Source organism: Cydia splendana, chromosome 4 (genome assembly GCF_910591565.1).
Source record: "Cydia splendana chromosome 4, ilCydSple1.2, whole genome shotgun sequence".
Lineage (NCBI taxonomy): Eukaryota > Metazoa > Arthropoda > Insecta > Lepidoptera > Tortricidae > Cydia > Cydia splendana.
In genome coordinates this window covers 5,067,622-5,139,710 of record NC_085963.1, presented here as the reverse complement: position 1 = coordinate 5,139,710, position 72,089 = coordinate 5,067,622, and the positions used below count along the sequence as shown (strand labels likewise).

The following is a 72,089-nucleotide window of genomic DNA, read 5'->3' as shown; positions in this document are numbered from 1 at the left end:
TTCGAGTATTAAAATTACTTATATTTTTCTAATGGTACCAATTTTCAAGAAATGGAGATATTGAAAACATACCTTAAAGGTGTCAAAAATTACTGGAAAAATTTTGTTTGGTTTGAATTAGCCATCAAAAAAATATCCGCAAAATTAATTGTATGGAAATTCGTGTTTCGTTGAAATTCTCCGAACAAAACGCCAATTTCATAGGTAATGACCTAATATATACAACATAGAGTTAAACCAAGAAAAGTCTGCAGTAATTTTGATAGCCCATGCAGTGCAAGTGTTATTTATACGTCATAATTTCATAGAAGTTTGACGTTCAACATAACACTTGCACTGCGTGGGCTATCAAAATCTCTGCAGACTTTTCTTGGTCTAACTTTAGTAATGTCATCAATTAAAAATAGGAAAAAATATACCTATTTTACATAGTCATTGGCAGTGGCAGTTCCATTATTTCATTAAAATTAAGTATAATTTTTTAGTGAGTAGCCATCACTATTCTAAATTTTTCTTAAGCTTTTGAACGCCACAGACAGTATTTGACGTCAACGCAAAATCGTGACAACGACGCCAAGGACGGCATTTGACGTCGATCGTTTTTAGGGTTCCGTACCCAAAGGGTAAAACGGGACCCTATTACTAATACTTCGCTGTCCGTCCGTCCGTCCGTCCGTCTGTCACCAGGCTGTATCTCACGAACCGTGATAGCTAGACAGTTGAAATTTTCACAGATGATGTATTTCTGTTGCCGCTATAACAACAAATACTAAAAACAGAATAAAATAAAGATTTAAATGGGGCTCCCATACAACAAACGTGATTTTTGACCAAAGTTAAGCAACGTCGGGAGTGGTCAGTACTTGGATGGGTGACCGTTTTTTTTTTGCTTTTTTTTCGTTTTTTTTTTTTTGCATTATGGTACGGAACCCTTCGTGCGCGAGTCCGACTCGTACTTGCCCGGTTTTTTGATGAAAATCTACTGAAAAACACCCCACTTTTAGGTTGGCATTATTTATTCACAAAACTAAATTTTACCCCCGTGGCGTCAGTGGCACGGCAAATGGATGCACCGTTTGGCGTTCAAAAGGTTAAAGGATTGGTGAAACGGGGCATCTCTTGTGCTATGGGAGGCGGTTGTTTAAGAGCCACCGCACACTAGCGTCTTTCGAGCGTCGGCGTCTAGTCAGCGCTATGGAAAATGGCGTTGCTGCGCAGTTGCGTCAACGTTGCGTCGAGCAGCAGCCATAGAGTTGATTAGACGCCGAGTCGCCGACGCTCGAGAGACGCTAGTGTGGAGTGGCCCTCAAAGGGGGGGGTGTAAATTGTACCTATAGTTTACATTTAATTACGATACCGATGGTTAATATTAAACTAGGACTAATTAAATGACCAGAGCAGACGTTAACCCCTGATTATTCGGCGTTTGTTTAGGATATTATTACACAAGAGCTAAACCTGGACCGTTATTAATTTTTGAATTTTAGAAGTAAACGGACTGTTTATTCAGGTAATTACGGTCCAAAGCATACAACTATAGTATGACAGATTTATTGTATAGGATAACTATGTAATAAATTAAGTATCTACAATACCATACTATTGGCATTATTCATAAACGCGTTACTGGCCTGAATTGGGAATTTATATTTAAAGTTGTCCAAAAAATTTGTATTACAATTGGGGATTTTTATATTATTTCTACTCAGAATCAAGTGCTTGCAAAAATGGGAACATTTTTACCGAGAAAAGAAGTGTCAGCAAAATTTTTGGTCCGTTTGGTTACGGTTTTCAGTACAACCTCCTATGACTAGGGCTTGCAATTCGAATATTCGAATATTCGAATTTGTCGAATATTCGGCCTGTTTTGATATTCGAATATTCGGCCGCACAGGTTTCGAATATTCGAATATTTTTTATTACTATAAAAAATCTATTTAATCCGCTGCAGTTACAGTTTCTGTGTGTTTTCCGGGTATTTACAGTGAATGAGTAATGGTAGGTACCCAAATAATATTTTTACTGTATTCCTCTCGATAGACTTCGTGAATACAGTGAAACCTAACTCAATTTGAAAGAAAACGAAATCAAAAAGTATGTTATTTTTACGGGGCATAAGTTTTAAGTTAAAGGGTCATTCTGTTTATTAAGACTAAACCTTGCCCGCACTTATCGCACTTCTCAAATTTGATCATACCAAACCTGCCCAAGTGCCCAACTAGGTAATCTAACTATGCACCTTTAGCTGACAAATAATCCAGTAGTCAACTAACTTTTTCCCTTAAATATTCCAATATTATATAATTAAGCCGACCATTAAATAAGGCCTCTGAGTGACTACAAGTTAATTTAAATCAGAAAATAATTACCTACTAAAAAAAATTTCTTACATACCTAGATTTGGTTTAGATGATTAAAATTATATTATTTCACTCAACGGCGCATTTATAATAAAAGTTTTATCTAGAAATATTGAATACGTCTTATTTTGGCGTTTTACTTGTTTTTATAAATGTGGGCATCTCATAGTAGGATGATAAAATCTAGTCAATTAAGTGGATTTCTGCAAAATATCATTAGTTTTAGCAATATGTGAAATAAGCTTTTGAATAATACGATAATAAACCGATTTCTCGTTCTTTTTCTTATTTTTTATAATATTTGAATAATTATTCGAATATTCGAATATGTCGTCAGAAAAAGTCGAATATTCGAATACCTGAAAGTTTCGAATATTTGCAAGCCCTACCTATGACCGTAACAAACCGGACAAAAAAATATTTATGTAATTGTGGGAACACTTTTTTTGTCGTTTAGTATCGAAAGAGCTCCTGATTCTGAGTGGAAATAATATAAAAATTCCAAAATCTAAAATGCATATCAATACAAACTTTAAATAGAAATGCCCAATTAGCCATGAATCGTATGTCTCTATCTGCATTCATAGGTAATTCAGTCATTCATAATGTCATTCATAAATGACAGATTTTTGCTTATGTATTTGTAATAAAGGGATAAAACATAATTTAACTAAATCGCCCGTAAAGTTTTATGATTAAGGGGGTATGAAGTTACTTGAATGTTCATGTTAAATTTCATATTATTTCAAGATGTTGTTTTAAAATGCGTAATTTTGATTCTATAGTGGCGGCTAGAGTATAATGTTATCTGTGATGAGTTAGGGCTGATTTAGACGGCGCGCGAACTCGCATGCGTTTTTAGTTACATTGCGGACTATTGGTTACGTCCAATTCAACCGACCGATCAAAACCCAATGTAATGAAACTCGCATGCGAGTTCGCGCATCGTCCAAATGAGCCCATACTACTGACTGAACTGATTCACAAGAGGTTGTCAGAAAAAACATTAGTGTAGACCAGGGGTCTCCAAACCCCGGCCCGCGACGCGTTCCAATCCGGCCCGCCGACACCCAAAGCGAGTGCCCACTGTCCGGCCCGCGAAAGCCAGGCTCCAGGGGTTCAGCATTCATTGAGAGTGGAACTGTTCCTAACAGCAGCAACCAGACACCCCTCACCCGGCGCAAAAACCGACGGTGGCCCGCTCGAAAGTTTCTGAGGCGCAATATGGCCCTCAGCTAAAAAACAACGGGTTGCACTCAGGCAGAAGTGAAAACTCAATGACTAGTGCAAAATGCACTATGTATAATTGAGGTTAACGCCATCTAGCGTTATTTCGTCGCATTACTTGAAACCCCTAAGCACATCACTGTTAGTACTCATATTAATACCAGTTAGAGCGAAACTCACTAGATGGCATTTAAATAAATAAAGAAAAACTCAATGACATTACATGTAACAGGTCCGTCTTACGGTCACGTGATCGTGTTACGGTGACGTAATCTCACGCGAGTTTAACATTTTTTCCCCACCTCAAAAAGTGCACAGCGCCGCTATAGTACATTGTGCAACATGGGGCGTAAGTTGAATATTGCAAACGAGAGTAAGTAAGATGAGTCACACTTGCAATACTAAAATTAGGTAGGTATAAAGACAAAAAACTGTTAATTATGGCACTAGAAACTTCATAACTCCCTAGGGAGAACGCTTTTTCTATAACTCCCGCTAAACCTGCGTGCAATTCCACATTTACTGAGCGAGTGTGATGAAAAAGAAGTTTTCACTTCAAAAAGTTTGGAGACCCCTGGTGTAGACAAAACTTAGTCGGTCTCAAGCGAGACCGTAATAAGCAAACAACAGGAAAATGACTGCGTCGTGACTTCACTGCGCTAAACATAAAAACCGACCAAGTGCGAGTCGGACTCGCGCACGAAGGGTTCCGTACCATAATGCAAAAAACGGCAAAAAAAAAAACGGTCACCCATCCAAGTACTGACCCCGCCCGGCGTTGCTTAACTTCCGTCAAAAATCACGTTTGTTGTATGGGAGCCCCACTTAAATCTTTATTTTATTCTGTTTTTAGTATTTGTTGTTATAGCGGCAACAGAAATACATCATCTGTGAAAATTTCAACTGTCTAGGTGATCACGGTTCGTGAGATACAGCCTGGTGACAGACGGACGGACGGACGGGCGGACGGACAGCGGAGTCTTCGTAATAGGGTCCCGTTTTACCCTTTGGGTACGGAACCCTAATACCATCGCCCACACTGTTAACTGTACATCTGTGGACCTTATACCTTATGCCTTTTGTAATAAGGTCCACCCATGTACAGTTAGGAGTATTGCTGTTTGTACAAGCCAGACGCATTAGTCTGCATTTTCATCTATGATAGATTCGTATCTGATATTGAGATGGGTATTTTTAAGCTCGTAAGACCCAATGTGCATTATAGTGTACACTCTGTTTCAATCTAATTTGAACCTTTCAAAAACTACATCAAAACTACGCGATAGCAGAGGACGCTGGTTCGATTCCAGCCTGGGGCACTGGAGGCCTCGGTCAGTTTTTCTTAGTATATGACATTTATTTCAGTTTATAATTTATAGTAGTGTTTCTACTTGATAAAAACAAATTAAAATATTTTCTAAAAATAATTTAATTTGTTCTAATAGTACATCAAAATTGATACCAATTAGCCTAAAAAGCAAAACAGTCCGAACAGATAAAATTAATCCATTTAGATTTCAAAATTTTATTTTCTATCACTCTTCCATTTTAGTGCAACCAGTCTTGACCAGGGACAGGAACCGGTTACCTTAACCGGGGTTTTTCATAGGGTTATTTTAGAGGTGTTTATAAAAACCCCTACTATAACGGTAACCGCTTAATAAGGTAACACTTTGATTCGGTAACCGTATCAGATCGAGTTAACCTCTGTTACCGGTAACCGAAATAAAAACCCAGTCTATTCAGTTACCTCATTATGAGGTTTTTGACCAGTTAAAACGATTGTAATCTTTACGCACACTTAAGACGAAACGGGAGCTGAGCTAAAAGTCAATTTTGAGATTTCAAGCTGAATATACCCGTCGCTCTGACGGGGCGTGAGAGACTGTATTTGTGTGTGTAATGCACGCACACAGATGCGTACGCTTGCACCCGCGCGCGCCTCATTGCCGACAATTTGCAATGTTATTTTTCGTGCGTTACTGCCACGAGGCGTTCACTTATTACTTACTGTGTTGCGATTGAATTTTTTGACCCGGCTTACGTTTACGGAACTCGATAATCTTTCTACTACTGTGACTTGGCTTTGTTTACTTGACTTTGCTGATCAGCTTATTGTTTTGGACTCCGTGAGTTGTGGTTACCTATTGGACCGCACTCAATTCATCTACCTTTATTCAAGTAATTAAGCGTAATTAGCCGAAACCTTTATAAGAGTGTAATTCATAAGAAGTACATAAGATATAATTTATGTACTGGTTTGCTGTTAGCTTTTAATTGTATCACTTTACATATATGTTACTCAAATAACTAACACGGTTACACTGTTGTAAGAACATTATTTTTCAGGTAGGCCTTATTATACCTACTATAGGCCTTATTACCTCCTAGTACCTTAGTAGTAGTAGTACTACTACGGAAATTGATTCAAAGACTCAAGACTGACTTAAGTGGCAGTAGGGTGTAGGGTTTTTTCTAGGCTTAATGAGTTCGCTGAAGCTTATTTTTTATACTTAGCGCACAGAACCACTAGTTTAACAGTATCAGCTCTAACCACATCACATGTCACCATTTTGTCCTTTACGTAACAAACTCAGGGGCCCAGAATATCCGATGTACCTATCAAATCAAGGTTCTGTACCAAATAAGGCCCGGTTATTATAGTTCGTTATTTTTTAGCATTAGAAAGAAGGTAAACAATCATGACGTGTCTTTTAATTAATAATTATTGAAAAACGCTTTCAAAAATTAGTTTATATTACTTATGAAAGCAAAAGAATATAAAAAAGTATATGATTAATACATACATACATACATACATACAATCACGCCTATTTCCCGGAGGGGTAGGCAGAGACCACGGATTTCCACTTGCTACGATCCTGACATACCACTTTCGCTTCCTTCACATTCATAACATTCCTCATACACGCTCGCCGGTTTAGGGTGCTCTTGCTCATTAATATGATTAATATGATTTATAATTCTAACATATTTGCTATGACTTATTTTTCAATGGTAATTTTTAATAAGACATGTCAAAATCTGTTACCTTAATGCAAAAAAAACGAACTTTAAGCGTGCTAACTTTCAAAATTTCATTTTTTATAAGATAGTATAAGTAGATGGGCAAAAATTTTGCGTCCATGTCCACCAGTGAGTAAGTGATTGAGATACCTAAACATTTAACTTTATAATGTAAAATGATATAATTTACTAACCTACTCGTTTAATTTCAGGTAGGTTGAATAAGGAACCAAGTAACCATGGGGAGGAGCAGTATTTACTAACATTTTCTTTTTGGGTCTTCAGAGTGTATCGTTTCCTTTTTTTGCACATATTACACTTAAATATATATTCTCTGTGTAAACCCTTACGTCTTTCAATGACAAAGGCAAGATCAGCAAATGTACAATTTGTATGATCGTGCCTGATATTTGAGATCACAGAAAATAAATATTTTAAATCCACTATTCTGCGACCTTCTAAAATTTTGTTTTATCATGATTCATGATCAAAAAGCTCGGATTCAATAGTCATATCAAACGTCGATTATGCAGTTGATGATGAGCTTGCATTTTCTACCATTGGTGCTGCAAATGCATCAACCGGTGGCGATAAACTTTGCCCTCTTGTAAAACAAATTACTATTGTGATTGTGTCCAGCAAAAGGCCAAAATTCGGTTTACTTTCCTGTTTAAAATATTACTAATTTATTCATATTTCAGATTCGGTACATAGGTAACTGTCTGAATGTTACAATGCCAGCTGGCAAATTCTATCACATTTGTTTGTTTGGTAGTCATGGTAACATTCACTTACATTGATATCCTTATTAAGATCTGTATCTTATTATCCAGACCTTAAAATATTGCCACCGTTGCCCTTTAAAAAAATACTGTTTAAATAATTGGCTACTCAAACAATGCTTCTATAGTATAAATAATGACTACACAAAAATGGGTAGTATTGTATATAATGCACGAAATAAGGCCCGATTCTTAAGCGGGTTTAAATTTTGAGGCCATGTCCGCTAATACTATAGACAAAATATCAAGTTTAATAAACACAAAAAAAAACATTGATGGGCCTTATTTTATAATTTAGGCCTTACTTTGTAATTTAAAGTTAAAGTAGAGTTAGGCCAAGAAAAATCTATAGCGATTTTGATAGAACACGCAGTGCAAGTATTATTTCAAACGTCGCTTCTATGAAATTATGACATATAAATAACACTTGCACTGCGTGTGCTATCAAAATTGCTGTAGACTTTTCTTGGTCTGACTCTAAAATATTCTTTATTACACCACAAACATAAAAACAAATTAAAAAAAAAACCGGCGAAGTGCAAGTCGGACTCGCACACGAAGGGTTCCGTACCATTATTTATAAAAACGGTCACCCATCCAAGTACTGACCCCGCCCGACGTTGCTTAACTTCGGTCAAAAATCACGTTTGTTGTATGGGAGGCCCCACTAAAATTTTAATTTTATCCTGTTTTTAGTATTTGTTGTTATAGCGGCAACAGAAATAAATCATCTGTGAAAATTTCAACTGTCTAGCTATCACGGTTCGTGAGATACAGCCTGGTGACAGACGGACGGACGGACAGCGGAATCTTAGTAATAGGGTCCCGTGTTTACCCTTTGGGTACGGAACCCTAAAACCGATTTACAATGTAGATAAAGGTAGCAACAGGCGGTCTTATCGCTGTTAGTTCTTATTCTTCGTTTGCTTAGCATTAGAGTGAAGGTGACGTGTCTTTTTTAAGCATGCAATCGTATAATTATTTAGCTTTTTTTGTAATAGTTATGTACTTAGTGGTTAATATTAGTATTTACTATTTTTTTTTTCAATAATGCTTAAAAACGAAGTATAGACATGACAACCAAATATTAACGCCATTGTAGGGCAGGATATACAGAACATGAATCATTTGTACTGTCACGCTCCGTGATTGTTGAGCCATTTAGGGTTCTAGCTAAATTGGACATTCCATAGAGTACGAGTAAGTATGGAACAACCAATTCAGCTAGGACCCTAAATTGCTCGACAATTACGAAGCGTGCCTGTAGGTACCTAAAAATTTTGTTAACCCATTTTAACCATGCAATAAAATATTTTAGATTTTGATTTCTAATTTGAAATATTAGAATCAAAAAGTTCATAATAGATTGTATATCATAAATCATAACTACAAAAATGTGTTCCCTACTCTCAACCCAAAACCCCTTGTATCTTAGGATCTAGATATTTTCACACAAGACGGTTTATCGATAACTTCTTACATCACTAGATTATCGACATTAAATGTCGACTATTGCCCATCACTTTTCTGGCTGTGTACGTATTTAGAAACTTGACTCCGCCCCTAAAATTAGTGCGATAGGGACAACTGCAGCTGAGGCGAAAAATCCTGCGTAAAAATGACAAAAATCGAGGTTTCGTAGTCCTCTTTTTCCTCCCCCAAAACTTAACCAATCGTAACCAAATTTGGAAATCTAAATGATTATGAAATTATCTGTGTCGGACCGTTTTGCTTTTTTGGCTAATTGATATCAGTTTTGAATACCACGCCTCTCATTGCGGCATAGTCTATTAGGCCATTTTGGCCGTTTTTAAAGGGCTCTAGCGCCTTAAAAAACAAAAATATCAAAAAAAGCAAAACGGTCCAACACAGATATTGACAATATTAATCTGTGTTGAAAAAATCATTGCTCTAGCTTCAAAAACCACGGAGGAAAACGAGGACTACGTTTGTATGGAGGAATGACCACTCCTGTTGGCTCTTAAATTCAACTTATTATTGAATAACCGAGGTTGGCATGGGCGGTCTATGAAGCCTCCAGCACAAACAAGTTTTTTTGCCTTTCCTTTGTTTATCTTTATACCTACCTGTGTGGTGTGTTCTTATTATAAATATTATTATATTATAACTAAAATAATTAAATTAAATAAATTAAATAAATTAAATAAATTAAAACAAATTAAATAAATTTATTAAATTAAATAAATTAAATAAATTAAATAAATTAAATAAATTAAATAAATTAAATAAATTAAATAAATTAAATAAATTAAATAAATTAAATAAATTAAATAAATTAAATAAATTAAATAAATTAAATAAATTTAATAAATTTAATAAATTTAATAAATTTAATAAATTTAATAAATTTAATAAATTTAATAAATTAAATAAATTTAATAAATTTAATAAATTTAATAAATTAAATAAATTAAATAAATTAAATAAATTAAATAAATTAAATAAATTAAATAAATTAAATAAATTAAATAAATTAAATAAATTAAATAAATTAAATAAATTAAATAAATTAAATAAATTAAATAAATTAAATAAATTAAATAAATTAAATAAATTAAATAAATTAAATAAATTAAATAAATTAAATAAATTAAATAAATTAAATAAATTAAATAAATTAAATAAATTAAATAAATTAAATAAATTAAATAAATTAAATAAATTAAATAAATTAAATAAATTAAATAAATTAAATAAATTAAATAAATTAAATAAATTAAATAAATTAAATAAATTAAATAAATTAAATAAATTAAATAAATTAAATAAATTAAATAAATTAAATAAATTAAATAAATTAAATAAATTAAATAAATTAAATAAATTAAATAAATTAAATAAATTAAATAAATTAAATAAATTAAATAAATTAAATAAATTAAATAAATTAAATAAATTAAATAAATTAAATAAATTAAATAAATTAAATAAATTAAATAAATTAAATAAATTAAATAAATTAAATAAATTAAATAAATTAAATAAATTAAATAAATTAAATAAATTAAATAAATTAAATAAATTAAATAAATTAAATAAATTAAATAAATTAAATAAATTAAATAAATTAAATAAATTAAATAAATTTAATAAATAAAGTCAATAAAATCAACAAAATATAAATAAAGTAAAAAAAATAAACAATTCTTTTAGTATTTTTTTTAGTTCTGACGGCACATCACTAAAACTACTTTTCTCAAAAATGGACGGCAAAGTCGACTTTGCCGTTTAAAAAATAGGTTGCGAAGCGCGTAGTTTATGGTCAGTCAAAAATTAAAAAGTTAAAAACATTGCAGTCTCGATTGCAATGTTGCATACAAATTCCATTATTTGTCGAGTTCCAAACTTTTTAAAAGTTGAAATGGCCATATCAAATGAAGGCACAGGCCCATTAAACAGCCAAACAGATGATTAGTACCGCGACTATTTAGCTGTCTCAAATAGGTTGGCGTATTTTCGGCAGAAAAATACACTTCTATTTTTTTATTAAAAAAATAAAAAGGCGGCAAAGCTAATTTTTTCAATTGTTTCTACTTTTTTCTGTGAAAATATATACGTAAGAAAGTTGCTTTTGTAAAATATTTCTATGATATTTATATTTGTTGCACCATTTTTGAGAAAAGCACTATATATGACTCGGCTGGAAGGCTACTTGCTGGCTTCGGATTCAATTAAACGGACTCCCAAGGTCGTCCGTTTAAAACGAATCCTCAGCCTGCAAGTAGCTACTTCCGAGCCTCGACAATAATGTACTATTAATGTAGCAAACCAGTAAGCAACCGATAATAAAGGTTACCATAACTGAATGAAAACCTGTTAAAAACCCTTAACAAAAACCCTATCGCGATGGGGTTTTGAGATTAACTCGGTTAAAGGTTAGGGTTACCGTTTCAATAAGGTTACCATTACAATCAGGTAACAGTATGATAGGGTTACCGAATGATAAGGTAACCGAATCGATTGGGTTACCGAATTGATAGGATTAAGCGTAAAGAGGGGTTTTCCGGTCCTTGGTCTTGACTTCGGGCAAACTCGGCTCCGTTCGGCTCAGCATTGCTCCGAGCAATTATTAGGGTTGGCCCCACTTGACGTCCTTTTCCGTGCACGACCACAGATAATATAATGACTTGAATTTTGACAACCCTAAATTTCCGAAAGGGTTAGTGCATGGTCTAATAAAACATGGTCTTCTATTCCCAGAGTGACACGGGCCTACGTCACAATAACATTGCTACTTTATTTCAACATAACATGTTACATGGGTACATTATACCTATGGTTAATAAGTTAAAATATTTCTTTATAATTTTATAATTTTCATTTATATGTATTTTATCTTAAATTTTACAATAACACGTCATTTTTAATTATTCGTTAGCAATATCTTCCGATTCACGAAAGAAATTTCAGACGTTCGGGTAATTCTGTTAACATTACTGGCAACACAGGATAGCGCTGTCACATTTGACAATTCGGATCTAGATAACTTCATGCCCTGACCGTCATCCTTGTCGAACGCGTGTTAATTGTTATTTCCTTCTCGCTCAGTGTCAGCAGTCGCAGTGTTTTCCAAACTTGTCACGTCGTAAGCTTGGTAATTAATGTGTAACTGTGAATTAGTTTTTCAAACGTTTGTCTTGTATAGATAAATAAAGTTTAATTTAATACATTAGATTTGTTTTATTTTACTATGTTTCTACATGAATAACTTAAAATTAATGCCGTTAAAATAATTTTCACCGTGGGTTAAAATTCTCCCACATTTTAAAGTTTGAGAACCTGTAAACAGCATGATGACGTAGGCCCGTGTCAGTTAGGTCATACGCGAATCTCGGAATAGAGTACCAGGCGGAGTATATTATTATACCATGGGTTATTAGTGCTATGCATTAGAAAGGTATAGCATAATTTGTCCCTGAATCGCTGTCAAACTTCGGTTTAGTAGGAAGTGTCATTCTGTACGATAGTACTATTATTTATTCTGTGGTGCGACAGATACACGTTTCGTTCGCTACGGAGCGTTAAAGATTCGCACGTTTGGCTACGCACCCTGAGATTTTTATTAAAGTTATTTCGCTTAAGCTGCAGTCGTCCTTATCGCACTAATTTTAGGAGCCGCCCCCGTCAGCGCGACAGAGATATTCACCTTAAATTCTTAATTCTGAGAACCCTCAGCTGGCCTTTTCTCTCAATTCAGTGTACCCCGTCGGCCATGGAACAGCACCTGTCTACCGTTTTAATGCATCTACGGTGTAATTTACCAGTTCATGATCACAATTACCGTGAGCATAATGTGACCGCAACTGTATTCCCTTGCTAGCCGAGTTAGGCGAAGCCTCAGGCAAACCAGTGTAATGGATGACACATATTAGACCGGGCCGTGTTCGGGCCGGAGCATCAGGCGCTTACTTTTCTATGATATGACAGGCGATCACGTGATGCTTTCCATAGAAAACGATGCGCCGGAAGCTCCGGCCCGGACACGGCCCGGTCTAACGTCAGTCATCTTTAACATGGTTGGTAGCTGGAGCTAAAATACCAGAATACTTTCCAATTTGATAATTAAATTAACTAAAAAAAAAGTTAAACACCCCCCTCCGCTTCTCTCCTCCTTTTTATATGCGCCAGCAACTGATATGTTTCTGTATTTGACTGACACTGGTTCGAGATAAAGATTTTTATTAGCTAGTATTTTTTTTAAACAAAAATTTTTCATATCGGTTGGGAAATGAGTTCTGAGGTAAAAAATTGAAAAAAAAAACGAGAATATATTATTAAAAAAACCATACTGACATAATATATATGTATGACTATGAGCTCTCATAGTCCTAAACGATCAGCTTAATTTTTAGGGTTCCGTACCCAAAGGGTAAAACGGGACCTTATTACTAAGACTCCGCTGTCCGTCCGTCCGTCCGTCCGTCTATCACCAGGCTGTATCTCGTGATCTGTGATACCTAGACAGCTGAAATTTTTACAGATGATGTATTTCTGTTGCCGCTATAACAACAAATACTAAAAACAGAATAAAATAAAGATTTAAGTGGGGCTCCCATACAACAAACGTGATTTTTGACCGAAGTTAAACAACGTCGGGCGGGGTCAGTACTTGGATGGGTGACCGTTTTTATAGAGAATGGTACGGAACTCTTCGTGTGCGAGTCCGACTCGCACTTGGCCGGTTTTTTTTAACTATACCTATATTCATTGATAACGGGGGTCGTAAGAGCATGTGATTGTTGCTATTGCTATAAGATACCTATAGACCGGTAACTGTTTCGATAAAGTAGGGGCCGGAATTCTTTTGCTAATGAAACACTCATGTTAGATCATCTTGCTCTTCATAAGATGTCTAATGTCAGTGCAATACAAAACTGAATTTGACAGGTGTAGTGTTACCAGATACAAATTTAGAATTTCCTGACAAAATTCCTGATTTCCCTATATTTTTCCTGACATTCATATTTTTGACGACGACGACGACGGGGGGAGGGGGCTGTCTAGCCGTTAGCGATGGCCACCCGATTGATCCGATAGATAGCCGCGTTTGATTAATTTTTGTATTTTTAAATTTATTATTTGTATTAAAAAATAAAAAGGTACTTTATAAAAAAATCCTGACATTTTCGTGTTCCGTCCCCATTCCTGACAAAAGGCCAAAATTCCTGACATGTCAGGAAAATTCCTGTCATCTGGTAAACCTAGTCAGGTGACAAGCAAGATTAATTACTACCACAACTTCAGATGCCATAATGAACCGTACTAGCATCAAAACAAGGTTCATTTTTGTTTAAGTAGTGAGTTTTAAGTCACATGACGAGCTGTTAATTAAGAATTATAAGATCATAACATACATTTCAATTAAAAACAATGGAAATGTCTATTTATTATCACCACGATATCCGTGCAATATCCAAAAAAATACGCATAATGAGATGAGTGATATCAGAGACCCATAGCTAGTGATGAGTGACCCGGAGATGAGAAAAGCACGCTAATTACCAATTAAAAACACCTTTATCAAATATGCGCCTGCGGCATCCACGAGGCGCCCAATGTAGGTACCGTAAAATGGGGTGAGTACGGTTCGCGGGGAGAGTTGGGTTATGAATGGGGAGAGAAGGCATGAAAGGGGGTGAGATGGAATATTAAGGCTCATGCTACAAAAATAATGTATTCCAATTTAAAATGGAGCTATAGTAATACACATAATAAAAAAAAATCGATCCAACAATCTTCCAAAATCACCTTTGTATGAAAACCCAACTCACCCCAAATACGAAGGACTCCGGGGTGAGGTGGGATTTCCTGTTTATCGTCAAAGTTATGAAATGGAACTACCCAAAATAAAATAAAAACTAAAATACAAACGTCCGGAACACTTATTATATATACCATTCAGTTTGCAGATGTAAAAATTCACAGATTTCGTGCCTCACACGACTATCGAGCACATTGGAAATGAATCTACGGAATTCGAAAAAATATTGTCGCTGAGCGACGAGAAAGTCTGGATAAGGAAAAAGTTACAAAATAAAACTACAACGTTGAATGATAATTATTTTATTCTTAGACTAACACAAGTATCCTGGACATAACGCATGTGAACAAACAAATTGCAAAATTTCCACACGCGTATCCAAGTTTGAATAATTGTCGCCGTGGCGCATAAGTATAGGTACATATTTCATTTTTCGATTAATAAGCAGGATATATTAATGTTCAAAGTACAAGAAAATTATTACACGGCAAATCCGTAGTCAACTCGAGAAGTGGTGATCGGCAGCGGCCCATTTGCTGCAAGATATGAAATTTTCTTGACAGCAGTTTGACGCGACGAGAGATGACTATAACAGCGTTTGTCTATGTTGCACCAAACCTGAGTTCCAATAGGTACTACCAGGGTTCAGCATCAGCTATCTTGGGTAATGCTCATCATGACGAATCGGGTGTCCAAAACAGCGTGTGCCTATGTTGCATTATGTTGTATTAAACCCGAGCTCCACTAGGTACTGCCAGGGTTCAGCATCAGCTATCTGCTAGCAGCCGCCAGCAACATGCTGAGGTGAGACCATTTCGTGGCACTTTTTCTTTTTTATGTTTCTCTGTATAAGTTTTTCTCTCCCTCTCCCTCTCCCTCTCCCTCTCCCTCTCCCTCTCCCTCTCCCTCTCCCTCTCCCTCTCCCTCTCCCTCTCCCTCTCCCTCTCCCTCTCCCTCTCCCTCTCCCTCTCCCTCTCCCTCTCCCTCTCCCTCTCCCTCTCCCTCTCCCTCTCCCTCTCCCTCTCCCTCTCCCTCTCCCTCTCCCTCTCCCTCTCCCTCTCCCTCTCCCTCTCCCTCTCCCTCTCCCTCTCCCTCTCCCTCTCCCTCTCCCTCTCCCTCTCCCTCTCCCTCTCCCTCTCCCTCTCCCTCTCCCTCTCCCTCTCCCTCTCCCTCTCCCTCTCCCTCTCCCTCTCCCTCTCCCTCTCCCTCTCCCTCTCCCTCTCCCTCTCCCTCTCCCTCTCCCTCTCCCTCTCCCTCTCCCTCTCCCTCTCCCTCTCCCTCTCCCTCTCCCTCTCCCTCTCCCTCTCCCTCTCCCTCTCCCTCTCCCTCTCCCTCTCCCTCTCCCTCTCCCTCTCCCTCTCCCTGTCCCTCTCCCTCTCCCTCTCCCTCTCCCTCTCCCTCTCCCTCTCCCTCTCCCTCTCCCTCTCCCTCTCCCTCTCCCTCTCCCTCTCCCTCTCCCTCTCCCTCTCCCTCTCCCTCTCCCTCTCCCTCTCCCTCTCCCTCTCCCTCTCCCTCTCCCTCTCCCTCTCCCTCTCCCTCTCCCTCTCCCTCTCCCTCTCCCTCTCCCTCTCCCTCTCCCTCTCCCTCTCCCTCTCCCTCTCCCTCTCCCTCTCCCTCTCCCTCTCCCTCTCCCTCCCTCCCTCTCCCTCTCCCTCTCCCTCTCCCTCTCCCTCTCCCTCTCCCTCTCCCTCTCCCTCTCCCTCTCCCTCTCCCTCTCCCTCTCCCTCTCCCTCTCCCTCTCCCTCTCCCTCTCCCTCTCCCTCTCCCTCTCCCTCTCCCTCTCCCTCTCCCTCTCCCTCTCCCTCTCCCTCTCCCTCTCCCTCTCCCTCTCCCTCTCCCTCTCCCTCTCCCTCTCCCTCTCCCTCTCCCTCTCCCTCTCCCTCTCCCTCTCCCTCTCCCTCTCCCTCTCCCTCTGTTTCTATTTCCACCACCACAAGAATGCATAGATTGTCGAACAGTACGTTATCTACGCCCGTCTCAAACAGGATAGATAGAGTTAGACCAAGAAAAATCTGCAGCGATTTTAAAAGCCCACGCAGTGCAAGTGTTATTCTGCCGTCATAATCCCGATAATTCACAACAAACACCGATAACGAACTCTGCGAAACATGAAGTCATAAATGTCCTGTGAAAAATGTCGTTCTGACTTTTTGACTATTTTAAGGTTAAGCTACAGGGCAAACCCTTAACCCGATCGTCTTTGTTTTAGGCTCAAATTGTAGCTGACTAAATTGTCCAGAGCCGTTTTTCTCAAATTTTTGATATTATTCTTCGTTTCCAAATTATCGAGCACCAAAATCAAAAATTCGGAAAAAATTGAATTTTATTTTCACCATTTCGACCATAACTTTTTTTGTTTTTGACTTTCTCGAATAAATTTGCACCTTACAGCTCTCGTGATTATGCGTCTTTTGAGCCTATTTTTTAATATCATATCTTCACAACTTTCCGAGATATAAGGGGATCGCACTTTTTCGTGAAATCGGACCGTATACTGGAGCGAACGAAAAGACATTTCCAATGTCAAAATAAAATGTTATCGAGGTTTGAATGTCAGTTTTGCACCTACTCACCCCATTTTACGGTATACTGTTTCAATGGAATTTCGACCTTCATTTAAACAAACAAAATACTTTGCATTTCTTTTGTCTCATAGAATTTTAGAACAATACCTATATAATATAATATTAAGCTTAGAAACAAATTAAATGTGGAAAAATTCACTGTCTTCAACCAAAAACGTCACTTTTGACACGGACAGATCGGTATCGTATCGCTGTGACATCTTATAAGCATTGCTCGAATTGGGCCGTCACTCACTGACACAAACCTCGTAGTCCAGTATGGTTACCATCAGTTTGTCACTGACATAAATGCCGTCGAGAACGTAATTTACTTTCTATACATCCCGTTTGCACTAATATGCGAGTGCGAGCGAGATGTATAGAAAGTACATTACGTTTTCGACGGCGTTTATGTCAGTGACAAACTGATGGTAACCGTACAGGAGAACCAGCTGGCCTAGCCAGGGTGACAGTCGCTTGCGCTACGACAACGAAACGCTTTGTCTCTCTATCACTCTTCCATATTAGTGCAACAGTGACGCCACGGAGCGTTAAGCGATTGGCATGTTGGCTACGCGGCCAGGAGGGATGACCGTCTGAAACCACAGATATAATAGATGCAAATATAGGCTGTATAGGTATACGTGTATCTATTATATCTGTGTCTGACTGAAACCATGGGTGCGAAACTCCTCCCTACGGATAAGCTCGACTCCGTTCGGCTCAGCATTGCCCGAGCAATTATTAGGGTTGACACAACTTGACGTCCCTTTGCATGCACGACCACGGATAAGATAATGGCTTGAATTTTGACAACCCTAAATAGCCGAAAGGGATAGTGCCATATATTAGAAAGGGACAGCATGATTCGACCCTGAACCGCTGTCTAACTTCGGTTTTGTAAGAAGTTTCCTTTCTGTACTATTATTTATGTATTATATGAGACTTTATTGAGACAAAAAATACAAACTAAACAATAAATTATTATGTGCTGAAACCACCAAAAAATGCCGGCTTCGCATTGTAATGTAGCGCCGCGGGGTTGCTATACTCGCTATCAGCATTCGACCGCGTGCGCCTCGGCGATCTAAGTCCGATCCTGCTGGGAGTCTAGTCTATGTACAGTGGCGTTCAAAAGTGGATGGATAGATGTCGACCGTAATGCCTTAACTTTACGGTTCAAACATGTCCATGCACTTTTAAACGCCAGTGTACCTAACATCACAACAAAGGATGCGGTAAGCTCATGCAGTCAACTGCATTTTTAGGGTTCCGTACCCAAAGGGTAAAACGGGACCCTATTACTAAGACTTCGCTGTCCGTCCGTCCGTCCGTCCGTCCGTCCGTCCGTCCGTCCGTCTGTCACCAGGCTGTATCTCACGAACCGTGATAGCTAGACAGTTGAAATTTTCACAGATGATGTATTTCTGTTGCCGCTATAACAACAAATACTAAAAACAGAATAAAATAAAGATTTAAATGGGGCTCCCATACAACAAACGTGATTTTTGACCAGAGTTAAGCAACGTCGGGAGTGGTCAGTACTTGGATGGGTGACCGTTTTTTTTTGCTTTTTTTTTTGTTTTTTTTTTTGCATTATGGTACGGAACCCTTCGTGCGCGAGTCCGACTCGCACTTGCCCGGTTTTTTTATAATTGTAAATTTAAACGCATAAGGTTGAAATTAACACACCATGGCATTTGCACCAAAGTGTGCAGGTGTGCACCTGTAAGTTAACTTTTTCGCTTTGCGGAATACCCGCTTAAATTTATTCTGGGTACCTAGATAATAGGGCATTTCTATTTAAAGTTGTACCCCCAACTTGCATTTTAGATTTTGGAATGTTCATATTATTTCCACTCAGAATCACGAGCTCTTTTGATCCTAATAATATGTACTTACAAGAAAAAAAGTGTCCCCAATATTTCATACAAATTTTGTTGTCCGGTTTGTTACGGTCATAGAAGGTTGTATTGAAAACCGTAACCAAACGGACCAAAAATTTTAGGGACAAGTTTTTTTTTTCAGTAAAAATGGAAATAATTCGTGATTCTGAGTAGAAATAATATAAAAATTCCCAATTCCATCACAAAAAAATGCGAAACAAGTTATTAGAAGCAAACGTGAGTAGGTACATGTTTTGTTATATCGATCGGCTGAAAAACATGTTTTCCAAAAAAAACCACCCTTCAAAGTTTTATATTTCGTTAAACCCCACGTTAGTGTACACATGTAAAAATATGAAATAGTTAAAAATATTCCTTTTTTATATAGGTAAGGTATGAGCGGTGGTAGCCGAGTGGATATGACGTCCGACTTTCAATCCGGAGGTCGCGGGTTCAAATCCTGGCTCGTACCAATGAGTTTTTCGGAACTTATGTACGAAATATCATTTGATATTTACCACTAGCTTTTCGGTGAAGGAAAACATCGTGAGGAAACCTGCATACATCTGCGAAGAAATTCAAAGGTGTATGTGAAGTCCCCAATCCGCATTGGGCTAGCGTGGGGACTATATATAGCCCAAGCCCTCTCGCGTATGAGAGGAGGCCTGTGCCCAGCAGTGGGACTGAAATGATGATGATGATGATGATGATATAGGTAATATTTAAAATATAATTTTGGAACGTTGGCTTGTAAGGGTGTTTGTGAACTCGACTGTACATGACAATGTATACAACACATTGGTATCAGTTAGGGGTAACCTCTGTAACCTTTTCCTTTATAAATAAACGCCCATTGGAAATCGGGTTCAGTTTCGTTCGGCGAAGCAAACTCGGCCACCACGAGACCGTCCGCGCGTAGTTCTTTAGAAAAAAAATCGGGTTGAGGTTTCGACCATGGATACCCGAAACGATGTCACTTTATGTGACTCGCACAAATTCAAACTCGTTAAACTCAATGTAGTAAAGTTCGCGTATATGCACCTAGCTGCATTGTACGGAATCTATTTATGTTTTACATCCGCCAAATGGGCGACAATAATATGGGCGTTATTATTACTTGAGGGAGCAAAACTTGGAATCACGGCAGGCGCACACAGACTTTGGTGTCACAGGGCGTACAAGGCCAAAATGCCGCTGCAGATTATCCTCTTGATTTTAAATAGCATCGCCTTTATGAATACAGCCATTTATTGGGTGAGAGACCATCGTATACACCACAAGTACACCGACACGGATGCTGACCCTCACAACTCAAGACGTGGCTTCTTCTTCTCGCAAATAGGATGGTTGTTCGTTCGAAAACACCCCCAGGTCATGGAAAAAGGAAAAACAATTTACATGGATGACATTTACAGTAACAAACTTCTAGTGTTCCAAAGAAAGTATGCCATTATCGTTATCGGACTGTGGGCGTATGTTATACCAACAGTTGTCCCAATGTATTTCTGGAATGAAAGTTTGAGCAATTCTTGGCATATTTGTACGATGCTTCGTCACGTTCTCACCATCAACCTCATTTTCTTGGTTAACAGCATCGGGCACAGATGGGGAAATAGACCATTTGATAAGAGTATTAGACCTGTTGAGAATGTTGCAGTTTCAATTTTGTCTACGGGAGAGTGTTTCCACAACTACCACCACGTGTTTCCCTTTGATTACAAAGCGTCTGAACTAGGAGACACCATGTTCAATGCTGCTACCATATTCATCAATTTCTTTGCCATGCTTGGTTGGGCTTATGACTTGAAAATAATTCCAGACAAGATGATTATTGCGAGATCGCAAAGAACAGGCGATGGGAAGAACCTATGGGGATGGGGAGACAAAGACCAAACCGAAGAAGAAACCAAGAATGTAGAACTGTTATATTGTAAAAAATAGATACCAAGTACCAGGCCAAACGTGTCAAAGGCGGGTCAGCATTGGTTCGGATAACATTTTGCTGATACGCTCTTTCCCACAAGCTTTTGGTCTCGAAAGAAGAAAATCTGTTATCCTTCATCGTCTAAACGATTCTTCCAAAACTAAACGAATAAGAGCTAGATTCAGTGTTTATATAAGCTGATATTTTGAAAACGATAAATGCCAAATTTGAATACTTATTACTTAATAATGATTAAGAAGAATACTTTTTGGTTATTTATCGACGTTAGACTAATTATTATAGGAAGCAAATGTGGATTCACATATATATTAGACAGAAGCGATGCACGTCAACTTATAGCGTACAATCGTACATAGGTTAATGTAGCACAAATATTGCGATTATGTAAGTTTTTTCAATCAACCATCAAAAATTCACTGATAAAATCACTCGTTTCGCTAGAAGAAAAGATATAAAAGAATGACAAATCGTTCGTTGAATTAAAACATCGAATTCCTAAAACTGTTGAAATCTACCTTTTGACGATCAATACCTATGTAAATTCATTTTAGAAACAGACAACAATGAATTCTTTTACATTTGGAAGCTTAATATACCTATTTAGTTTTAGGTTAATGAAAATCTAGCTTGGCTCAGTATATAAATATTTAGTTCTGTGACAGATACGGCTTATTTGCATTCAATACAACTTTGTATTCCAATAGTTGTTTATATTCCGATATTGTAAACAAAACTATTTTGCTTCATTAAAATAAATTGATTTCGGCCGATTACTGAAAATGTTTACCTCTCATGCAACCATATTATAATAATTATTTTTAAAGTAAACAGAGTTCAAATCTGGTTCACATAGAGTTACTGTGGGCATGCGTTTTTGACTATCTAATTTTCTATTGCATTTTTATAGATTTGTAACTAATTACCAAAATGATATATTTGTATAATATCTTAATCTTATTAAACTTACTTTAAGTACTAATCTAAAATTGTTCGCTAATAATTCTAATACATTTCACTATAAATGTTGTAGTTATTAAGAAGGTTAGTCTACCAAGTAAGTACTATTTAGGGGACCTTAACAATTTTCTATTGTGTTGTATAACAATGGATTTACAACTCCTCGCCAAATGTTTTATGTATAATATCTTATTACCTTAGTCAACTTTGAAGAATTATTTAATGTAAAAATTCATTTAAGTATAAAATTAATGTTTCGTTAAGGCTCTATGGTATACAAATATGTATTATTAAAATCAAATTGTTGAATGAAATTTCCCGTTTAATTACCCGTAAATAAAAGTTTCATGCGTATGCCTAAAATAGTTATTTAATAGCATATTAAATATTTTTACCCACACAATTTTAAATTATACAATTTTATATTTGACTACTAGTTCTCTATCATCAATAAAAGGTAATTATCTGTTTTTAATTGTCCTTGGAGCGGACTCAGTTAGCCACGACCGCGAGCCGCTGAACCATATTATTGATGTTAAGCGTTTAGTTTACGTAGTAATGATGATTACTATTACCAGCCTGTTGTGACCCACTGCTGGGCAAAGGCCTCCCCCCTCTTCTTTTACTCGTCCCGGTTTTGAGCTACATCTGGCCAGTCTCTCAAAAAGGAGTCCAAGTTATCCCGCCATCGCCGACTAGGTCTGCCGGATTCCCGGTTTGACTCGTGGGGCACCCACTCTGTGGTTAACTTGGCCCACAAGTCATTCGGCATGCGGCAGACATGACCAGCCCAGTCCCACAATGATTCCTAGCGATAACTAATAATGGTAGGGGAGGCCCAAGAGGGGAGTTTTGCGTTTACTCGAGCGCGTCAGATTAAGATATGAATGATATCTTGCTACCCCGTGTAGTCTACCTTTACCCCTTTTAGCCATCTATGTTGAGCCCTTGGTTGGTGGGGGATTCAACAAATTGTTAAGCAGATTGTGGATTTGGTCATATTAGTCCAAATATAAATTTAATGTGCTATTACTAAATCTGATAATTATTTGCACGCATTTCCTTAATCTGACGGTTGAATTGAATTGAATTGAAATAGCCTTTATTCCTGACATATACATTTTTACATTTTCTTACACTATACAGGTATTTATCTATGTTTTATTTTATTTATTTATGTTTCTACTCTTTTCTTTTGTTTATTTTTCTTTGTCAGGCTGTCCTTGACATAGGCCTCCTCCAGGCGACGCCACTCCTCGCGGTTTTTTGAGAGTCTTCTCCAGTCTGCAGGAAAGTCATCTTCCCATCTCTTGTACGGTTTACATTGTGGTCTTTTCTTTCCTCTTGGGTACCATTCTGTGACATCTTTTGTCCATTTGTCCTTTTGTGAGCGCATCATGTGCCCTGTCCACTTCCATTTAAGTGTTCGGATTCTCTGGGAAACGTCTTCTATTTTGGTCGTTTTCCTAATATCTGAAAGTCTGCATCGGTCTCTTAGTTTTATTCCCAGCATACTTCTCTCCATACTTTGTTGAGTGACTTTGACTTTGTGCTCATTTTCCTTGGTTAAGGCCCAGGTTTCACAGCCATATGTTAATACTGGGAGTATACATGAGTTGTAAATTTTTCTTTTCCCAGAGATTGGCATTGAATTTGATTTCATAATTTCTTTTAGAGACCAGTATCTAGCCCAGCTGTTTGTAATTCTTCTTTGGATTTCTTGTGTTTGTTGTTTGTGTGGAGATATTAGTTGACCTAAATATATATAGTCTTTTACATATTCTATTTCTTGATTTTTTATTATTATTGGTTCTTCGTTTTTACTATTAGTCATAGCCTTCGTTTTAGAGACATTCATCGTTAGGCCAACTTTTTCACTTTCATCGGTAAGCTGGATGAGCATGTCTTGTAGAGACTTGGAATCGGTAGCAAATAGGACTGTTACAATGTAAAAATTAGGCGTCAAACTTGTGTTCGTCAGATTAAGAAAATGCCTAGAAATAAGTATTATATTAAGTTATAGCATTAACGTGAACAAAAACGACCAAACCCACAAACTGCTTAACGATTTTTTAACCCTCCACCAACCTCCCGAAATTTTAAAAAAATTGTAGACGCTTTCCGGCTCACTGGAAAAAAAACTTTATATAACTTTTTTTCTTCTTATCATCTAATATTTCGATTCCAATAGGTCTGTATGACGCTCGAGTAAATCCCGATTTAGCATCGTGGACTCCCCTACTATAACGAATTTTTTGATTTAATTTTTTTAGCAAATCCGTATTCTACGATTCTGATTCGATTTCATATAAGTACCTCACATTTGAAATTATGCAAACTGCTAATAAGCAGACATTTTTTGATTTAAGTAAAGATTGTTTTAAGTGCCATCTGGCGATTTCATAGGTAGTTTAATCTATTAAAATGGCATTAACAATTTATTATTCTGATGTATTTTACAACTATAATTATCTCACTAAAATTTTCAATTTTCAGAGTCAAAAACTTTTCGTTCGAGTTCTTTTTGTGCACATCATGTAATAAATCCATAGAATTTTAAAACCTAGTTTTCTTAGACCTTATAATAACTATGTTTAAGACGAAACAGGAGCTGTGTTTTAAATATTTTAGGTAAATATACCCGTCTCGCTAACGGAAGCGGCACCTAAAAGTAGTGCGGTAAGGACAAGGCGAAAAATCCTGCGTAAAAATCTCAAAAATCGAGGTTTCGTACTCCTCTGTTTCCTCCTCCAAAACTTAACCAATCGTAACCAAATTTGGAAATCTAAATGATTATGAAATTATCTGTGTCGGACCGTTTTGCTTTTTTGGCTAATTGATATCAGTTTTTAATGCCACGCCTCTCATTGCGGCATAGTCAATTAGGCTCTAGCGCCTTAAAAAACAAAAATATAAAAAAAAGCAAAACGGTCCGACACAGATATTGACAATATTAATCTGTGTTGAAAAAATCATTGCTCTACCTTCAAAACCCACGGAGGAAAACGAGGAGTACGTTTGTATGGAGAAATGACCACTCCCGTTGGCTCTTAAACCTTCGACAAGTTTGTAAAAGCTGTATTATGAGCCACTGTACCAATATCAAAATGGTAAACTACTATATTTATACTGTCCACGAGAATGACGCCCGTTTTTAGGGTTCCGTACCCAAAGCGTAAAAACGGGACCCTATTACTAAGACTCCACTGTCCGTCTGTCCGTCCGTCTGTCTGTCTGTCACCGGGCTGTATCTCATGAACCGTGATAGATGATGTATTTCTGTTGCCGCTATAACAACAAATACTAAAAGAATAAAATAAATATTTAAGTAGGGCTCCCATACAACAAACATGATTTTTTTGCCGTTTTTTGGTAATGGTACGGAACCCTTCGTGCGCGAGTCCCTGGGACTCGCACTTGGCCGGTTTTTTTATAACCTTTTTACCCCTCCGATTTTTTGTTTGATAACTTATGACCTAACTCTCATAACCTTGCCGCAATGGGGGAACGACCTGTCAAGAAAGCCATAACATTGTAATATGTAACCCGCTCACGTTTGACCGGTTTAACATCTCGATACTAATACAAAGTGAAATGTCCTTATTCCGATATGAAAACGGTAACAAATTGACTGAAACTTTGCCAATATTCGCCGAATGGTGGTGTATGGTCGCGAAAACTGAAAAAGAGAAATGTTGGTACAATGCACCCTGCGTCTTTAATATTAAGAAATAAAGTGAAGTACAATATCGATAAAGTTTTCACTTAACACAGTGAAATAATAAGAGACAACTATAGACCTCTTATTTCCTGAAAGTTAAGAATTTTGTTTATGATTTATATTTTCTAAAACCGCCCCCGTGCCTAGTAGTTTTGGATTGGTAGAGTTAGACCCAGAAAAGTCTGCAACGATTTTGATAGCACAAGCAGTGCAAGTGTTATTTAAACGTCATAATTTCACGTTTAAAATACCACTTGCACTGCGTGGGCTTAGTGCTATCAAAATCGTTGCAGACTTTTCTTGGTCTAACTCTATTATTAAAATTGGGGAATTTGTTCTTTTACTTAATATTGTTTTTTAACAGAAAATAAATCTATTCGTTTTGTTTTACATCAGTTTTTAGGGTTCCGTACCCAAAGGGTAAAAACGGGACCCTATTACTAAGACTCCTCTGTCCGTCCGTCTGTCTGTCCGTATGTCTTTCCGTCTGTCTGTCCGTCTGTCTGTCACCAGGCTGTATCTCATGAACCGTGATAGCTAGCACAGCCTGGAAACAACAGTTGAAATTTTCACAGATGATGTATTTCTGTTGCCGCTATAACAACAAATACTAAAAAGTACGGAACCCTCGGTAGGCGAGTCCGAGTCGCACTTGTCCAGTTTTTTTTCAACGCCATGTTAAAGACTGCTGACTATTGTTCTTTAATCTTTATTCCACAAACTTCGAGTTGCTAAAATCTCATTTACTGTACAGTACATTGTTGCTAATTCTGCTGACACAGTTGTCTGAGGGTCTACCGCGTACATTCGACGTGTTGCCTCTCTGTCGCACTTGTAAATTCGTACGTAAGTGCGGCAGGGAGGCAACACGTGGAACGTGGTTGGCGGTAGGCCCTCTGGCCAGACGCTATTAAATACGTGCAGGAAAGTTGTAATGAGGTCGTTAAGCTAGTCATTAAGTATAAATTGGGGACAACATTATTAAGGAATCTCAGCAACAGTAGGGGGCAACCACATATCACGTCAGCTACTAGATGGAGCATATAAGGCAACTCGCGATCACCACTTATGTCCCGTGGTAATTTAATATGGGACTGCTTCTATGCTGCTGTGACCACGAACGTAACGTCACCTTCGAAACGTCAGGCCGTATTTTGGTTTGCCAGACTATAATTGCATTACGTTGCGTCTATGTGTGGCAACCTCCCGCTTTTTAGGGTTCCGTACCCAAAGGGTAAAACGGGACCCTATTCCTAAGACTCCGCTGTCCGTCCGTCCGTCCGTCCGTCCGTCACCAGGCTGTATCTCACGAACCGTGATAGCTAGACAGTTGAAATTTTCACAGATGATGTATTTCTGTTGCCGCTATAACAACAAATACTAAAAACAGAATAATATAAAGATGTAAGTGGGGCTCCCATACAACAAACGTGATTTTTGACCGAAGTTAAGCAACGTCGGGCGGGGTCAGTACTTGGATGGGTGACCGTTTTTATAGATAATGGTACGGAACCCTTTCATGTGCGAGACCGACTCGCACTTGCCCGGTTTTTGTATTTGTTTAATCTATGGGACAATCTAATTAGTTCTACGGGCCAATTCGATCGTACACTAAAGAAAGATTTGTATTAATTAATTTGCTAGTGCTAGCCTTATTTTCAACTAGGACTAATTTTAATTAGTATTTTGTGCAAGTGATAATTATATAATTATGTAGTAAGGTACATAATCAGGGTTCTTAAAATTCAAGGGCCGAAGTTACAAAACGAAACAAAGTTAAGTTTTCTAAAGACAGGTCCAGAATTTTAAGACTTAATTATATGCTGGAGTAGAAAAAATATATTATACCTACTTATTTGTTTATGTTACTGGACGATTTTAATTTTATTTTACAGTGAATCCATAATTAATCCATAACATTTCGGATTTGTTTGGTTTCGCCATGTTTCGCTTTTGCAACGTGGGCGCTTGCATGCCTCTTGAAACAATTTGACATGTCAACAGAAAACTAGCATATTTCAAGCTCAGAACTTTGTTTTTATATTAATACTAATTATGCAAAGACGGCAACACAGTAATAAGGCAATTTACTCAGAATTTACCTGTAACTGCTATATCTACTCGCTTGCGGCACATATTATAATTCTCAGAATCAGCTGTCGTGACTCCCTCCATTGTAACGGCACAATATAGTGCAGAATGATTAATGTTATTTTTCAATATTCTGAAAGGCTTCTTTTAGTTAAAATAACAATTTTTAGAGTGATTTCCTCGTGGTAATCGAAGCGTAGAACTGCAGCTGCAATACTGTTGCAACATTACTGCTGCGCCGCTGTAATCTGTCAATTTCCTTGTCAAAAAGGAGATAGGCACCTATAAACTGTAGCACCTATACAAAGTAATCCAAATATGTTGCATTTAAAACAATGAAACTATCACTGTTGCGAACATTTAGTCATAAATTCAGTTTGATGTGGCAGTAAATCTAAAGTCTGCGATGACCGGACGATACGTGATTTTATGACCAACGGATGGATTATGCGCAACAAACGCGTTGTCACAGGCGACATCGATGAGCCATCCCGTATAAACAAATTCTATTTCGTATATTACCTACATTTTTCCACGTTCAAGTCGATAATTATTTTACTGGGCATTTTTCACATCCATTGTGACGGAAACAATAGTTATTTGTACAACAAGAGATCAAAGTTTGATATTTCTTCGAGTGCTTATTTTGAGTCCCGTGCAAGCGAAAGATTCTATAATAGATTCACGAGCGTAGCGAGTGAATCTAATTTAGAATCTTGAGCGTAGTAAGGGATTCAAAAGCGCACGAGATGTAAATAACTTTGATCTCGTGTAGTACACAAAATTTTTCACCCTAAGCACTGAGAACATACCTAGAGGGACAGAGATAATAGAACCCAAGTATATCGAACTTGTATTAGACCCCGCATGTTGAAATGACATTTGACTATAAAGGTCACTTGAATGTCATTTTGTCTCACTCAGTGAGCAAAATCGCATTTTGCTCACTGAGTAAGACACACTCAGTGAGCAAAATGCGATTTTGCTCACTGATTGAGACAAAATGACTCAGTGAGCAAAATCGCATTTTGCTCACTGTTTTTAAGAAGCAAAGTACCCTTGTTCGAACTGCTGAGGTGAAAAAGTTCTTTTACCTGCAAAATTTCAGAAAATTCGCGTTTGTACGGGACAACGTTAGAGAATTTCGTGGAATGCCCCCTTCAACATTGATATTGTCGGAATATTACTGTTGTTGGACCATATGTGGCTATAAAAATAAAGTGAGGGTGCTGCGATTATCTTCACTATAAATGTGACATTCAAATAAAACTATGACTAGAAAACATCACTAGCCCTGACATAAAACTTATCAGCCTAACATCATATCAGCCTTATATCACCCACTGCTGAGCATAGGCCTCTCTTCGAGTACGCCACTTATCCCGGTCCTGAGCCAATCTCATCCAGAACTTCCAGAAGTGACCCGCAATCTTCCGAAAGTCGTCCACCCAACGAGCCAACGGACGCCAGGCACTCCTTTCGTCTGAAAGCGGCCACCATTCCGTTAACATTTTGGCCCATCATCCATCACTCTGCCTGGCAAGTTGCCAACATGCATAACTGTATTTATTAGACAGAAGGGCAGTCTATCTCGCAGTCCAGAAGCTACTGAACAGAAAAATCTATTCGTGCATTGCTTTGAATTTCTTTGTAAATGTATGCAGGTTTGCTCACGATATTTTTCCTAGGCTGAATACTTGTATTTAAATATTGAATAATATTTTTCGTACACAAAAGACCTCCGAAAAATACACGTGTTACCGTCGCGGCTACGGTTGTTTATACAAACACATGTTCAAAATAAGTATTTTTTTTTGGATAAAAATGGCATGAACAGAACTCGCTTTCTAATTATTTTGATAATTACCTACTTAGTTTATGAATTAGATAATGTTTATTTAGAAACATCAGCGGTATTTTTTTATTGTTTTAAGTTCATGTGTTCTTTCTTAGGGTTACGAGTATTAGTATTCTCAGAAATGTTAGGTTATTCCTAGTCATAATCACGAGTAAGCTCGTCAAAATGTACGCCTCACATGATTTCAAAAATTATAATTTGCATCAACATAGGCATAGGTAGGTACGTTAAATACAACTATTGTAGGGAATTGTATGAAGAACATAATATAATTATGGTGTTCATTGGCAGTTTAAGTAATTGTAACTTCAACTGTTTCGAGTAACAATTTAAAACTGCAAAGTGTGACAAAATTGGGGAAAGGGCTGAAGCACCCACATGAGACGTTACTTCCCCTTCTATTTTTTTTCTTACCAAGGTCTGATCGTGTTCGGAATACCGAAGTGCTGCGTAGAGCAAATGTGGGTGGTATCGAGGTATACCTCATGAGACGTCAGCTTCGGTGGTGCGGTCACGTTTCGCGGATGAACGACCAGCGTGTGGCTAAGCGATCTTTTATTCCGAGCTTACGGGCAAGCGGAAACAGGGCGGCCAATTCCTCAGGTACAAAGATGTGCTTAAGCGGCACATGAAAAAGTGTCGTATAGAGCCCTCGCGATGGGAGCAGCAAGCAGCCATACGAACGGAATGGCGGGCAGCAATAAATGCCAATGTAACCGAATAACAGCCGTATTCGAACTAAGATACGTCAAATAGGTACTAGATATTGAAACGATATGGATTTGGATATGTCAGTGTCAAACAAGTGTCAAAAGTGAAGTTTTTGTTTGAAGAAACGTCAATTTTGACACTTGTTTGACACTGACATATCCAATCCATATCGTTTCAATATCTAGTATTTGACGTATCTCATTGTTCGAATACGGCTGTAAGAAACGCGACGGCGCTTAGAGCTGGATGCCAAGCGCGCGAAGTAAAAGCCATACCACCTGCGGCAATACATTATAATTACACAAATGGTGTGCTCACATGCCCGCAATGTTCGCGAACTTTAAGTAACAAGATAGGCTACGTCAGCCACTGGCGAGGACACCAGAGACACCAACGGAGTTGATAGCAGTCGCCGTGGCCGAATCGGCCGTGGAGTTATTATTATAGGTACATACATACAAATTTCTAATTTGGAACTTTTATCTAAATATTAAAAAATATTTTTTATATTTCGACCTTTGATAACGTATTTCCCAAACCTTCATTTTTTCGACGTGAAAAGCATTTCTCTTGAAATCCGAAAATCCCTGCGGTTTCCGGTGGATATTCCGACATGTTTCTATCGCAACCGATATCCGCCATAAGATGACAGTAGTCTTAACGGAGACGAATGTGATGTGATGTGATTTATTTATTTTATTTATCTAGAAATTTAAATCAGGCAACAAGGCCCATATTACAAATACCTTACAGACTAACATACATATGTATTTTATAAACTTAAAACTAAACACTATTTAGGCGACAAAACGGCGTGCCTCCGTTGCATCGGCTGCTCTTGTCTCGGATTCGGCAGTTTGCCCCGGATTTAAATGCGAGTGTAACTCTGTCTATCTCTATCTATTCTCGCTTAAGCCGCTGAACCGATTTAGATATTTTTTTTATGGAATTAGTTTATGAATCCTGGGGAAGGGCGTATAATTATTTGTTTTTCGATGAAGTGTACTAACTATAGGGGAAATCAACATGGTCGTTTGAAAAACGAAAAACAGCGGTTCAACACGACAAAACATACTAAAAATTTACGGTGTAAAAGTACAAAAAACAACGACCAGAATTTAAAATTATTTAAGCTTTCTTTTGGTCCTAAAACAACTCGGGCCATGCAAGTATAATTATGTGAATCCTCACGTGTTCACATATGCGTGTTTATATACCTATGTATATGTATATTAGAGCGTTTCCATGTCTCGATATCGTTTACAATTCTAATTTGAAGCGATTCAACGGAGACCGCATTTGAATGTGTCATGTCTCATGTGTGAGTGTCGTGCTACAGATAAAAACAAATGGTGCAGAGGTTTAGCGATTTTTCAAATGATGACAATATGACATAGAGTTAGACCAAGAAAAGTCTGCAGAGATTATGATAGCCCGCGCAGTGCAAGTGTTGTTTTAAACGTCAAACTTCTATGAAATTATGACGTATAAATAACACTTGCACTGCGTGGGCTATCAAAATCGCTGCAGACTTTTCTTGGTCTAACTCTAATAAGAATCGTAGCTAGAATAAACGAAGATGTGTCTATATATGCTCTTGGCTGAGCGTTACAAGTCCTTAAAGCGGCTCATAGTTCAGAGTCTAACGTCTACGCTGTTATTGACACAGCATAGGCAAGGTGAATTTAAATGGTAATCGAAAAGTAAAATAAATGACAGATAAAACAATCTAAAATAAGTCGACGGACTATATATGAATATTTTTTTTTAATGGCAAATAAATTCAGTTAAATTATTATTGACCTCTGATTTTTTTGTGGATTGACATATTTGAGTTCCGTTTTGCAGATTTGATCAGGCAATTTAATCAGGTTGGGCAAAAATTGTCCCATCTGGACTGGCCTTCACTGATCTTGTAGGTATTTACCTACATAAATTTACAGAGGGCCTACCACGAACGTCGATAATGATAATTTCGAGCAACTACCTCTTTTACTCCAATTAAAGCGTAATTAGATTGACAGAGATAGTTGCTGGTAATTTTCGATTTTCGATGTTCACGGTTCGGAGCTACTCTTGAGCTCACTTGGTCAATAATAGGGCTGGCCACAGACGCACGGAATTTTCCGTACGGAATGACAGGTGCAAACGAGACATGTATAGTTATGTGTATAGCGACGTCCCGTTCACACCTGACCGTCCGGAAACCGAATGAAAATTCCGTGCGTATGCGGCCAGCCTATATTGCCAAACAACAGCAGACTCGTAACAGTCGTAACCGTCGTAACTATAGTCTGTCAAGCCATTCCGTTAGTAAACAAAAACGATAAATTAAAAAAAAAAGTAGGCGCGAAGGATTATCATCCCATAAAAAATTTAAATTTCGCGCCTTTTTCTACTGACAAACTACGATGTTTTTTAGTGAATATTTTTAGACACCATATTATTTTAAGTGTCTATTTTCAAATGTCATTTTAGCATATTTCAAAAAACTTTGGCATAATTTTGGCATAATCTAAACATCAGTCTAGCATTTTTTCAAAATCCGAGTTAGCAACACTGCCAGCACTATGTGTTCGATGGTCTGGTCTGGGTGTCCACACTCGCAGGCAGGAGAGGCGCTCCAACCCCATTTATGCCAGTGGTGTGCACAGAAGTGACATTATTAGAAGTGAGACCCCCGCGTCTACGCTGCAGAAGTAAACAACCCGTTTCTGATTTAAAACTCTTGTTCTGAAACTGTGGATATGGTCTGTCATCTGTCAACAGTGATATTTCTGCAAGAAGCATCGAATCATCGAATTGAAACACTGCAATCAGAATCGGGTTAAAGGTGCCATTTCGATTCAAACTATTCACCAGCCTTACCGCCGCATCCAGAATGTTACCTGTAACGGCTGTAACACTGCAACAGTAATGCTTCAGTCGCCATCCCAATGTCACCTTAAAGGATGACTCACGCTAGACCGGGCCGGGCCCGGGCCGAGGCGTCCGACATGCCATTTCTATGGCGGCTGATCGGTGATCACGTGCATTGCATAGAAAATCAAGCGCTAATAGAAACTCCGGTTCGGCCCCGGCCCGGTCTAGCGTGAGTCATCCTTAAAACCACTGTTATTAATACACTGTCGAAACGTGCAACAAACTCGTAAGCAGTTTTTCTGTTCATTTTTTCCCTGGAAAGGAAAGACCGGTTCTTAAAGATGTGTTAAAAAGTTTGTTGTCGTTTTATGACGTCACTTTTCATTACTGGAATATTGAATGCATTTGTGTTTCTGAAAGGTAGAAGGAAGAATAAGGTGTAGGAAAATGTAAGATTTTATTTTCGTATGTGACTAAATATTTTGAATTATATATATATGACAAAGATGGGTTCAAACCCCGGCTTGTACCAACGAGTTTTTCGGAACTTAAGTAAGGTCAATGTGGCGAAGTCCGGCATACTTTATTTTTTTTTGACTTTGGAGTGATCTAGTTCCGTTAATTATTCACCTATGTCACTGCTTGCAATCGCATACGATGAAGAATTTAATAATTAATAGTTTAGCCTTAGTGACAGATCATTTCAAGCACAAATTAAGCAAAAACAATGGCATTTTTTAAAATTCGGCGAGTAGACGGACTTCCCGTGCAGTTTAAGGGAAGTCCGTCTAGTTATGATATCAGCCAATATATGGGTGCGTATATGTTCGTAGTCAAATTCCTAAAAAGAACGGATCAAGACAATGAAAAGTGTATTTTAAACTTGTTAATATACGGTTCAGATTCGAAATAAACACCATTTTTCTAAAACAAAGGCAAGTCGCCATATACTACCAAAATGGGGTGGTAAACCTTTTTTGCAAATAATTAAACATAATTATTTTTTTGATTTCCGAAATAAAAGATCAATAGTAATTTTAAAATGAATTTTAATCGTTTCTTTTAATATACTGAGATCAAAATTTAATAAAGTAACATCATGCGCACAGTCTGGAGGATTTTTTGATACCTTATCAAATCGTTATAATATTAAAATCGCAAAAACAGTTGGTAATCTCTGATTTAACGAAATTCCGGCATATGACGGACTTGCCTTGAACATAGTAGACGGACTTTCCAACTTAGTCAAATTTTAATATGATAAATTGTGGAACGTATAATTACAAAACTAACCTAATTTCTAATATTTTAAAAATAGAATAAAGACAGCTGGTTCTTATGCTACCTATGTAGTAACTTTCTGATGCACAATCTTTTCAAAAACTATTTTTAACAATTTTTTTTCGAACGGCTGTCGCACTATGACTTCGAGTTCAAAACACGAAATGACTTATTGAGGCGGATTGCTCTGAAGTTGGTTGTGCGCCATCTGTTTTACAGAGACGGAACTAGCGCGAAAAACTGGTTAATCGACTGGACTCCAAAGTCGCATAAGCCTTCAAATTCAAAAGTTATAACGTGTTGACGGACTTGCCTTGTAGACGGACTTATCCACAGTGACTACATACCTATGTACGAAATATCATTTTATATTTACCAGTCGCTTTTTGGTGAAGGAAAACATCGTGAGGACACCGGACTAATCACAATAAGGCCTAGTTTGCCCTCTGGGTTGGAAGGTCTGATGGCAGTCGCTTTCGTAAAAACTAGTGTCTACGCCAATTCTTGTGATTAGTTGCCAAGCGGACCCCAGGTTCCCATGAGCCATGGCAAAATGCCGGAACAACGCGAGGAAGATGATGATATGTCAGGCACAGGACGGTGAACTGACGCAATAACACAAGAGGAGCTCGGCCCTGGGTAGTTGGGTACTTGTATTATTGTTTTGTGTTTGAGCACTAACCCCTCGCAGGGAGCTACTTTTTGATTTAAGCTATTACAAAATATAGTAGATACTTTTGACACGTAGTCATAACAGCCGTAACATCGATTAACCAGTTTGAATCAGAAAATTTTTGCACGTGAATACGGTAAGCAATGTAATGAATTTTCCAATCTCTCTTAAGTTTGTTAGAGCTAGGTAGACCAAGATCTAGTCTGCAACGATTTTGATAGCACACGCAGTACAAGTGTTATTTATACGTCATAATTTAATAGAAGATTGACGTTTAAAATAACACTTGGACTGCGTGTGCTATCACAATCGTTGCAGACTTTGATTGACTCTATGCGTGTTGGGGTACAATTCTCATATATATTATACTACTCTTTGGGCACAATACAATACCTACACAACATTTAGTCACGATATTACTGATAATAAATTATTTCAACCAAAAAGTTAAATTATTTCAACCAAATAAAAGAAAAGGTTCAGGTCGTGTCATACCAGAAGGTTAAGGAGTTGGCAGAGGACCGGACGAGTTAGAGATTGCTTCACCAACTAGAGCACAGCTCTTAAATATAAAGTAGAAGATTAGGTACTGATAAAATTGTAACCATTTAATAATTACATTGGTAATTGAATTTAACTACCACGCAATCAGCTCGTCAATTACCTACGCGATTGTAATTTTGCTTGTTTGTTCTTATTGAATCGACCAATTATGATTGTTCACACGTTTTTACATTGATTGCTTGGTCACGTGTATCTTGTATGCATGATGAATGGGTAATATGCCGTATGACTATAAAATTGTAGTTTTAACTAAATATGAACATAACGAAACTATTGTTACAGCCGATAGGGACAGAGTATTTTTGCTACAAAAGAGGGCTGTTAGAATGTTGTCTGGGGTGCCGCCATTTACTCCGACTAAAGAGTATTTCCGCGAATTAAAAATTCTAACGGTACCCTCGTTATATATTCTTGAAGTGGCGAAGTACATGTATATGCACAAAAGTGAATATGTGATGCGTCGACCTGAACAAAGGAGAACTGATAGGGACATTAAGTCTGTCTTTGTCAGGCTTGCGAAAACATCCAACTCGTTGGGGGTAGTTGGAATTAAAATCTTTAACAGCCTGAGCCGTGAGATTAAAGAGGCGGCTTCTTATGACCTGTTTGTTGAGAAGTTGAAAGCATATTTAATTGATAAGGCATTTTTTACGGTTAAGGAATTCTACAGTAAATTTAACATTAAATAATTTCGTAAATAATGACATTTATTTGTGATGTTTAAGCTATTTTCTTTTAGTGTTATGTGTTTTTAATTTAGTGTTAGTGTTTTGTAGTTGAGTGTTTAGTGTTAGTTGTATATTTCGTAGTTCTATTGTGATTTTGTTGACATGTGTTATTTTGACATTAAAGAAATTGAATTTGAATTTGAATTTGAATTTGAATTGTCAATTTTTTTAGTAAGTATATCTACCTAGAGTGATAAAATTTATTTTGATTGGATTTGATTAAATTTGATTGAAGCTGATGAAGAGGCCGGTTCTGTTCCGATCTCGGCCACCGGAGGGCTTTGGTCACCTTTTCTTTAGTTACTTGGTATATGAAATCTATTTCAGTTTATGATTTAAATATTGTAGTGTAACTACTTAAACCAACATAATTTATAAAAACAAATTTAATAAAATAATTTGATTTGTTCCCTTCCCTAGTTGATTGAAATTATATACATATTCTCCATATTCTGTTCCACTTAGAAATTAATTTGACAACATCTTCGACGACGAACGTACTAGTATTAAAATCAACATGTTTATACAACAACGACTTTAGAGTTAAAATGAAAAAGAAAATCCAAAAAGAAAGGAAGTCAAGAAAAAGAAACACTCTCACAAACAATTAGCGCTTTTGCAATAAAATGTACTATAGTAGTTACTTAAGAGGGAAGTATAGCTACTGACAAAAGTAACTTTCTTCGTACAATTTCCATTTCGGGAGAAAACGTTTTCCAGTAACTAAATCTTAACATCTTCTTCTTCTTCATCAGCGTGTGTTCGCCCACCGTTGGGCATACGCCTCTCCAATCTCTCTCCATTTTGAGCGGTTGTTGGTTTCCCTTATCCAGACTGTTCCTGCAGTCTCCTTTATGTCATCGGACCAACGGGCGGGTGGTCTGCCTACACTTCTTCTGCCTAGCCGGGGTCTCCACTCCAAAATGCTCTTGCAACTTGCTCCATCGAAATCTTAACATATCACTTTGATTTTGATGTCGATCGCTTCAGCATAATATATTCTAGGTTTATAGGTTTTGCTGAGATGAAAAAATGTTTTTGTGGCAAATTTAGAAAAAAGAAAAACCTATAAACTTAGTTTTTCATTGTGTCAATAACATACTTAAAAATCATGGAGAATGGAAAATATTTAGAAGTGGAAAAACCACGACCACCACCACTCCACCACCACTTCTCCGAGACCACGGGGACAACGCCGTCCTCGAAACGTCGGAGGTAAATTATGAAACTTAAATACCTACGCGATTAAGTCCCGAGTGCAGTTTGATAAGTGGAAAAACGTTTCCTTTTTTTTGTATGGACGATCACGTGCTATACTTCCCTCTTAATGCCTACAGCACTGAATCAAGGCAACTGGACATTTGATCAGCCTGTAAACTCTATTGTATACAGTCTACAATTAATTGCAAGCGAGCGGGATTTCCTAGATAATTGGTTATTTGACCGTAGCAAACAATTCACAACCAACTAAAGCCCGTAACATAATTCCAGTTGCATTCACATCCGTGAATTCGGTGATACTACGAATGGCATTCTGCTGCGCTTATAAGAGCAGGGCTATAACCGCGAAAATTTCGCAAATTGCGTGCATCTTTCTCTGTCACTCTAATTACGCCTTCAATGGAGTAAAAGAAAAAGATCCCCGCAATTTTCGAATTTCGGTTATCGCGGTAGCCACACTGTAACTCATTTAGAAATGCCATTGAATTGTATACTTTGTACTTGTACAGTCGACGTCAAAAATATGTTTACGTTTTTCGCCTTATTACAAAGGAGTAAGGTGCAAAAGTGTAAACATATCTTTGACGTCGACTGTACGATATGTTCTACAATTCAAAGAGATTTCAAACATTACTGTATTTATTGTAAGCGCGGCAGCATTCCCATAGTCAATTAAATTCCAGTCTGTAATACCCATCTTTGTGACAAAACATGGGGCCAATTTGAACATACATGTTGATATTAAAATGATTTCATTTTCATTTCTTTGCAAGCGGAACGTACGGGCGAATGATAACAAAAGGACTTCATTTAATTTTTTCAAAACAGTGGCGGATTTGCCCTAAGGCCCAGTAGGCCCGGGCCTAGAGTGGCAAGATATTAGGGGTGGCAGCTAGGCGGCAGTCTATAGATGGGTGCTGAGGAAGGGGCGGCTAGTAGTTACTACAGAAGGGCGGCCAACACTGCAAATCCACCACTGCATCAAAATGTACCTATAAAGGCTATAAATAGGTCTCCGTAATCGTTTTCGTTCGGTTCTACGTTAATTGTTTTCTATGCCGTGATACATTTATTAAATAAAGTATTTTTTATGTGCCTTAAAATTTCTTTAGTTTTTGCAATAGACTCCGAAACATTGTTATTCCAAGTTCCAAGCGCTACAAGTTGAGCATGCCTAAAGTCGCGTGTCTCTCCGCAGGTACATTTAGCTGTATGTTGTTATAAGTTTTAGGTCATACTATTTACATTGTATCATACTCACAACAAATAGATCATACGGGGTCAGAATATTGATTAGGTTCCTACCAAACAGCCTTATCAAGTTGTGTTACTGAGCAACCTCGCTTTGCTTGCCCGTTATGTCACACGCTGCCAACAATTTCTTTCTTCCCGGCCTTTGCAGTAAATGGGCTAAGGTATTAGTAATGTATTAGTGACATCTGTGTTCCAAGACAATACGGCAAGTCTCATTAGTAAGCGTTGTTTTGTCAGTCAGATTACCGGTCGTTGACACTGTCGGAGAAAAACAATTAGTCTGACCAAATAATTAAGTAATTGTAATAGTAGGTACATAAGAGTGCACAAATGTGCCTTCCAGTGATATGGGAAACAAAAACCCAAAAACATTTGGATATAAATACCTACAGATATGCCGACTGAAGTTTTGAAATTAAGAAAATAATAATTGGAAACTTCTTATATTTTAGAATGGAAAATTCAAGTTTTAAGTTTCAAAATTTGATCCTTATTAATTTCTTATGAAATTCTCCAGATTGGATATTATGTAGGTATATGTGAAAATATGTAGGTATATAATATTCTAACTTTTATGAAACTCTCTTTAGGTATGTGTGTTTGCTGCATACTTAATGATAAAAAAAAACTTGTAATGTTTAAAAAAGGAGCTTACAGGTTCCTAAAGTATCGGCACACGCGTGTGATCAAGCGTTACAACCGTTCATAGACTACGGTAATCTCTTACCAACAGGCAGGCTGTATGTTTGTCCACATTCTTTTCATTTTAACATAAATTCGTGAACCTCTTTGCGAGCGCGGCTGGTTTTAAAATTAATTATATTTATTCCCGGATTCATTTGAGCCCTGTTATTAAAACCGTAAATGGTGTACTTTGTGGATGCTGCGGTTAATTACGGTGATAATTTGCGGCCATTAATAAAATACTAGCATATATTTATGTAAGTATTTATACATATTCTACCTACAAAGTTAAGGTGACGTTTAAATTGGATTGGATGGCAACTGCAGCTGCATTATTGTTGTTGCATTATTCTTAAAACATATTGAAATATATCTGCATCACTTAATCAATTACAAATCCTGTATATTATACGTATCAGTGGAAATCACTTCACACATTGAATATAATTTGATTTCGTTTTTAATCATCGATATTACTTTAGCGCCAATATTAAGACATTCGTGAGAAGGGCTGGTGGCCTAGCGGTAAGAGCCTGCGACCTTCAATACGGAGGTGGCCGGTTCAAACCCCGGCTCGTACCAATGAGTTTTTCGGAACTTATGTACGAAATATCATTTAATATTTACCAGTTGCTTTTCGGTGAAGGAAAAATATCATGAGGAAACCGGACTAGCTAATCCAAATAAGGCCTAGTTCCCCCTCTGGGTTGGAAGGTCAGATGGCAGTCGCTTTCGTAAAAACCAGTGCCTGCGTCAATTCTTGGGATAAGTTGTCATGCGGATCCCAGGCTCCCATGAGCCGTGGCAAACTGCCGGGATAACGCGAGGAAGAAGAGATTAAGAGTATTAAGACATTCGTAGTTAAGACCAATACCAATAATATATTCGTACCTGCAACTAAGCAAATTAATTAAATTGGGTAATATAATATGCATAATTTTGTTCGACTTAATAGTCTGTAGCCCTTTTAAATTTCATATATTTATATGGAATCTACCATCTTACGCCAAGAAGCCTTCTTGGAAACCATTATTAAAGATGTCATTAAACTTTGCATTCAATTTGCGCATATTTAATAAATTTATTTAGAGTGCTTCACTCAAAGCACTTGCCGACGCGTGTTGACATCAGTATAAACGTATAAAAATAAACATTTATGTACTAGTAAGAGCACAGTAAATAGCTGCCTTTGATGAAGCCCTTGTTTGAATTTACTTTTCTTGCGCAAATGTATTTTACGTGCAGCGTTGGTGCTAAAAACATAGAGAAAATGAAGAGCGTATTCCGTAATGGTAAAAATAAACTTTGTTTAAGCTATCGAAATGGAAACCCTTTAACTATAATTTAAATAACTATGTCTGCAATATTTAGCACTCTAAATGTTTGGCTTCTGCAGTTTTAACAAGTAGTATTAGGTATTGCTCAATTATGTCCCAACCTAGTTCTAAGGAAATACTTATGATGAGTAAAATATTTTCACCGAATTTATCCATTAGATTTAGCGAATAGCACACCAGATTTTGTTCTAATTGTAGCTTACAATAAAATAAAAAAGTTTCCCTATAAAACACCTAAAGAGGCAGAGGTCAACAACTCTCGATATTAGGTGTCATTACTGTACGATTTGCTTTTGGCCTTTTGTATTCGTTCAAGTTGTATCAATACGAAGTTGTTTGCCGTTCATCTTCACAGAAAAGGTTTAGAATCTCTGATTTTGTGATCTTCTAGATCTAGAGTCAAATGTTATCTGGAATGAACTGAATGAAGTATACATAATTATATAGATGTATAAGTATATGTAGGCCGGTGACATAAATCTGTCACACACACTCCCCGATTGGTTATAACATTAATATATCGGCACATCAACATGGCGGGTTGGTTAATTGGACAATTACGATACTTTACTGCCAAATTTATGACCCACGGGATTTCATTAACGTTTTTATTCTGTTACCGTATATTAAAAGGCAATATTCCCTTTTTTAAAGTTGTCAACTGCGCTGCGTAGAGTTTTTAAAAATCAAATGTCCATATAGCCTGCAGCGACAAACTGTGATATTAAAAAAAAACGGTATAATTTTTTTTATGTCTATTTGTTTTAAAAGCATTTGTATTAAACAAAATAATAACTCAATTCCCTCCTTCTTCATTTTAAAGGCATTTTTGAAACTACACTCATCATATTTTTTAAATACTTAAGCTATTTACCGATCATATAAAATATCCTATATCTACATAGTTACAAATACAAACGAAGCTGGGGGCAATCGCTACCTAGTATCAGGAAAAAGTCTAAAATTAAATTTATCGATATAGTAACTCCCTACACCCCCTACCTGTTATTTAATTGAAAAATATTAAATTTATTAACAGGGAGGTTATTAAATTTTGTCCCCTAAGAATACGAATTCCGATGTCTGGCTATTGCCAGATATAATATTTATAACTTTCCCGTTTTGAACACATATTATTAGGTAATTCACATTTATAGACAGGTCTATCGCGAATTTATTATATTACCTTTATTTACCGCCGTTTCGACACAGGTTTTACTGGTCGTGGTCGCGGCTATCTGATGTCTCAGCAAAATGTCAAAACAGAGATTTGTGCAACTACCCGACGAAAAATGTCTATATATTGCCAGATGTTGGTTATTACCGACTAATATGTATATTTCTGTTTTAGCAAGCATCTCGGTCTACCTTAATCTAATAAAATACTTGCCAACTCCTTACATAACCATAACACATTGTCTTGTTTACCTACACGAACAAACACTTCGTACCCAAACGAAACATTGCTTCTCCGCCGCGAACTAAAGAGAAGTAAGTATCTCAGAGTTTCTTGTGAGTTGAGACGTTTTTTTTAAAGAAAAACCCTCGGATGTTTTATTGCCAGAAAGCTGTTCATCATGTTTGTAAATATGTTATGCTTTATACTTGCTTGAACCGTCTCCAGTTTCCGTAAAAACAGACTTTAGTAGGCATATTTTTCTTGGCACAATAGAATATATATTTTATTTTTATTTATTCAGATAATTACAACACAATATCTAAACTTAATTACAAAAGTATCGTTAAACCAGTAAGGTTAATATGCTTGGATTGGAACCAGCCGGGCTAGCACATGATTGGCGCGACAGTATCTCGCGGCGAGATAGACTACCCCTCCCTCTTTTGTTAACATAGTTTGTAAAAGACGGGTACTCTATGTCGCTGCGAGATACTGTCGCGCCAATCAATGTAAACCGGTTTTTATTTGTATGAAATTTTTGTTAATAACCGGTTATTAATCGGTTTTTTCATACAATTAAAACCGGTTTACATTCCCTAATTGGAACTCAAGCGAGCCACTGAGCACTGTGGGGCTGCTTAACTTAAACAGATAAAATGAAATTCTCTGAAATACGAGTATACCTCTGCCTATACTCCAAAACGTAATTCAAGACCAAAAAAAGTAAGAAAATGTTGCCACTTTTTACTAGCGCGTCTTGTATTTAAGTAAAATTAAGTAAATAAAAGTACTTTTTTAAATAGTAGGAGTAAAATTACTAATAAATAAATTATCTTAGCGTGATTATTTATCAAAAGGAATTTACTATTTTACAAACAAATTATTGCAGTGGCAACATTTTCTTACTTGTTTTGGTCTTGAATTACGTTTTGGAGTTTAGATCGACGTAGGTAAGACTTAAGGATGACTCACGCTATAACGGTCCGGGCCCGGGACGAAGCTTCCACTTTTCTGACAGGTGACCGATGATCATGTGATGCTTTCTATAGAAAACTGAAGTGTCGGTCGCCTCGGCCCAGACCCGGACCGTTGTAGCGTGCGTCATCCTTTAATGTACTATTCGGACTGCATTGCTGCCGCAAATGTCTAAATCGATGTTGTTGCCCGGATTGTTGGCATTTAGCTGCTGTAAACATTTTAATAATTGTTCGCAACTAGAAATAAAGAAATCAAATTTGTAAACTGAAATAGATGTCATATATATTAAAGAAAAAGTGACGAAGCCCTCCTGGTGAAGGCCGGATTCGAACTGGCTTCTTTAGCTATCCGGGCTAACGTCATGAACCCCTAGGCCACCACCAGAGAAATGGGCTAGCGATCCAGTGTCGTGAGTTCAAGAATCACCCAATTTTTACACTTTTTAATTTATTCTAAGCTTAATAGCGGTCTTAAGCCTTTACGTTATAAGTTCTAAAGCATAATTCGATATTCAAGGTTAAACAAAACAAGGAACCTCTTACAAACAGGAAACTCGGTTATGAAATAGGAAATTACTTGCTCCCCGCCTAAATCCTCCCAATAACATTGACTTATATATTACTTCGTAAAGACGGGCCTTACGGCAGGGGTCCGACACTGATCCTCTTGGGCATTCCCGGCTCCGTTCGGCTCACAATTGCTCCGAGCAATTATATTAGGGTTGGCACTTTACGTGTACGACCACAGATAAGATAATGACTTGCATTTTGACAACCCTAAATAGCCGAAAGGGATATAAGAAAGGGGCAGCATGATTCGTCCCTGAATCGCTGTCAAACTTCGGTTTTGTAGGCAGTTTCTTTTCTGTACGGTAAGTAGTAGTATTTATTATAACTCAAGATATCGAAAGAGAAAGAGACAAGCTTTAACAACAAGTATGACAAAGACGTATGGGATGCGAACATTTTTTTTCTGATTTCTTCGTAGGTACAGAAATGGAAGTATTTTTTGTGCTCCTTATGTATGAGTATAAATATATTAAAGTGTCATTCTATGGAACTTGCTAACTATGTAAACAAAAGTGACTAGTAAATTCATCATCCAGAGACAATTTCAATATGGCGTTTTGTTTACATAGTTAGCAAGTTCCATAGAATGACACTTTACGTATAGTTATATAATATCATTGGTCAGAATTATATGAACGGGCCTATCTTTACTTTTGAAATCGTTTCCCAATAACTACTTAAACTTGAGAAAGGTCAATAGTAATTGGTTTCCTGAAATAGTTTGCGGTAAATTCGATAATATTTGTAGGTACTTATTTACGTAGATTGTTTACAAAATGAGTCATCTTATTCTTAATGAATAGTTGCTATAATAAGCGGCTAAGGTGTATGATCTGAGAACAACTTTTTTAAATCTTATTTATTTTATAAGCCATCTTATGATTAAGTTGGCTTAAAAATAATAACATTGTTACTTAAACTTTAGTTGTTACTTAAAACAATAAGGGTTACTACTTAAGGAGTATATATTTTTATAATATCCAGATCTAAAGGGGCCGACTGTTTAACAGTCCGCCGGACGGTACCGGCCTGTCAGTTGTTCGGAACTGTCCAAATTTTATTCTAACTGACAGGCCGATACCGTCCGGCGGACTGTTAATCAGTGGGCCCCTTAAGGTCCAATGACTTTTCTCGAAAGTACTTTTTCTTCGAACGTACACGGACATGAGAATGATATCTAAATGATGTAATTTAGCTATATTAGTCTCGCTCGCGCTAAAATGTACGAGAGAAGTGCACGATAACTAAATGACATCATTTAGATATTATCATTCTGATGTCAGTGTACGTTCGAATTGACGTGTAGGGCTAAGATGGTCGCCTTTTTATCATCTGTCACCATGCCTGTCACGTTCTAACAAGTATGAAAGTGCGAAAGAGACGCATGACATGACGGGTGATAAAAATGCGACCAATGATATCCGTGCTGTTTGTTGTTTAGGAAATAAGAGCGTATGAAGATCATTTGACCACCTCTGTACTGTACTCCATATACGTAATTTTCATTTTGCTCCTAAAATTCCGATACCACTCGACATTCGTTATGTAATTCCTCATTTATTGGTAATTCAATTTCAATTTTTTTTTTTTGTTAGCCTATATGTATGTCCCACTGCTGGGCAAAGGCCTCCCCTCTCCCTTTCCAACAATTATTCAATTTAAATAATGAAATAAACACCTTATTTTCTTACAAAGAACAGTGCACGAAGAATATAAACTTTCCCGCTCATACATCAAGGAAGCCGCACATTTATCAAAGAAGGAACTTCAGAAGGGGTTGAAAATTGCTCCCGTAGGGGAAATTTTAATATAAATGAAAAATACCCCGTTTGAGTGAAACCGTGTGGGATTAAAAGGAGCTGGCTTAAAATTTCCTTACGTAATAAACGTGTTTTCGCACGTGAGGATAAAAGTTTTAATGGATAAATTTCTGATGTGGTTTGGATACCTACCTAATCTACTTATAGATGCCTATGTATAGAAAAAAGGTACGTAGATGCGTACTTATTATAACTTAACGAAAGGGACACTGGATCATTATAAGTATTATAACTCCACGGAACGTATTTTGAACTGGATGCAGAAAATTATCTATTGTAGCCATGGTATAATAATATACTCCGCCTGGTACTCCATTCCCGTCTTTTCTAGGTCACCTAACTGACACAAGCCTACGTCATCATGCGACAGCGCTATATGATAATATGCGATAGCGCTATATATAGCGGCCATGTTGTTGTGACGTAGGCCTGTGTCACTCTGGGAATAGAAGACCATATTTTATTAGACTATGTATTGTAGCTACCTACCTTTTGTATATATATTTTTGATAAGTAGAGTCCAGTAGGTCTGGCCTAGCGGGTAATGATATAATGATAGCGAGTAATAACGACAGTTCCGGGTTCGAATCCAGTTAAGGGCATTTTCATTTGTGTGATGAGCACAGATATTTGTATATTATGTTTATCGTTGTCTGAGTACCCACAACACAAGCCTTCTTGAGCTTACCGTGGGACTTAGTCAATTTGTGTAAGAATGTCCCTATAATATTTATTTATTTTATTTGTATTTTAGTAGTTACCTGTAGGTACACAAATCGACTCGTTTAGTGTTTAGTTATTAATGTTATTATATTATTGAGGGTGCTTGCCCCGTCTATAGCTTAATTTATGGCTTGCGGATTAAGTAACTCTAATTACAATATTAATTAATTGTACGTATATGAACTTTAACAATTGATTATGCCAACAACTGTTTTCTATCAACATACCGCTTGCCGACGGCAGTGCGTTCTCACAAAAAAAATACATCGAAAAAGTATTTTAATGATTTTATGCGACTCATTAAGTTTCCGAATGGTTGACTCTCATCAACGGAGGTTTTTTGTCTCATTCAATTAACCGGTGCCATCAGGAACTCGGTTTCAATTTACGAATAATCCCAGTCACTTCCGGTTGAGGTGGAATTAGAATGATACCGGACTACAGTCTGTATCCTTAGGTATTAAAAAAAAGTAAACAAACAATGTGTACATTACCGGGTATTTATAACACTTCTTGGTTAACCAACCAAATACAAAACCGCCTGGATCAGTCACTGAACGACCTGATTATAACCTATTTTATTTGATCATGTAAAGTTTTCAACTACCCTCAACTGGCTTAAAGATAAAGATAAAGATAAATATATTTATTTGCAAAAATCTATCTTTGAGGAGCTCAACTGATTTGAGGGTAGATTTTGGATAGGAGCAGCATTTGAACATTAAACTTCTGGTTTTGATTTTGATATTCCTGTGACTACTCTCGTTATTATTCAGAGAGGAAAATGAGGACTACGTTTGTATCAAAAGGCGATTTCGCGCGGGTCCTCCACTTTCCTCTTAATCGGTTGTATAGGAAGTTCGCATGTACCTATTTGACATTCGAGTGAAATTTCTGTTACTGCGGTTATGGCTCCTCTACACGATGGGCCAACGCCGGCCACTCCAAAGGACGCAGCCATGCGGAAGAATGAGATAGCAATATCACTTGCTCCCTCTAACGCATAAATGCGTCCCTTGGAGTGGCCGGCGTTGGCCCATCGTGTCGAGAAGCCATTAGGGTGGTATTCCATCTGTCCAATATCTTGGTCCAATGTCATTGCGTCAAAATGCACATTGGACAAAGAAATTGCACAGGTGGAATACCACCATAACTTGGTATACCTGCACCCAACTTTTCTGACACAGCATTTCTTTAATCTCGTAAATGATTCCCGTCCAAAGTGACAAAAACAGAACCTGATTATCATACTCAGAAAAATTGTCACAACGAATAATAAAAGAAACTTAGTCCAAGGGAAAACATCTTAAGGGGCGTCGTAAAATTGAAGTGAAACGGTTGCGACTGTTGCGAGGGAGACGGCGGCCGATTCTGTTGTAGCAATTTGGGTTTTTATCTTGTTTTAATACGACCTTGATGACATTAAATTGAATTAAGTTTAATTAAATATATTAAAAAACGGGTCGCTCACGTATTTTAAGTCGAAAAACGCTCGACAAGTTTTTATGTTGTTTGTTTTTAATATATTTAATGTCTGTGTTGAATTAAATTGAATTAAATTGAATTAAATTGAATTAAATTGAATTAAATTGAATTAAATTGAATTAAATTGAATTAAATTGAATTAAATTGAATTAAATTGAATTAAATTGAATTAAATTGAATTAAATTGAATTAAATTGAATTAAATTGCATTAAATTGAATTAAATTGAATTAAATTGAATTAAATTGAATTAAATTGACTTAAATTGAATTAAATTGAATTAAATTGAATTAAATTGAATTAAATTGAATTAAATTGAATTAAATTGAATTAAATTGAATTAAATTGAATTAAATTGAATTAAATTGAATTAAATTGATTAAATTGAATTAAATTGAATTAAATTGAATTAAATTGAATTAAATTGAATTTCGTAAACAATCCCAAGGTCGTATCAAAATCATACATATTGTTAAATCAGAATTTGCCTCACGGGCTAGCACGCTCAGCATTCAGATGTTATCAGGTTCCCTCAAATAAAAGACATTTGTCAGTGGAATGTTTTTATGAAATCGCATTGCTTGGCCGCAAGGACGGTCTGCGTCTTTTGGGAGGTGATTTGAAGGGGAATTCATGAATATTTTAATACAATATTAAGTGGGTGCAAGTTATTTGACTGAAACTGACATAGCTTTTTGTATTTTTTTATTGCATCTTAGAGAAGGGGTCAGATTGACATCATATATCTAAGAATTGGCACACACCTAGTTACCTACACATTTACAATACAAAAACTCTTTATTGCACACCTTATTACAGAGACAGTATTTGTATTGTATTGTACACCTACACCAGTTTTCGAAAAAGACTGCTACAATTTTAATTGATTTCAAATTGGATAAACGCCCTTAAACCTAAAACGAAAAAATCTTACCCCAGGACGGCTATGATGGTTTTGTCACCATATCATTAATCATTTAATGCATGATATGACGACTATCTGATAAATGATATAATTCGGTAAAAAGTCGCGAGGATAACGTATAAGTGGCTAATGATAGCGTGATATGTTTTGAGCTTTATAAAAATCAATTTTAAACTCGATGACTTAAGGTGTATTTTAAAGAAAAGATGGTTAAATCACATTCTACCACTTATCCACATATGTCATTGAGAGTTAAAACTTAACCATGATTTGAGCTTTTGAAAAATCAATTCTAAACAAGTTTACTTAAAGCGTATTTTAATTAATAGTTCGCGAGGATAACGTATATGTGACTAATGATAACGTGACATGTTTTGAGGTTTTGAAAAATCATATTTAAACTCGACGACTTAAGGTGTATTTTAAAGAAAAGATGGTTAAACCACATTCTACCACTTATCTAGATATGTCATTGACAGTTAAATTAATCTATAGTTTGAGCTTTTGAAAAATCAATTCTAAACAAGTTTACTTAAAAGCGTATTTTAATGAATAGTTGGCTAAATGACATGCTATCACCACTTATGCACATGTGGCATTGATAGTTAAAAGTTATCCATGGTTTAAGATTTTGAAATATAGATTCTAATTGAGTTTATATAAGGTTTTTTTAAAGTGAATCTTTTATTCCATCGCCTCAAATTTAACCGTCTTTATCATGTCGCAAAATCTACTTTATTTCTAGTACTTAGAGTTCATAGTCTTTGAAATAAGCTACATTATCGGACTAAAGTAGACTCGGCTATAATACTTAATTCACGATTGCTGATATTTGCTTGTAATGTCATACAAAATTTTAAGGACAGTAGTCGACCTTATAACCTAAAATACGGTGATCTGACAAAATCAAATAAATAATTCTGCCGTACTTATTAAGAGCAGTAACTCATTTTGAAATCTCTTTCAATTGTAGAACATATTGTACAAGTACAAAGTATCCAATTGAATGACACTTCAAAATGAGTTAGAGTCGGACCAAGAAAAGTCTGCAGCGGATTTGATAGCCCACGCAGTGCAAGTGTTATTTATACGTCATAATTTCATAGAAGTTTGACGTTTAAAATAACACTTGCACTGCGTGGGCTATCAAATCCGCTGCAGACTTTTCTTGGTCTGACTCTACTGCTCTTGTTATAAGCACGGCAGAATTGTACAATCACCCACACTGTTAACTGCACATCGGTGGACTGTATGCCTTTTGAAATAAGGTCCACCGATGTACCTACAGTTAGGAATGTTGCAGTTTAGAAAAAGAAATCGTTTATTTGAAAATAAAACATAACCTATTCGCTGGGTGCGATATGACAGCGGACTTTGAAATGTCAAATGGCTGGCTGTCATTACGAAGAGAACAAATAATTTCAATGAAATATTGTAATTTACATATATTCTATTCGAACATGTAAATCTTCATTTCCCCTCTAAAATGGCACAAATGGCACAATCAATAAATTTCAGGTAGTACACACACACGGACTTTCTCATGGCTGACTTTACGAGAAGTAAAGAAATAAAAATCGAATAACGCATTTCATATAAGTAACTAATATCTGGGAGACCGAGCTATGCTCGGAAAACATATAAAAACCTAGCTAGATCAATTTTGCGCCCCCGAAAAACCCCATATAGCAAATTTCATCGAAATCGTTTGAGCCGTTTCCGAGATCCCCGAAATATATATACATATAAATAAATAAATATCCAAGAATTGCTCGTTTAAAGGTATTAGATATGACTGTAGTGTCGTTAATAATGCAGACTTTTCGTGTTTTTCCAAAAGGATAATAATAAGTTTTGGCTTAACATGTGCAAGATGTACCTAAAAGAAATCAAATGTGAAGATCATAAGAGCCACACCATTGAAGCTCGTGTACCTAATTCGTCAAACTTCAGTGACAAACATCCTTGAATGTAAGCTGTTTTTTTCTGTTTTTGCGATCTTTGACGTAGTACATACATAATATTATGATCCATGAATGTAATAATATAATAGAAAATAAATAAATCATTTATTTTTTACAGATTGATTCTAGTCGTTATGTTACGAGTGGAAAATGTGATTGCGTGTACGTTAGGAGTAAACATATCGCGGCTCTGATATACTACATCAACTACTAAGAAAACTTCCCAAAAACCAGTGAAGAGCAGCAATTGGGCAGACCTAGTGCCAGACAGTTCGCCAAAGAAAATAACTCAAAAGGGAAATACCTACTTTGAAGAAATGTATGCACCTGCAAAGAAAATTAGGTGTAATCCTTTGCCGTTACATGTTGGAATTGAAGGGAGAGTCAGCATTAAAGTTAATAATGGAAGCTGGTGCTTTATTTATTATTATTACTTTAAATGCACGGATACGTAGGTAAACCTCGCTAGTAAAAAGTGACAGTTGGTCTGCCGAAAGTTTCTTTTTGGGCCACAGTGCGCGTTGCGATCGATTCGTGGTTCTCCGACCCAGCGAATAATATGTACATCTTCTAGTAATAAGTAAAACTAAATGACTTAACAAATACAATATTACCCCCCACTCTGATTATACCCCGGACGTAATGTGCCAAAAATACTGGCAGCATTACCTCGCTAAATGGCCAGTGATATTTTTTGGACAAGGAAAGAACCAGAGCGAGGGGTCACAGCCCCTTTCCCGTAAGCGTCACCTTATACTAGCCCTATATGTTGCGGCAGGAGCAAATATCGTCAGTCATCGCCTCCCGCTTAATACATACTTTGTCTGAGATGATAGTTCCTTAGATGCTATCGTGAATTAAAAAATTGTCAGCCGGTTATATCGCTGTGGAAAGACCGTCAGTTGATCACATAAACATGTAAAAAAAATTTTTTTTCAATCATCGCCTACTGATACTTTGCCAGATGATAGTTTAGATGCTATTATAAATACGCTATTATAAATAAAAAAAACCGTCAGCCGGTTGTATAGCGGTGGAAAGACCGTCAGTTATTTGCATAAACGTAAAAAATACGGGCCTACCATTTCATGCCTTAAAGGGGTTTTGTATGGGGACTTAACAACAACTGCACATCAAACATTGTCAATAGGAACTGTCCCGCCCGCGCGGTGTAGGACCGGCGCTGGTGCAGAATTTTGTCGAAATTTGGTATGGAGATAGTTTGAGTCCCGGGGAAGGACCAAGGGTAGTTTTCATTTAAGAATAAAAATTTAAAAATTCAGCCTATATACGTCCCACTGCTGGGCACAGGCCTCCTCTCATGCGCGAGAGGGCTTAGGCTATAGTCCCCACGCTAGCCCAACCCGGATTGGGGACTTCACATACACCTTTGAATTTCTTCGCAGATGTATGCAGGTTTCCTCACGATGTTTTCCTTCACCGAAAAGCTAGTGGTAAATATCAAATGATATTTCGTACATAAGTTCCGAAAAACTCATTGGTACGAGCCAGGATTTGAACCCGCAACCTCCGGATTGAAAGCCGGACGTCATTTCCACTCGGCCACCACTGCTACTCATTCAAGAAATCACTCTTTAAGAAAAAGGGGGGTTGAAGTTTGTATGGGGAATCAACAAAACGCAGATTGAATAAAATAATAGCTACGTACCTAAATTAATAATTCCACGCTGACGAAGTCGCGGGCAAAAGCTAGTATTATAAAGGCGAAAGTGTGTCTGTCTGTCTGTCTGACTGTCTGTCTGTTACCTCTTCACGCTTAAGCGGCTGAATCGATTTAGTTGAAATTTGGTATAGAGATAGTTTGAGTCCCGGGGAAGGACATATATAGGATAGTTTTTATGTCGGAAATAATCAAAGGAAGGAAGGAAAAAATCAAAGGGGGGTGGAATTGAAAGATTTAATGAATTACCTAATAATTGAAGTAAGCAATGCGCGAATTGAATAATTGCTATTAGCATTATCCAGGCGCTATACCTACTTTAGCTGCTGTCACTAATTCCACGCAGACGAAGTCGCGGGCAAAAGCTAGTATTATAAATGCGAAAGTGTGTCTGTCTGTCTGACTGTCTGTCTGTTACCTCTTCACGCTTAAACCGCTGAACCGATTTAGTTGAAATTTGGTATAGGGGTAGTTTGACTCCCGGGGAAGGACATAGGATACTTTTTATCTCAGAACTCACCCCTTAAGGGGGCGAAAAGGGGGATGGAATTTTGTATGGGTAATCAATAACCGCTGAACCGATTTAAATGAAATTTGGTATGGTGATAGTTTGAGTTGTGGGGAAGGATATAGAATAGTTTTAATCCCCGAAATCATCCCTTAAGGGTGTAAACAAGGGGTAGAAAATTGTATAGGGGTTCAATAATTTCTTGAAATGGGACTTGCCTTTTATCATTTAAAAGTTCGTAAGAGATAAAGAATATTTATGTATTTGTGACCAATTTTATTTGCCATACCTACCTTTAAGGGTGAAAAAGAGATGACATGGGGGTGGAAGTTTGTATGGAGAATAAATAAAAAGCAACTTTTAACTTCTCCATCTTCTTTATCTTCCTAACCTTCTTCAACTTCTCCAACATCTTCATCTTGTTGAACTTCAACTTCTTCAACTTAAACTTCTTCAACTTCAAATTCTCCAAGTTTTTCAAGTTTTTCAACTTCGATTTCTCCAACTTCTTCAACTTCAACTTCTCTAACTTCTCCAACTTCAACTATTCCTACTTCTTCTCCATGGTCTTGTCCAGTTCCTCTTTGGTAACTACCGTCAGCCAGTAGATGCAGTGATGTTAGAACCTAAAACAAAGAGTTGTAAGTTGGTATGTCGTTATTAAATAAGGTGACAAGAATGATTTGAGGAATAGTGCAACATAATACGAGTATCTTTACTTTAAAATGTGCCGGCAATCCATCGCCATGTTGAGGCTTGAGGTCAGCGTCGAGTTTGGCACACAAATAGAGTGCCAATTCTTTGCGCACTATATATATGTGCTGAAAATCCTCGCTGGGCATATCAAATGGGTTGCATGTAGCCCTTAATGGCCCGTCGTCGGAGTTATCTATGCTATTTTTCTTCGATAACTAGCAGCAGCTGCCAAGAAGAAATGATATTATAATCTTGCCATACCTTAAAATAATGTACGTATTGATAATGTTATATGTAAATTCAAATTTAATTCAAAGTTCAAATTGTATATATTATATTTAAGAAAAAAAACAGATACTTACCTACTTATATTTTAACTTCAAGAAATTGCATTTTTCACCACTTATATACCACAAGAGCACTTATGACTTATGAGTGAATTGCAAAAAATTTTTACATAGTTAAGCACCTGTAATTAGTCCAAAGTTAATTGCTTCCATTGTGTTACCACAGTTAAGCCATTTCTATTTAAGTTAGATGCATGAAAGTGTGTTAGCGAATGCTATAGACTTATATGTGTACGATTTAAGTACAATAAATACAATACAATACAATTTACATAGTTAATTTTCGTAACACAAATTAATCAATTAAGTTAAGACTAATCACAGCTTCTTAACTGCGCTTATCGTGACCCAGTGAGCACTACGATAAATTAATCAAAGGCTAGCCGTCAAAAATCGACTTTATGTCTACTTATCCAACAATTGTAGCCACTTACCGTGTATTGTTGTCTAAGTGGACAAAACGGTATGAATGTTATAAAACTGTATAAATCTAGACAAGTGACATTTATATCATTTAACTTATCCACTTATCCACTAAGTTTAAGTTGGAAATGTAGACAAATGACATATTATCCAACGACCATGTTATGCAGTTAATCGTTTAACGACTATCGCTGTCAAAAGTGGAAAAGACGACAAATCAATAAAAACTGGATAAAATGTCCGTTTTATCATCATTTATCCAGCCATATCATTTATACAGTCGACCATCATAGCCTTGCTGCATTTTTTATGATTTTTCGATATAGTATCAATTAGTCACAACCAAAAACCAAAAATTAAATGCAGTTTTATAATACGGTCGGGCTAAATGGGGCAATATTGAATTAATTCTTCTTTTCCAAGCAAATAATAGACTCCTTATTTTAAATGTATGTGAATCAGTCTAATTTGCTGATCTTTCCCGTATACGGGACAATAATGTTACGGACATTTAGGAGGCGTGCGCGGAGCCAACGCCAACAAGGATAATTTTAGCCCTTCGACAATTTAAGTAATTAAATGTAATGTCAGCCAGTGGTGTAAAGATGAGAGTTGATTTAAATTTTACTAAACTATTTGATGCAATTGTTACTTGACTCAAAGGCAACATCGACGTAGGTTCTGAGGGTTGAGAGGTGTCACTGGATTTTATACAGGTTATCCAGGGGTAGATTTCAAATTCAAATAATTCTCGAACGCGAAGTGCGAGAGACGCGGGGGGGTGTTTTAATATCGTGAGTGTTGCGGATTGATTGGTGACAATGGATCGTTGGCCATCAGCCATGACCATACATATTACCTATATGCTATTGAGGCGCATCTGACCAACGGATTTTCACTTAGGTACTGTTTGAAATGAAGCAAGCTTTTGCTTTAATTTCGGAATATTCGGAGAAGGTTGGAGGAGTACGTACCTAGCACACAGCGAAGTTCGACATTTAGAAAATAGTGTTTAGAAAAATCGCATATTTCCTTTCATAAAAATATTGTAAATAGCTTTAGTTTTATGTTTAGTATTCTAATCAAATTTTGAAATCGTAAATCTGCCGCTGGACATCCTGTACATCTAGATACTATTCTTACCTATTAATATGTATTATTACAACATAAACGAGAGTCATATACATAGTACTAGGTAATGTTATTACAAACGCATGACAATGCAATTATGTCTATTATAATAACGTGTTGCATAATTAAATTATAATCGCATTATTATTGCAATACGCTTGTGATACCTAGTTAATTGTTTATTAATGAATTGCAAACGTAATACAATTTACTGATCTCAAGAGTTTAAGGGTTCATTGTGTAAAAATGTTCAATATTTCTTTCTTTTTAGGGTTCCGTACCTCAAAAGGTGTAACATTTACCTTGGGTTACCTCCTTTCGTATTCCTGTTCGGAAAATTAGTTTTCCGAATTCCACCATGGTTATTCTGGCTAGCAATCGATTTGATCGAATTACGGTACTCCTTGAACTATATCTGAAATTTACAGACATTAATAAGACTCTTAAAGTCCTTATCAACCCTCGGGATACATGGGAAGACTGGGACTTCTGCCTGGCTTACTTTGGGCTACTATTTCTTAGACTTTCCATATGCGATGCGGCCCTACGCCACCTCAATACGTACCTTTAGGTTTTTCCAATTATCGTATATAGTTTTAGGGTATTTTTTGTACTACTAACATTGTATTTTCCTGGATTTTTCATTGTTTACAATTTTGCTCTTCAACTTTTCGAATTCCATTACTAAAAAGGCTAGTATGTATATTTTCGGCAAAAGTTATTCTAAATTTCGTTACAAAAGTTACAATTCTAAGTTCACCTATAAAAGCGGTACAACCGTCATTCTGACTTCAGTTCATCGCCAGCTCTCTAACGGAGCATTATTCTAAATTAAGGGTCCGTGTGCACCCTGAAGAAACCCTCTTTCTCCTGGTGTAATAAACAACTACCAAATACGGTCTCCGTGCGCCCTTTCGCAAATCGCAAGGCCCCCCTGATTTGGTGCCACTCGTCGCGTGCCTGAGCGCGCCACCCTCCTAGACGCCGCGTGCCTGAGCGCACCCTCCCAGACGTCGCGTGCCTGAGTGCGCCCTCCCAGACGTCGCGTGCTTGAGCGCGCCCTCCCAGACGTCGCCTGCCTGAGCGCGCCACCGAACGCTGCGTGCCTAAGCGCGCCACCGAACGCCGCGCGCCTAAGCGCGCCCTACCAGACGCCGCGCGCCTGAGCACGCCCTCCTAGATGCTGCGCGCCTGTGCGTGCCCTCCTAGACGCTACGCGCCTGAGCGCGTGAACGCGCCCCTCCAGGCGCCTCACCCCGGAGCACGCCCTTGCTGACGACGCGCGCCTGAGCGCGCCCTTACAACGCTACGTACCTACTGTTATCTCGTGCTGCTTATTGGACTTTTAAGTAACTCGAAGTGCCATATTGACCTTACTACCTGGAAAATAAACAAAACCTACCCCTGAGTTCCTACTTTTATTGCTCCACACTCATTTTCACCTTCGACCCTACCTGCTGCTCAGTTGCGTGCTCTATCAAGCTATTGACAGAGCACGTAACGCGACAAAGGAAAAAACGGAACCCTTATAGGATCACTCGTGCGTCTGTCTGTCTGTCCGTCTGTCACAGCCTATTTTCTCGGAAACTACTGGACCAATTAAGTTGAAATTTGGTATACATATGTAAATTAGTGACCGAAAGATGGACATGTTTTTTTTATAATTTTAAAATACATAGGTTCGAAGTTATTTACGGTAATAGCCAAAAAATTACTATTCCCCCCTTTATCTCCGATACTACTGGGTCTAAAATTTTGAAAAAAATACACAAAATAGTTCTTTACCTATAGATGACAGGAAAACCTATTAGAAATGTGCAGTCAAGCGTGAGTCGTACTTATGTACGGAACCCTAGAAACGCGAGTCCGACTCGCACTTGGCCGGTTTTTTTTTATTTATGTTTAAACGTGATGTGTGATGTCAACACCGATTTTTGCATTTTTCTGTTTTACCCGTCTACTGCAAAGTAAAAAGAAAGGGTTAAAGTGCCGCATTGCTTCAACGTTTCACTCAGTCACACATTTTGCCGAGAACATTGAAGTTTTCCATTGATGCAAAGCTAATGCAGTCGCAAACCCAACTACTAACTACCTACTAACTATTTTGGTTCAGCGATCCAAAGAGAATATTGGCCTCCGAAACGAGAGCGTGCCCCCTGTCCCGATCCTAACCTGTTAAAAGTATTACTTAATTGAATATTCCTACCGTAAAACCAAGCAAAACAATAGCATGAAATGGAATATTCCGCATACAAAACACAATAAAATAGTCGTAATACGTAAACAGACTTATTTACGCTCGCTCCATTTTAGGGCCCGTAAAGTTAGGGTTTACTTGTGTTTATCGGTATTATCTGAGCCATTAAATCGTATGGTTTATAGTTCACTTAAGTGTGGTTTTACTCAACTATTTGTAGAATGTCCCGCCCTAACATTTGTAGCGGTGATTCGCTGAATGTTGGATGCTTCCTATTGGATGAAACTTTGGAAATCTTAGATTTATCTTTGGTAATTATTTAGATCAAAATATACGTTCTATTAAGAAGTGGATACCAGAGTTTAATGCTGATTACAGCAATCATAAGAAATTGTCACAAACCTGAAACCCAATTGCAGCCGGATTTCCACCCATGTTCACAAGGCCCGGGCCTAGGGGCCCAGACAACCTAGCAATGGTTTAGAGATGGATAAGGGGGCCCCCAAAATTCTAAGTGCAATACCAAGTGCCTAATAGGGGCCCTAGGTCTCTAAATTCGGGCCTGCCCAATTGCGAATTGTGTATATGCCTATTACGGTCTTCAAACAAATCGAAAACATCCGGCAGCGCGCGGTAGAAGGCGAAAAAAAGGCGTTCGAGTACAACGAAACGAGATGTTATATTATTACTCGTAACTTCTCGTTTCATAGTACTCGAACGCGTTATTACGATGGATGGATTGTGTGAAAGAGGATATGAGAAAGAAATTATGAGTGCTGAGATGAAGAAAGAAAGAGGAGAATTGAAGAGAAAAACATGTACCTATTGCCGACGCCATGCACATAACGTGGGATAAGGGCAGGAAGAAGAAGAAGAAGAGAGAAGTTATATACCTACTGATAATAGATTAATTATTTAAAGCAAACGATAGCAAAACAGCAGGTAACAAAGCAATAATGCCAATAGGTACTAATAATTTATTATACCGTATTTCACAAAGACAACGACAGATTTACTACTTAAGTAATTAAAACGATTTATTACCTTTTGTTTAGCTAATCCTGTTTAAATACGTGACATACATTCAAATAATGATTTTTAAACGAAGTATTAATTTTAATATGACATGTTAATACTTACCAATGTAGACTGAACACGTCTTCAGTAAATACAACTCGTGTACATACATTGAAACAGGGCGATAAGCGGAAGTAATTTATTTAAAACGTGTTTTTTTTTTCATGCATGTAATATTGTCTAATTATACGTGATTTTTAGGGTTCCGTACCCAAAGGGTAAAAACGGGACTGGGGTTACTAAGACTCCGCGCTGTCCGTCTGTCCGTCCGTCTGTCTGTCACCACTGTCACCAGCCTGTAACTCATGATCCGTGCTAGACAAGTACACACAACAAGTAGGTGTATTTCTGTTGCCGTTATAACAACAAATACTAAAAACAAAATAAAATCAATATTTAAGTGGAGCTACCATACAACACGTGATTTTTTTGCCGTTTTTGGCGTTATGGTACGGAACCCTTCGTGCGCAAGTCCGACTCGCACTTGGTCGGTTTTTTTTTCTCTTCTAGGACAGAAAGGGATAATACGGTGTTATTGACCATCTAAACCAGGGAATGGAGTTTTTCCTATGCAACGAGTGGACATTATCAGAGGGCTGAATTGCTCATGGCAAAAATCAAACGTCAATAGAGTTGGAACGTTGAATTTTATAGACTTTTTCAGCTATCGATAAGTTCAGTCACCTTTTACATTTTATACGATGAAAATTAGTAACCTCAAATCCATAAGCAAACAATAATAGACTTCATATGAACATTACGGAATAACATTTAAATAAAAGACAATATAACACGATAATTTTAAATCTACTTAATAATAGTACTGCATTATTAAAACTACCTAAGTTTCAATAATACAACCTAAGGATTCAAAAACTAATTTTCATCGTATAAAATGTAAAAGGTGACTGAACTTATCGATAGCTGAAAAAGTCGATAAAATTCAACGTTCCAACTCTATTGACGTTTGATTTTTGCCATGAGCAATTCCGCCCTCTGCTCATTAGATGAATGGAGGGCCATTTAAAGTATTTATACAATTCCATTCTACTTTTCGGTCGCTATACGGATCACGGATCACAACCCGTGAGATTTAAACTGCATTTAATGCATTCTGAACCTAGGCGCCGGCAATATATTCTCATACAATATTATCGGACTTCGTAGGCTAACACCCGGCCTTAAATCAAAACCGTAGCTACCGGCTAGGCAATCTATTAGGTATTTTATTATCCGGAAAATTTGCTGGGTAATCTATTGAAAAGTAATGTTTAAATAGCCAGAGGGGTTAAAATGGACGCCCCTTCGTCTGTCAGGTTGGACAAGTATGTAGGTAATAAGTGCGAGAGTGACGCATGAGATGGCAGGAGGCAAAAGCATGACCATACCAAAGGGCCTACCGCGTCATGTCACACTTACGTACGAATTTACAAGTGCGACAGAGAGGCAACACGTCGAACGTGGTTCGCGGTAGACCTTCAGAGCTCAATGTCAAAAGCTCACCAGTCATAAAGGACACATATGTGTTATACATGATATAGGTAATTACCTACAGATAGACATGACCTTAGAAATAGACGCGGCTAAGGGTCCCTGAATTAAGTCTTGGACGAACGGACGTACAGACAGATAAGGCAAAACTATAAGGATTCCATACTGACTGTGGAACTATGAAAATCTCGTAGATGGTCATTCGGCTCTCATTTCCGTGGAATCTCATTCAAATAGCCTTTATTTCTGATACTTCGTATCTAGTTACATATATATATATATATTCTTTTTTTACCATGCATTTCTTATCTAGCTTAGGTACTATTTTTAACATGCAAACTATTTCATGTATTACATTGCTTGATAATTTTAAAATTTATATTAATTTGAGTTCCCCTGGTTATACCTATTCTCAAATTCCCAAGAGATTCCGCTTAGCTGTTCTGTTATGGTTGTAGATGGAACTTTGCACGAGTTACACAGTCAACAAAAATGAGATGCTAATAAAGCGGAATTTCCTGGGAAATTGCGAATAGGTAGGTATGGCCAGGGAATGTCATTTTTGTAGAATGATCCAGATACGGTCTGCTGTCGAAATTGGGAAACTCTTTTATTGTTATCACGCGTCGAACCCCTCCAAAGTATGCTTAGGTGTGCTTAGGCTTAATAGCTATCAATTAAGATTAACCAAAACTTCTTTAACAACGTTATTAAGCGTAACTTCGGCCATTTTGAGGAAGTCGTAATACTTCTGTATCTGTTTTATTTCGAGCGTATTGACGTTATGATTAGAAATGCTTACTGTATGGCTTCTTGTATTATGTCACCCTCTATGAGCCAACTCTTATCTCTTAGTAGCTACTAGCTACCTAATAAAAATAATTTCTGTATGTATGCAATAATGCATATTCAATGTCTAGTTAGTAGGAAAAGTATTTAATAAAGACTTTTGGCCTTGTACAGTCAACGTCAAAGGTAATGGATCAGACTACGTGTTGGTGGATGATTAAAAGTCACTTTTTATAAAAGAAAATGATGTATTTTCAATTAAAACTTAATTATTTTACAGAGCGATGTTAACAGTGGGAGTTGTTGAGAAAGAAGAGAGTGAGTGAGTCGATGAATGGATAGGTACACGAAATAAAACCATTCGGTCAAATATGGTTGCGTTCAGAAACACTGCGCGTCAAAAGTATGTAGCATTCTCTAACAAACGATACGTCTCTGTATGTTGAACAATTATTTAGACTGTAACAATTACTTTGTTGACCGCAAACTATAAAGATATATTCCAGGGTGGCAAAGGGTTTCATCCGCTACTAACTATGTTAACTACCACAGAATAACTAATAGTACTACGTACAGAAAATTCACTCCTTCACAAAAGTCAGGTTTAGGTATAAAATTATACCTATACTCGCCGCCTGCAACAAAATTGAAACTTATAACCGCGCACTACCCGTGAATCTTGTTTGCGCGAGCGCGGCGAGCGCCACGTGACACGACTATCGTGCGGTCGAGCGGCCTGCACTGCCATACGCCTGCCCTGCCCGGGAGGTGCGCCGGCCAAATGTACCTAAACTGCGTAGTGACACCCCCCTGCCTATACAACTTCCTATCATCGGTGTACAGGACGCATTTTCCCATCCATTTAAGCTCAGTGTAATTTTAACCTCGTAAGACTCAGGATAATTTTGGCGCTTTTGAATTTGGAACTTTCTTTTATTTCTGTATGAGTCCAAAACACGAATTTAATTTGTACTTGTTACTGTTAATTTGTACACGGGGACTTACGAGGTTAAAATGGTCATAGTGTTTTAGTGTGTTTGTTTAGTTCGCATTTTCAGGGGATTCACAATTAGAATATCCTAACGTTAGCGCGGGAATGAAAGTATTCTCGGCGCCTATTCCGATATCACATTATGGGAATTGCCACTTGAAATAAGCAATATCGTCTATACTATTTACATGCAAATAGCCTTATTTGCGTTCCCATGTTTTTAAGATGTCAAAGAACGAATGGGATTTGCGGTTTTTGAATTATAAAAAAGGGTTTTGTAACAATTTGTATTTTCATACAGGAAAACTGCCTTAGGTATTCATAAATTGGCGTATTTTCTGAGGACATTATGAACGTTAACCATTTGGGAACATTTTAGTAAGATTTTTATCATACAAATTATAAAAAGAAGGTTTGAATATGCTTATAAATGTCCAGCAAGAAAATTAGGTTTTAAAGTCCATTTTTTATGCATCCAGAATAAAGTCTGGCCAAAGGTATGGTGCCATCATTTCGAGCGATGGCGTATACCTTTGGCCTATGATGTAGTAGATGGCGATACTTTTTGACATTTAACAAATTTAACACATATCAGTGAAAGAAAAAAAAAGTTCTAAAAGTTTTGGCAGGCGGGCGAATGATGGCAGTCAATTTACTGTGGCTACAAAAATTACTTTGACAATCCGCCTCTATACTAAATTCTCTTTGTAACTAGGTACTTTACTATATAACTAGAATACCACCTATTATTGAACTTTTGTATAAATAGCTACCTACCTAATATACCTACGATTAACTCCCAATGTGAAATAAATTGAATTCAACCAACTCTTTATTTATTCTTATAAGTATTACATTACTACAATAAGTACCAATACCAACGCTAAAATCGCTTAAAGTTTTTAAAACTTAAAATCGAAGTAAATGCACTGGCCTGGTAAAAACCACTCAAAACTACACTTCGTCCGCCAAATCCAATATCGTTTATAGCATTAATGCTTTAAAACTTTTAAATGCAGCACAATTCAATTTCGAATCGAAAGAGAACCTTTCATCTAGCCTAGGCCACACCTGCATAATGAACCATCCAGGACAAAACTTTACTTTATTAAAGTCGACTTTAACATCTGTTCCGCTCTCAAACGAAGGGTTTAAGTGAAAGAGAAGAGTTTAGTTTCGATACAGCTGAAATGTAGTTATTATAAAGTTGTTAAGCTTAGAGTATACAGGCGGAATTAATAATGAAATACAATACCAAGAATGCATTTATAATCGTAGAATATACCTATACAGATCCATTAGTAGTTGGTGTAAGTATATAATACTCTATTAAAACGATGCTATATTTGTAATGTATCAGAGGGCCTACCGCGAACCACGTTCGACGTGTTGCCTCTCAGCCGCACGTGTAAATTCGTACGTAAGGGTGACAGGGAGGCAGCATTTCGAACGTGGTTCGCGGTAGGCCCTCAGTACCCCTAGTATAAATTTCATTAGATAGCGTGACGAGTGATCGCATTTGCGTTATGTCTATTTTGTATGGGATTTTGAGCAGCGCGCCAAGCGGGACATTTTGGGAACTGAAAATCCCATACAAAATGTCACTTAAGTCACTTAACACAAACGCGTACGTACACCAAGTAAAATACGTTGAAATGATTCACGTTAATGAAGTAGTGGCCTAAAATGAAATAGAAATGTCGTGTGTATCGTGCCTTACTGTAAAAGAGTTCAGAACCAGGTTGTATCGACATTTCAGTTACCGGAGTGCACATAACGGCGAACTTTCCAATTTCTACTCCACGTTTGCATTTTCGCATCGTATTGAATGCAGCCAGACTTTGTACTGTTGAAGTTTGGATTGAAATACTTTACGATTATTATTACTGCTCTGTTTGTGAGCATTTTTGTTAACAACAGTTGACTGTTGATGAAAATTTTTCTAAAACGCGGAAAAGTGAAAAATTGTTCAACTTAGCAAATACTGGTAATTGCATTGAATATATGTGCAATAGTAAAATGAGAGATGTTAATTGCTTTTTATTTCAGCGTTTTACAGATGTAGTGCATACATCGTTTGCCATCGTATTTTCTCGAAAACGTTCGTAATTTGTCATACTACTTTAGTCAAATTGAGACTGACTGAAATAGCAAGACACGTTCGTGCGTTTCCGTGAAAATACGTTGGTAAACAATTATGCACTACATCTATAACAATGGAGTACAAGTATGTATTTTGTGATAACGATCACATTTATATCTTTGATTTTGTGTATCGGCATCTTAGCGCCCTTTTATCTCCAAAAGCGTGTCTAGTCGTCGTCATAATTTCGATACTTTATGTATTTTTGCCGAAGCCCCCAATTTGTAGAATTTCCCAAGGGATTGTTCCAATAAGTACCTACATTATTCGCAGGATAACTGACAATTGGGTGTATTTTGCCGTAGTACTACAATTTAACTGGGTTTTGTTCGACAAATACATTTTTAATAATGTATGAATCAATTAAAATAGGATACCGTTTAATTTATTTTTTTATAATAAAGGAGAAATGGAAAAATAGACGCAGGACTTCAACCTGCGATTTCTGCAATCCGTGCATCGCTCCTTTGCCCCCTCGTAAAACAAATAACTATTGTAATATTTGTTTTTATTCATGAAACGATAAAATAGTAAATATTTCCACGACATAATATAGGTACTTAAATAAATGTAGTAGTAGTAGTGTAGTACCTATGTATGTAGTAGAGTTGTTTGCCTCTGCAGCCTTTGCTTGTACATATTTCTGTTTTCTTTTATTGAGGGTGTGCAATAAAGAGTATTTGTAGTGTATTGTATTGTATTGTATTGTACCTAGCTAGATAAATAAATTTGTTTCGTGTAGTGTTGCAAAAAGATAACCATCAACCAAGCATCTACATTATAAACTTCTGAGCTGAGCACGGCTTTGCATACAATTTTAGCATTTAATCACGGCAAGCTGCCTCCTTATCAGACTTGATCTTGGTTTATCTCACGACTTGGCACTAAGTTACAAGATGGCGCGACTTTTTAGCACAATGTCGGTGGCAAACAAGCATACATTCCGCCTGGGGGTCCAGAACATCTCGTACATGTCAAATAAGGCCTGTTAGTGATAGTCGGTTATTGTATAGCCTAATAAACAATACAAGCTCTTGGAAATAGTATTCTATTTGGAAATCATGTCCTATTGACACCCCGCCATTAAGAAATAAATTATATTTGTAAATCATTTCTCTAAAATAGCTTTAATTATATAAAATTGATATTGTTTTTTTGTATTTCAAAACGCCATAAATATTTATACGAGCAATTCCACCGATCAACGTCAACGTCGGTCAACTAGACAAAAGGCGTGAAAATAAATAAAGTATTAAAAGGCATGAATGGGGCGAAATGATCGAACGGGATAGTCTTATTTATCTTTCAGTAGGAGTAGCAGAGAAAGCGTTATTATTGTTTGTCCTTGTCAGTCTCACATTTATTTTTATTCCCCACCGTGAATTAAGTATGGTTTATGTTGGGTAACAAATAACCCGACGAAATTACGTAGGTTGTTTTTGGTATGTTGTCAGGAATATTAAAATGTGTTTTTAATTTAGTCGCATTGCGTATGTTCTGTCCCTCACGGATGCACGTCCATCTATAGGATCCTACCATCTATGGATTTACGGCTCGGCCACGACATTGCGCGACTAGCGGCGGCGGCGGCGGTAGCCATAGGTTGGAGCGAGACAAGGTGATCTTACCTTACGTTCCCACCTATGGTTCCCGCCGCCCCCGGTCGCGCAATGTCGTGGCCGGACCGTTGGGTATCTCCATCTTAACAACGCCGCGTGCCTCGTCATCATTGTTCACTAGCTTCCCCCCGTGACTTCTGCGTAGAATTATTTCTTCCATATGACACTTCCTTAGTCATCCTCTCTTTTCACACATCAGGAATGAAAACTATCTAACTATCTGCATACCAAATTTCATCTAAATCGGTTCAGTGGTTTAAGCGTCAAGAAGTAACAAAGAGGAGATGCGCACCAATCACCAAGACGATCGTCAAGGTCATATCAAAACCAGATCAAAACCGTAACAATTTATTTCATTAGAATCGACCTCCTGTAAAATTACATTATTTTATCTTTTAACCCGTGCAGTTGCAATATGCACTTAATGCATCGCACGTTCCGGTGCATCCCAGCTGCTAAGCGGGTATTCATATCGATTTATATGCATCCTGCATGGGAAATGTGATAAATCTTGTAAGTGACGATGTTGGTAATGATTTTTCCTCTAATATGAATATGAAATAGTATCTTTCATATTCATATTAGAGGAAAAATCGTGCATCTGCCCGCAAATTTGTCTGATGATAGAATTATGTTGAAAAACCATCCGAAGTCCTTCCTGGAACCTCAAACTATTTCCATACCCAATTTCATCTACATCGGTTTAGCGGTTTAAACGTGAATAGGTAACAGACAGACAAACAGAGTTACTTTCGCATTTATAATATTAATAGAGATTTTTTGTGAGACAAAACTTCTGATTTAAGCGAGCGAGCGAGATAGGTAGGTACCTAAAGACAGGACTCTGACCTGTTGGCATGAGTTGCGTTCTCGCGCGCGACTCCGTACATCTAGCGCGACTTCAAGAATGGACTCGCGCGCGAGAACCCAACTCATGCTAGCCGGTCTGATTGCATTTCTCTCACAGCAATCACTGTGATTGCCAGGCTCGTATCAAACCAATATCAAACCCCTTTACAAATGGCTAAATGAGAATCGGCCTCTTTGTAACCTTTTTTTGTTGCGGTTTGTTTTGTCTGTCATTCTAAAAAATCATACCGATAATTATAAAGCGCGCATTATAATATATGACTGTAAGATATCAAACAAAATAAAACCAAGTCAAATCCAAAATGAACGTCATTAAATATTTATCATTCAAAATCATCATTTAAAAGTCAATTCTACCAGCTAAAGGCCCCTGTACATATTGGGCCAGCGTGGGCCAGTCTGGGGGACGCATTTATGCGTTAGAGGGAGCAAGTGCTATCTCATTCTACCGCATGGCTGCGTCCCTTGGACTGGCGTGCGTTGGCCCAATATGTACAGGGGCCTTAACATAAGGAAACAACTCAAAATTTGCATATTACATTGCCCGACATGTGGATAAAATGCAACTTTCTTATTAGTCTTTGAACAATCCAGAGAGCCTTTACCAGCTGGTGTGGTGAAAACAATTTAAACGCACAGAGCGTCGCATCTACTAAACCAGTATAAGAATGATCTCTAATCACGTTGAGTTGTTTCGAACCAGGTGTCTAGTTACGAGTATAAAATAGTCAGTCAAGACTGCTTTGTTCGGTGGCTGGTGTCCGGTTCAGAGGTTATCTGGTATTGCGACGGACGAACACAGTAGCTGGGTACTTTGAAACCTTGCGGTATCTCGGAACATAATTATATACTGTATAGGTAGTATTTTTCAAACACGAAGGGTACGGTTTATTAAGCCGGGTACTCATTAGCGAGCTGTAACTGTAACCGTTGCATGTACTGTAACCAAAAAACATAGTGTGTACGTGGTTCGCAAACCTGCTGCGAGCGGTACGCGAGCGGCTCGCAGCGAGCCGACGTTTACAACGTACTCATTTCTGAACCCGTAACGTTGCACGTAACTGTAACTGTTACTGTTGCCAAAAACATAGTGTGTACGTGGCTCGCGAGCCTGCAATGAACGCTACACGAGCGGCTCGCAGCGATCCGACGGTTGTCGGTTTTTGCCGCGAACCAAAGGACGCTTGCACTGCGCTCGTGGACTTCAAGATCAGTTGTTGCTAGCCGCTGCGAACAGCTATATATCGAGTATTTCTTCGTCATGAGTGAATGGTCAGAGGATAAAATGTATTTTGCTGATCGCCTACAGGGAAAATAGTGTACTATGTAGTACTAAGCATTCTATGGAACTACTTTCCCGATACATTCTATGAATCCCACATCTTCGTGGCCGTTTATGATCATCGAGTAGGCCACGCAGTGTAAGTGTTATTTATACGTCATAATTTCATAGAAGTTTGCCGTTTAAAATGACACTTGCACTGCGTGGGCTATCAAAATTGCTGCAGACTTTTCACTGTCTGACTCTAATCAAAAATTAAGTAAAGAAGCATATTTTACTTGTTATTTAAATTTAATGGCACTTTTTTGTTATACAACTATAAATACGCCACTTCATTTGTTTTGGTTTCAGTTCTCCGAAAATTAAGTTATCTTGTTCAATAAACAAACTATTTTGTAAACAAGTTTCGAATTATTGCTTAATTGGGTTCAAACGCACAGGCACAAACTCTACATCATTATTAAAGTCAACCGCGTACGTGGTAGCTTCAACCGTCTCCTCTCCCTTAGGGATCTCGTTGGTGATAAGTTCGGTGTCTCCTCGCGCGCCGACGTCAGCATCTTGAACCGTGTTGTCATTCTCTTGGCTCTCCATCTCCTCGCGATCAGGGGCCTGAGTCACTTCAACAGCCTCGGTGCTTCCTGCAACTTCAGTTGTACCCGCACCCTCTTTAACATCGAACACGATCTTCAAAATATCTTCACCGTAAGTCCAGCTACCGCTATCAGATTTAACGAAGGATGGAAGCGTCCTTACGTCCAAGTAGCTCCTCTCGCTGCCTTCTTCAGTCTTATGAACGGCTTGAACCATCACTAAGCCTTCTCTAGCTTTAACGGAGATTTCCTTCTCGTCGAAACCGTTGAGGTTTATGTTGATTTTGTATTGGTTTCCTTGAAGACCAGATGTCGCTTGACTGGGGAAGTGTTTCACGAGTTCTTCGATCGCCTTTTCTAGCTGTTCCATTTCTCTGTTGAAATCATTGAAGAATCTTCCGGTGTCGAAGACATCATCGGTCACGAAGTCGCCCAAATCGGAGCTGTGGTAGTGTTCATGATGGTGGTGGTGAGGCGGCGACGGCGGTGGCCGGAAATAGTATTGGGGTGCTGCAAGGGCGCAAGCTAGGAGACTTAAACACACAAGCGCGTACATTGTGATGCGACTGAACACTTCTGTAGACGATTCTATAAGTACAGCGGCTCGACAGCGTCCTGGCCATTTTATAGCTAGCTGCTTTGGGTTAAAGTTCATTTCTTATCACTCCGGTCAGAGACGACGTTCGTGAAATTTATTTAAGCTTTCTGTCATGCGATTATGTACCTTGTTTCTAACTCTTTACAGTTTTCTTTGGAATGATAATGTTTAGCAGTTCGCACACGTATAGCTGTGATCGATTTGTTTATTTGCAAAGCCTAATACACATGAAAGGGTACGAAATCTGGAGCGACTCTTTTCGACGCATATTGATATCGTGTTTGATTTTGGCTTACGCTCGTACGCTTCTTGATTTTAAATTATGTGAATATGTCTAAATAATTAGGTCGGTAAACGTGAGAAAGTCGTTGCGGTGATAATTAAATACCTATATTTTTTGGACACCATAAGCAGAATGAGGATAATAGCAATGTTTTTAACCTAGCGATACAAAATCTTGGAACAGGTACCTACTGTTCTCAAGCTATGTATATATACACTTGTGTTTTTAATCGTCTACTTTTGCATTGCTTATCTTTTCTTGATTGTTTCTGCTCTAGAGGCGTAAGAGAACGGACGCCAAAATAAAACTGTCATTCAGTAGCGGGTGATAAGTCCCTCCATGAAAAATTTGTATGGTCCCTACCTAAACCTCATTAGGTTCCCTGGGCATTCTATATCAAAATCCGGAATCAGCTCCTCCTAAACCAAAATTCTGGATTAATAGGAAAAAGCGTCAATAATTTATTTTATCGATACAGGAACCCCCCTAGGTACCTGTCATTTAATTTTACCCACTAAATCCGATGTCTGACAATATTTATAAACGTCATTTTTACTGATAGGGTCAGTGAGGTGACACTGATCCTTTTGGGCATTCTCGGCTCCGTTCGGCTCAGCATTGCTACGAGCAATTATTAGGGTTGGCACAACGTGACGTACCTTCATGTGGACAACCAAAGATGACTTGAAATTTGACAACGCTAGCCGAAAGGTATAGTGCCATACATCAGAAAGGGACAACATAATTCATCCCTGAATCGCTGTCAAACTTCGGTTTTGTAGGAAGTGTCATTTCTGTACGGTACTACTATTATTTATTCTGCGATAGCGTCTGGACCACATTAGATAAACGAGGGTCCAAACAAACCTGTCCTAATGTCACTTCAATGGACACACCGCTTTACAGCTGCGACAGTTGGTTATCCATTTGTAAACAATATTTGTTTAAGAACGAATATCAAGTAGGTACCTACCTAATTGCAGTTCGTGGAATCAATGAGACTGTTGTGAACTTGTGACTCATTTAACAGGAAAACAAATGTAAATAGTTATACCTACTTGTTAGTTGTTATGTTTTGTTACTTATTTATTAGATAGAGTCAGATCGAGAAAAGTCTGCAGCGATTTTGGTAGTCCACGCAGTGCAAGTGTCATTTTTAACGTCAGACTTCTATGAAATTAATGACGTGTAAATAACACTTGCACTGCGTGGGCTATCAAAATCGCTGCAGACTTTTCATGGTCTAACTCTACGCAAATCCCGATGTGTGTTGGGTCCTAATAACAAAAGCCAGAAAAACAAAAGTCGTCTGTTTTATACCCGAAAGGTAAAGGTACCGGAATCCTAATTGAGTCGCTTTACTTCAATCTCGGGTAAATCCATCTGTCAGATTATGCGATTTTGGTATTAAGAAAAGGTAATAGATATTTTGCTGAGGGTCGAGTGGATTTACCCGAGTTTCAAGGTTGTGATTGTGATTCCAGTAAGTGAAAAATTGCATCGGTTTCCTCATCACTGAGGGTCGTGGCCACTTCTAGGGAACAGCTTCTCTTTGCCAAATTGCCGCTACCTCTTTCTGCCTATCGCCGAATGTAGGGCGCCGTGGAGCGTTGCATCAAGGGCTGAGCGAATTTGGTCTGTCCACCGCATTGGGCTCTTGCATCTCACCTTATCGCCTTCGATTGTACCAGTAATTACCAGCTTTTCCAGGTTATCACTGTTTTTCCTGGCAATGTGGCCAAAATACACAAGCACTTTGCGTAAGCAGATAGTAGACAGCCTGGTTGTGATGTTCAGTTCATCGAGGACGGATGCATCCGGCGCGCTGTCCAGCGTATGGTCAGCAACCTGCAACACCACATCTCAAAGGCATCAATTGGTTACAGTCAGCTTTCCTAAGGGTCCATATCTCTGCGCCATAAGTGAAAATAGAGAAGACTAGAGTCCGAGCTAAGGTGGTCTTGGTCTTTCTCTCCACACTCCATCTCCACTACATCTGTTTCTTCAGACAAAAAAACAGGTTCCCTATTGATTGGTGTTGGTGTGTATCAGCTCAAAACGAAACTCCCATTTCAGTTGGATTAATGTCAGTTTTAATGAGTTTAAGTTTAATTGTAATTACTAATAGGTAGGTATTATGGCCACCAAGTTGTATTTGCGAACTGTTTTAGCTGTAACGATTAGATTTTTTATGATCGATTTTAACTTTTCATATTAGACGTTTTACACAGTATTAGGTAGGTATGCTATTACGCCATACCTCGGGTTCGAATCCTGGTAAGGGCATTTATTTGTATGTTTATCACAAATATTTGTTCCTAAGTTATGGATGTTTTCTATGTATATTAGTATTTATATATAACTAGTAGTTCGCCCCGAACTGAGAACTCGCAGTTAACCAAAAATTATTATAGAGCGATTGACTTTGTTGCACCTACTTAGGTACTCGTATAGTGCGACATAAAATATAGTTGGTCAAGCAAATGTTGTCAG

General features: G+C 37.6%; 2 protein-coding genes and 1 long non-coding RNA gene across 3 annotated transcripts; 1 reads left to right on the top strand and 2 right to left on the bottom strand.

Moving 5' to 3' along the window:
• Positions 1-19,599: 19,599 nt before the first annotated feature.
• On the bottom strand, positions 19,600-52,450 carry LOC134789678 (uncharacterized). Its single transcript, XR_010144104.1, has 2 exons — positions 52,242-52,450; positions 19,600-19,742 (listed from the first exon to the last, which is right to left on the bottom strand). It is a non-coding gene; the product is annotated as an uncharacterized LOC134789678 (long non-coding RNA).
• LOC134789677 (acyl-CoA Delta(11) desaturase-like) lies at positions 20,036-21,168 on the top strand. The gene has a single exon (XM_063760275.1). It carries the CDS (start codon positions 20,083-20,085, stop codon positions 21,067-21,069), a length of 987 nt encoding a protein of 328 aa, XP_063616345.1. The 5' UTR covers positions 20,036-20,082; the 3' UTR covers positions 21,070-21,168.
• Positions 52,451-68,394: 15,944 nt separating the features above from the next.
• LOC134789714 (uncharacterized) lies at positions 68,395-69,316 on the bottom strand. Its single transcript, XM_063760340.1, has one exon. It carries the CDS (start codon positions 69,269-69,271, stop codon positions 68,534-68,536), a length of 738 nt encoding a protein of 245 aa, XP_063616410.1. The 5' UTR covers positions 69,272-69,316; the 3' UTR covers positions 68,395-68,533.
• Positions 69,317-72,089: the final 2,773 nt, after the last annotated feature.

Coding starts and splice junctions, on each gene's coding strand:
- LOC134789677 (XM_063760275.1), top strand. CDS start 20,083: ATGGATACCCGAAACGATGTCACTTTATGTGACTCGCACAAATTCAAA.
- LOC134789714 (XM_063760340.1), bottom strand. CDS start 69,271: ATGTACGCGCTTGTGTGTTTAAGTCTCCTAGCTTGCGCCCTTGCAGCA.